Source organism: Miscanthus floridulus, chromosome 16, assembly GCF_019320115.1.
Source record: "Miscanthus floridulus cultivar M001 chromosome 16, ASM1932011v1, whole genome shotgun sequence".
In the NCBI taxonomy this organism is placed as follows: Eukaryota; Viridiplantae; Streptophyta; class Magnoliopsida; order Poales; family Poaceae; genus Miscanthus; species Miscanthus floridulus.
This window is the reverse complement of record NC_089595.1, coordinates 40,078,897-40,150,689: the sequence shown is the minus strand read 5'-3', so window position 1 is coordinate 40,150,689 and position 71,793 is coordinate 40,078,897. Positions and strand designations below refer to the sequence as shown.

At 43.6% G+C, this 71,793-nt stretch overlaps 4 protein-coding genes across 4 annotated transcripts; 2 read left to right on the top strand and 2 right to left on the bottom strand.

Annotated features, from left to right (window-relative positions):
- Positions 1 to 18,892: 18,892 nt before the first annotated feature.
- Positions 18,893 to 19,468, bottom strand: LOC136510604 (uncharacterized). Its single transcript, XM_066505002.1, has one exon. The coding sequence runs from the start codon at positions 19,466 to 19,468 to the stop codon at positions 18,893 to 18,895; it is 576 nt and encodes a 191-aa protein (XP_066361099.1).
- A 22,274-nt stretch (positions 19,469 to 41,742) lies between these two features.
- Positions 41,743 to 44,688, top strand: LOC136513273 (phosphoribosylformylglycinamidine cyclo-ligase, chloroplastic/mitochondrial-like). Its single transcript, XM_066507265.1, has 8 exons — positions 41,743 to 42,082; positions 42,450 to 42,544; positions 42,625 to 42,726; positions 42,841 to 42,900; positions 43,298 to 43,470; positions 43,618 to 43,729; positions 43,817 to 43,975; positions 44,092 to 44,688. The coding sequence occupies exons 1-8, from the start codon at positions 41,791 to 41,793 to the stop codon at positions 44,260 to 44,262; spliced, it is 1,164 nt and encodes a 387-aa protein (XP_066363362.1). The 5' UTR covers positions 41,743 to 41,790; the 3' UTR covers positions 44,263 to 44,688.
- A 6,742-nt stretch (positions 44,689 to 51,430) lies between these two features.
- LOC136513218 (ATP-dependent 6-phosphofructokinase 6-like) lies at positions 51,431 to 53,745 on the bottom strand. The gene is made up of 4 exons (XM_066507207.1): positions 53,392 to 53,745; positions 53,231 to 53,277; positions 52,004 to 53,126; positions 51,431 to 51,890 (listed from the first exon to the last, which is right to left on the bottom strand). The coding sequence occupies exons 1-4, from the start codon at positions 53,605 to 53,607 to the stop codon at positions 51,669 to 51,671; spliced, it is 1,608 nt and encodes a 535-aa protein (XP_066363304.1). The 5' UTR covers positions 53,608 to 53,745; the 3' UTR covers positions 51,431 to 51,668.
- A 9,944-nt stretch (positions 53,746 to 63,689) lies between these two features.
- On the top strand, positions 63,690 to 69,401 carry LOC136513171 (uncharacterized). Its single transcript, XM_066507160.1, has 4 exons — positions 63,690 to 64,360; positions 67,880 to 68,035; positions 68,129 to 68,531; positions 69,054 to 69,401. The coding sequence occupies exons 1-3, from the start codon at positions 63,773 to 63,775 to the stop codon at positions 68,528 to 68,530; spliced, it is 1,146 nt and encodes a 381-aa protein (XP_066363257.1). The 5' UTR covers positions 63,690 to 63,772; the 3' UTR covers position 68,531; positions 69,054 to 69,401.
- The last annotated feature ends 2,392 nt before the right edge of the window (positions 69,402 to 71,793 follow it).

Here is a 71,793-nt window from a genome sequence, read left to right as displayed (position 1 = left end):
ACAACCTCTTCCATGGACTTTTCATGTTTTTGTGGAGACCCAACCGAACGCGAACACCATTATCCAGATCGATCCGGACTCTCTTGGTGTCCCTTCCTTGTTACCGCAGCCTTTTCCGTAACATAGGTGATCTCCTAGGTCTGCGCCACCTAGACACCGTCTTCATTCCAGAAAACAGCACGTCCATCGCCTCGCCACCCCCAAACCAGCCACCAAGTCATCTCCCGGTTTCAGCAGGAGTTGCCTCATATTTATGGCCCCTAGGATATAATGTTCGACTATAACTCTATCCGCCTCTAATACAACTCAAGTCGTAGTGTAACTAAACTGTACACTTATTCGACATATGTAATACCGCATATGGTGATCCTTCAACCTCGGTGCTTAGGTTTCCTTGGTTGTTGTCCTTTGTGTGGGTCTATGGTGTTATATTTTGTAACCTTCTCCTTTATCAATACATGACGGGGACAACTCTTGACGGTAGTTGTTTGAAAAAAAAGATTTACTAGATATGCTTTATTTATCGCATTTGGGCAACCTTCCCATTAGGAATTAAGAGATCCATAACAAGAACATGGGAATTGAGGTCTTCCCTTCTAGGGCCTTCTTATTACTTCAATGAATTATTTTTTCCTTGAACACAGTTACTCCCTCCGTCCCAAAAAATCTCAGAACCCTACATAAGTTGATCAAAATATGATTTTTGTAAATTGCCTATTAAATCATTCTCTATTGATCTGAAGACCATGGATAAGCACTCTATACTCAGTTACATTACTGATTACATGTTGCAATAATAAGCGTTTATTATCTCAAGGGGTCCCTAATTTTAGTTAGGTGCCTTTAGAGTCCTGTCGGTCTGGATAAAAAGATCACAACTGTTTTATTGGATTTTGGAATTCTAAAAATCTATGAGTTAAAATTCCTCTAAAATCTACACTGTTTGGTTGAGATACTAGGATGCTGGGATTTTGTCTATCCAGATTCTCATTATCCAAATGATTCAACCAGGACCATTTACAGAGCTCGTCTGGCCTTGTTGCACTCTCCTTGCCAGGCAAGATTAGGCGAAGGAAGCAAAGCTATCTGTGTTTGGTTTTTTGTCTTGTCATATCCTCTGTCTTCCCATTCCACCGCTTTGGCTAAACTGACGATTAGAGCAAGCAAAACTTGCCATCTCGGGAGAGTGGATTCGGCTCGCCTGCGCGGGCAAGGAAAACCTTGCTAAGTCAAGCTAGCTTGTCGAGAAAAGCTAATTTTTAACTCTACTGCCAAACATGAGCCAGGCAAAAACAGAAACGGGCAAGGAAACCAAGCAACCCCTTTGGATGGGGGCTGTGTACAGCGCTTCAGAGGCTTCCGAAATCTCTGGTCCATCGTCATCAGGATTCCACAAGAGGGGTGGAAAAACGAGGCATGAACTGTACCCGTGCTCTGCATGCTCACCGTCGTCAAGGAAAAGTCAGCAGGCTTGTGCATCGATCGCGCATGATGCGCCTATTGTCCGCGCTGACGGCGACCATCTCGAAAGGGATTCACGAAAACACTGTGACGCTAACCATTTCGCCGATCAACCTCTAGTATGGTCAAGAACACGACTTCAGTATTCGTTTGTTGGCCACAGCTAGATTAACGTTTTCATATGTTTTTGTTCTGAAAACAAGCTAGCGAAATCGACGTACAACAAGCAATGAAGCTTGCATGCAATCTCCCTCTCCTCCATGCTTAAGTAGGATCCTTACCACCATTTAATTCCTACACACAGCAGTTCATTCATATAATAATAGACACGAAAATACACTAGAGATAATCTGATCGATACAGTGAAAACTGACGTTGAGTTCACATCAGGGTATCCATCGGATAACTGAGAACAGATTGTTGATGGCATCACTGTCATGGCTTTCTTTTTTTACCAGCTTGCCGCCTGGAGGCAAAGCATGCATATCCGGTCCTATGCTCTCCTCCAACCAAGATCGTGCAACCAGCAGTACTTTACAGTTGTGCAAGGATAGGATTGCTACGTACCGCTGCGTGCCAACTTGGCAAACATAAATATCTCCTACGATGAACATTTATTTTATTAACCTGTGCCTGTTGCCAACAATTTCCTACTTCGTCCCATCATTAGGGCATTGGCATAATCTCTAGTATGACAATAACAATCGATAAAATATATTATCTTAAATAGAAAGGTTTATGGGTTTCTAACGGTGGAACCTCGCCATCTGGGTTCTAGGTCCTCCGATAGAGTAGAAAATATAAGTCCATATTGGAGGAATTAGTGGACAGCGATGTGTGCTGGGAAAGACGACAGTTGAGGATTTCGCGCGGGCAAGGTTGTCACAATCTTTGACGCCAAATTACTTCACCAGTTACTACTGGTTCAAGGCTGTTGGGCAGACCAAATATATAATGCATGCAAGAGCTTTCAACTGCTTCAAGGCTGTTGGGACTTGGGCAAATCTATAGTAGTAGTAGATAAGCATTGGTGATCGACTTCTATCAGTTGTAGGGCCTAGGAAGATATTTAAAACACAGAAACAAAATCATCAAACATACGGTGGAAAAACAAAGAATAAGATGACTATCTACTGCCATGTAGGAGTAGGTGCCTAGGTCAAAACCAATGCAAACAACATCCGCTGTTTGGCAAGCCGAGTGATGAGTAATCCAGCACAGACAGTCCAAGCATCCATAGTTTGATGTTTATCCGAGGATTCATCCCTTTTTCAGCACACATAATCCAAGAATCCAGTGTCTTTTGCACTCAGTTTGGTGACGACCAGAGCAATTTTTGTAATGCAGTGGGCTTTAGCTCCAACTGGCTCTTTTCTCATCTATCGACTCAAACAGAGGACTATGTCATTGGAGGAAGGTAACAACATGCTGCTGCTTTTACTTGATACCAGCTACTTGTAGATCTAATGGAGTGTCGTTCATCTTTATCGACGTCTCATAAAGCACACAACTTGCTGCGTCGACTATGATTGGGAATCATTGGACACCATGCCAGCTGGTGCAGGGCAGCAGCAGGCAGATGGATAAGAGTATCCATCAGTCAGACGCCCCTAGATCACATAGAACAAACAGTTCGGTTCCTCAGCAGTCAGCGCATCGCTTTTCTTAAATGCGTCTGATGAGAAGAAAGGGCGGGTGAAACTGCTTCGCGTACTGCGTTTTTTTCTTTTAGAGCTACAACCTACTGCTGATTTCTGGCTATTATTGGCTTTCCATAAGGTGACTGGTACTGCTATTTGCATAGCAAAAGATTCAGAAGAAAGTCTAAAGTCTTGTTATCTTTTTTTTTTACAATCTGAAGTCATTAACTTGACACAAATACAAATTTCAGTGATAACGAAGTAATAGCTTGGGTGATTAGCGGAGGTGGGTTTGTTAGGTTGATTTCCACCAAGTTGGCCCAACGGCTAATTTGGGCCTTTGATCCGCGCCCTGATCAAGGGCGCCCAACCCAATCATGGTTGGTGGGCCCCCGTCGCGCAGCGCTATAAAAAGGAAGGTGGGGGCTGGGGCATTGGGTACGAGGTTCACCGCAGTCGTCAACTCTCCACCGACATCCTAACCCTAGTTCGATCGAGAGGGCAGCGCTGACAGCGACGGGAAGCGCCACTGCCAGCGCCACCGCCCTCACCACTGGATCTACACCGTCGGGACGAGCACCTCAGCTCCTTCACAGGAGCCACTCACCCCGGAGTCGACCTCATCACCGACTCCATGGCTTCATCAGCCTCCAAGCAGGACGGTCAGATCCATCTACCCCTCTTCCCCTCTCTTCTTCCTCTCTAGTTCATGTACTAGGATAATCTACTTGTTTATGCCATGATTAGTGAAGTTTCCACCCGCTAGATCTGCTCCTAATGATCCTATATTTTTTAACAATTGTATCAATCGCCTCACTAGTGTGTAGATCTAGTCTTTGGGGTAGAAATTCAAGAGAAATTAGAAGGAGATGATTCAAATTTCGTTTCGCTCAAACCCTAACCCTAACCCTAGAAGACAAGGATGGAGTGAAGGGGGTCCTACCAGGGGCCCGCCCGCCACCATCACCACCGGGTTTCCCTAGGACGCCGTGTGGGAAGAACTTGAGCCACTGAGCGGGGAGGCCACGCCACCGCACGGTCTCCGCCTCGGGCACGGGGAGGGAGGGCAAGGGCACCATCGCAAGGCTGCTCGACGGCGGCGCGCTCACCCTCGGGCGAGCGTGCGCACCGGCGAAGGGCCCCATGGCGGCGCCATCACCTTTCTTCGGTCGCCACGGGCGGCTACCTCTCGCTCGGTGCGGGGCTAGAACAAAGGAGAAGGGGAGGGAGAAAGATAGGTGGGGCCGGTCGGAGACCCGTGGCGGAGGCGGCGGCGCCACCTCCTCGCAGTTGCCGGTGGCCACCACCACTGCTCCACCGCGGCGGCCTCGACTCGCCTCAGATTGCAGGGCGGAGACAGAAGGCAGAGGGGAAAATGAACCTAGGGTTTGGGGGAGGCAGCCAGGCGCCGGTTTTGATCCCGCGAGATCGGCAGACAGCCGTTCGATCTAGACAGACGGCTAGGAGCACGCCGGGGGCGACTGGGCCACTTACAGCCTTGGCGGGCGAACGTTTTCTCGGCCCAGGCCTAGGTTGCGGCCTGGGACGTGGGTGTGCATTGCGCAAAAGTGGGTCGCAGGCCTATTTAGCCACTAGGCTGAATAAATAAAGAAGAAATGAAGTTTAAGTTTTATTATTTTTCAGCTGCTTTTCCTTCATTTATTTGATGAATTTTAGACAAATTTTGAAGTTTAAATCTCTGGTAAAATTAGCACCAGCATGATGAATTTTCAGAGAGTAGTTGAGTTAAAGGAAATGTTTCTGAACAAGGAGGATATTTTGTTTTTTCACGTTTCTGCTGCTATGATTAAGTTAATCCTCTAATTAAATTGGAACTAATGTGAAAATTTTAATTAGAGGAGTAGTCAAATATGTTTAAGTTAAATTATGATATTGTTATTTTTCTGACCAATGTTGATGATAACAATATTATAAATTTATTCATGAGTTTTTCCATGCATTAATTCTATTTTTGCCCAACGGTGATATAGAATTAGCATAGAAGAATGTTGTATGCTTTAATTTTGACCAACATTAAATTAAGGCATGCAATTATTATGTCATGTTTTTCACACTTTTTCTGATGATGTTTTCAGGCTACAACCCAATGACGTTTATCTCGTCCATTCCGCCTCACAATGGGAGCAATTATAACACATGGCTAGAGAAACTTGAGATAGCACTTACGCTCTCTGACAATGATCTAGCACTTATCTTTTCGTGTCCCACTGAGCTTGTGGACCCGGTGAAGGTAGAAAATGAGACCGATGCAGCTTTCGCTACTCGGCAGCGTGACCATGCAGAAGTGAGAATAAAGTACAATCTTGATCGTGCGAAGTGGGATAGTTCAAACCGCAAGTGTTTGATGGTGATTAAGGGCTCCATTGATGATCCAATAAGGGGATCAATCCTATAATGTACCGCTGCCACTGAGTATCTCAACAAGGTGGAGAGTCAGTTTACTGACTCTTCAAATGCTTATGCAAGCACTCTCATTAAGAAATTAGTTAATGAGAAATACTCTGATGGAGGGATTGGAGAGCACATATTGAAGATGAGCACCACGACATCTAAGCTCAAGCCAATGGACTTGGGACTCAAGGATGAGTTTCTAATTCATTTGATTTTTGCTTAAGAGCCAGATAAGTGGAATATTGAGAAGCTCATTGCAATGTGTGTGCAAGAATAGGAGAGGCTTAAGAGCTCACATGGTGACTCAGCCAACCATGTGAAGGAATATAAAAGGAAGAACTTTAACAACAAGAAAGACAAACCACAAGAGAAACCTCAGTGGGACAATGGCTCCTCCTCTAAGTCACAAGGAAAGGCATCACAGAAAGATCACCATCAGAAATTCAACTATGTTCAAGTAGACAAGGACACCTGCAAATGGTGCAAGAAGAATGGATACTATCAGAAGAATTGTCCAGGTTTCCTGAAGCACCTGATGAGAAAAGGTGCGGACATTATTACATTCATAGATGGGTCCTTGTATTTAAGTTATGTAAAATCTACTTGGTGGATTGATTCAGGTGCAACTATTCATATTGTAAATTCATTATGGGGATTTCATACGATAAGGACCCTACAAAGAGGAGAAAGACACATTAAGGTAGCAAATGGAGTCAAGCTGAAGTTGAAGCCATTGGAGAACTCCCATTAGAATTAAATGATGGCTTTGTACTTAAGCTTACAGATGTCCTTTAAGTACCCTCTTTGCGTAGAAACTTAATAAGTGTTTCACATTTAGAGGATGATGGATTTGATTGCCATTTTGGTAATGGCAATCAAATGATGTCCTTTATGTACCCTCTTTGCGTAGAAACTTAAATGATTGCAATTTTGGTAATGGCAAATGTAAGATAATGTTTAATCATAAGTGTGTTGGTCTTGCCTTCCGACAAGACGAGCTTTATTTGTTATCGCTTTCTGAGAATGTGAATGTTGTGAGCACTGAGAATGAGAATGCATCCAGGTCTATGAATGCAAGAAATAAGCGGAAGAGAGTTCATGATGTATCATCGAAATTATGGCACTGTCGTTTAGGCCATATTTCGAGGGGGAGAATAGAACGATTGATTAAGAAATCAATTCTTCCGCCATTAGAATTTTTAGACTTAGAACAATGTATTGATTGCATTAAAGAAAAGTATGTTAAGAAAATAAAGAAAGACACGAAACGAAGCGCAGGAATTTTGGAAATAATTCACACAGATATCTGTGGTCCTTTTTCTGTGAAAAGTGTAGATGGTTATGATTCATTTATAATATTCACAGATGATTATTCTCGTTATGGCTATATTTATCGAATTAAGGAAGAGAAAATTGGTTGTATAACATTGAAAGAACACAAGAATCGGAAAATACCATCGAAAGAGCTCTGTCACGTAAAATACCATTCAAAGATGTAAACGTTAACTGAAAGTAGCATTCCATCACGTTCCGTCACCTTCGGAGCTAACGGCGTCTGTCTCCACCTGTTGGGAACCTGGGACGTACGCTCCTTCTTCTTCTCCTCCATCCATCTACTACTCATTGGCCGGACTGTTTGCTGAAGCCAAAAAGGACGAATGCCTATGACATGGCGAGCAGAGCAGTGGCGATGCTGCTAGTGGCGTCGTGCGGCGCCCGCGACCTCCGGAGCTATGTGGGTTCTCGGTGGGCCTCGACGCTATGGTCGACGGCTGGCCGACGGCGAACGCATCCGAGATGGGTGCCGCCAACCGTAAGCTGCGGGGGTAGGTAACTGCGTCGATCGCGGGCCTCAGCATGAGCGAAAATGCCGGATTGGACACCCGTGGACAGCAACGGATCGTGCGTCTTCTCCGTCCTCTTGGGAGAGCATGCACATCAGTGGACGCCGAGTAGCCGGCTGTCCTCACAGGACATCCACGGATCGATTGGGCTGGTGCATGCACACGTCGTCCTTTTCCATGCGAGAAAGCCAAAAGCGGTCGTTTTGGCGGAGTCCGGCGAGCTGGTACCCGATGCAAGAATCGTCGGTCGCTCCTAGACCGCGACCGCGACAGCACGGTCACGCACAGCGCCACTAGCGGCACCTGTCCGAGCGGCGAGCGGACGGAGAGAAAAGGAGAGAGCAGACCGGTGGTGGCGACTGTCTTGGTGCCGGCGGCGCTCAGCTCCAGCCTTCGGCGCGGTGTTGGCTTCGATGCGCACGGGTGCTCTGTGCTAACCGCACTCGGCTCCCGTACGGGGAGCTCCGAGCAGCGGGGTGGCGGCGGGAAGGCCTCGTTGCCCGTGGGTCGTGGTGGCGAGCTTCAGCGGCTGGCTGCTGTGGGTGGAGTCGCACGCTGGTGTGGCGCAGCTCCGGCGGAGGTAGCTTCGGCGAGTCGGGGCGAGTGTGTCTTCGGCGGCGTAGGGCGTCGGCGCTGGAGTGCTAGGCGGCAGCGTCCGAGGCAAGGACAGGCGCTGGGCTTGAGCTCCGAGCTGCCTGGGATGAGGCTGTACCACCGCAGGCCTGCCCAGGTTGATGCGACGTATACAGGCTGTTCTCGACGTCCTCCCATGGCTCCTGCTCATTTTTGAATTTCGAGTGAAGCACTGAAGCCGAGTCCTCGGACGGACGCAACCAACGGCGTTAACATCAAAAGTAACATAGTGCTAGATTGCGAAATGAATGCTCACTTTCAATGGTATTTTACGGCACGACAAACTTTCGATGGTATTTTCGGATTCTCGCATTCTTTCGGTGGTATGAAACCAATTTTCCCATTAAGGAAATATCAGAAGCAATGGATAAATTTAAGATATTTAAGGCTGAAGTAGAAAATCAGTACAATTTAAAGATTAAGATAGTAAGATCCGACCGTGGGAGGGAGTACTACGGTCGACATACCCCATATGGCCAAGTTCCTGGACCTTTTGCAAAGTTCTTACAGGAAAATGGTATAGTTGCCCAGTACTCTACACCGGCTGAGCCTTAGCAGAATGGAGTAGCTAAAAGACGCAACCGGACCTTAATGGATATGGTGAGAAGTATGATAAGTTACTCTACTTTACCGATAAGTTTGTGGATGGAGGCGTTAAAAACCGCCATTCATATTCTCAATCGAGTATCAAGCAAATTGGTGCCCAAAACACCATATGCGTTGTGGACAGGAAGGGAACCCTCACTTAACCATTTACGTGTGTGGGGTTGTCCAGCTGAGGCTAAAGTATTTGACCCAAATATTGGGAAGCTAGACTCCAAGACAATAAGTTGTCATTTCATTGGCTACCCAGATAAGTCAAAAGTTTATCGTTTCTACCATCTTGACAGACATACGAAGTTGTAGAAACAAGACACGTTGTGTTCTTGAAGGATGATATGGTTAGGGAGAGCATGGTAGTGCGAGAAATTAACTTTAAGGAGAAGCGGGTATACTTGCCCACTTTGATGGTTCAGGAGCCATTTTCTCGCTACCTGTTGCTGCTGCACCAACAGTACAGGACACTGTTGTGACAGCACCTGTTGTTAGTTCTCCCGTGGCAACAATAAATAAACATGAGGAACCTGTCCTTCAGGATCCTATAGAACCCGTTGTCACACATAAGGAAGAGCAACAACAGCCCCATATGGAACAAGCGCCAACTAATGAGGCCTTCAGAAGGTATCAAAGAGCCATAAAACCAGCCATTCCTGATGACTACGAAGTCTATAAATGTGAAGAATTTCAAATGGAGGGTAATCCCACCTCATTTGAAGAAGCCATGAGAAGCGCTTACTCAACAAAGTGGCTTGAAGCCATGCAAGATGAAATGAGATCAATGAGCACCAATGGTGTTTGGGACTTAGAAAGAATTTCTAAAGGAGCCAAGACAGTAGGTTGTAAATGGGTCTAGAAAACTAAATATGACTCCAAAGGAAATGTTGAAAGATTTAAAGCGCGACTTGTGGCGAAAGGTTTTACGCAAAGAGAAGGAATAGATTATAATGAGACATTTTCTCCAGTCTCATGCAAGGATTCTTTTAGAATCATAATGGCGTTAGTAGTGCATTACGATTTAGAATTACATCAGATGGATGTAAAGATGGCTTTCCTTAACGGGGATTTAGATGAGAATGTCTACATGGCACAACCAAAAGGTTTTGTCGTGAAAGAAAAAGAACGTATGGGATGCCGCCTGAAAAAATCCATTTATGGCTTAAAACAAGACTCTAGTGGTATTTAAAGTTTGATGGAACGATAAGAAAGTTTGGGTTTAAAGAGAATGTAGAGGACAATTGCATTTATACAAAATTCAAGAATGGGAAATTCATTTTCTTAATCCTGTATGTGGATGACATCTTACTTGTTAGTAGTGATGTTAATCTACTACTAGAGACAAAGAAGTTCTTGTCCTCAAATTTTGACATGAAAAATCTCGGTGAAGCTTCGTTCGTTTTAGGGATAGAGATTCACCGAGATAGAAGAAAGGGGGTTTTTGGATTATCGCAAAAGGCATACTTGAAAAAGGTTCTAAAGAAATACAGTATACATGCGTGTAAGCCTTCACCTGCTCCTATAGTCAAGGGTGATAGTTTTGGAAAATTCCAATGTCCCAGAAACCAATATGAGATCGATCGAATGAAAGCGGTTCCATATGCTTCAGCTGTAGAAAGCTTACAGTATGCTCAAGTATGTACACGCTCTGACTTAGCTTTTGTTACCGGGATACTTGGCAGATATCAGAGTAATTCAGGAATAGAACACTGAAGAATGGTAAAGAAAACTTTACGTTATTTGCAAGGCACAAAAGGTCTCATGCTAACGTACAGAAGATCTGATTCCCTACATATAGAAGGGTATTCAGATTTAGAATTTGCGGGAGATGTAGATGATAGAAAATCCACATCAGGTTATGTATTTACTCTTGCAGGGGGGGCTATATCGTGGAAAAGCTCCAAGCCAACTATCACTGCATCGTCCATGATGTATGCCGAGTTTGTAGCATGTTATGAGGCAACAGGGCAGGTGAACTGGCTAAAGAAATTTATACCCGGGTTGAAAGTGGTCGATGACATTCATAAGCCACTCAAGTTGTACTGCGACAATGAGCCAGCAGTATGTTATGCTCACAACAATAAGTCAAGTGGTGCTGCCAAATACATTGATATAAAGTTTTATGTTGTGAAAGACAACGTCCGGAATCATTCTATTAGTCTCGAGCATATAAGTACAAAGAAAATACTTGTGGATCCGCTTACAAAAAGCTTACCAGCTAATATGTCTAGAGAACACTTAGTCGGCATGGATTTACGAAAAAGCCTATGATTCCTTGACAATAAGGGCCTAGTGAGAATCTGTTTTAAAACAGAGAGGTGTGTTATAGCTGTTAATCCAATAGTACTAACTGTTGTGACGAGGCACGCTCTATGCGCTAATCTGTGATAGAATGGGAAAAAAGAGATAAGTATTTTAAGTTTAAGTCATAAGGTGAGATCAAGGGGAAGAATGTTAGGTTGATCTCCACCAAGTTGGCCCAACGGCCAATTTGGGCCTTTGATCCGCGCCCTGATCGGGGGCGTCCAACCCAATCATGGTTGGTGGGCCCCGTCACGTAGCTCTATAAAGAGAAAGGTGGGGGCCGGGGCACTGGGTACGAGGTTCACTGCAGCCGCCAACTCCCCACCGATATCCTAACCCTAGTCCGATCGAGAGGGCAGCGCTGACAGTGATGGGAAGCGCCACTGCCAGCGCCACCGCCCTCGCCACTGGATCTATGCCGTTAGGACGAGCACCTCAATGCCTTCACCGGAGCCACTCACCCTAGCGTCGACCTCGTCACCGACTCCATAGCTTCATCCGCCTCCAAGCAGGATGGTCAGATCCATCTACCCTTGTTCCCCTCTCTTCTTCCTCTCTAGTTCATGTACTAGATAATCTACTTGTTTATGCCATGATTAGTGAAGTTTCCACCCACTAGATCTGCTCCTAATGATCCTATATTTTTAACAGGGTTGACCCAATACCATGTGGCATGAGCAAACCAAATCCTACGTTGACATTTATTTCTGTCTCGCTGCGTTGACATTTATTTCTATCTCGCTGCATTAACACAGTGGCGAAACTAGAGCAAATTAGAGGGACTACACTTACCCCATGAACACATAAATACATGGTGAAAATTTAGATATAATCACTGTTTTAACATTTTTTAGGGAGAGGGTGTATTTGCACCCCCTAATATATATGTAGCTCTGCCCTTGTCTAGAGATCTTTGTAAGTTCTCAAACAATTGATATAAACCATGGAGTGTTGTAGGGCCATGCAAAATGTCAAGATAAATAATAGTGATAATTGCAAGATATATCAGGTAAAGTGTTACCCAGGACACAACAAACTTGTCTTGGACAGAGCGCTGTCGAGCTGCTCTCAGTCCAATGGGTCTGCAACTCTCTGCGTGCATGTTCTTTCACCCCTTCCGATCATATCAAGCCAAATATCCTTTCACAGTGTACAATACACAACAAAGTTGAGCGTTAAACACAAGGTTCTGGGTGAGAAAGAGTACGTACGGCCTTCGAGTAAGTGCTGATAAATATAGCCGGATACTGGTTGCATGAATTCTTTCGGCCTACCTCTTAGCCCACTCATATACTAGTTACATCTTCACAATTAGTTTCTTGGTTTTTGTGTATAAGCCAGCTATAAGTTTACAGCCTGTTTCTTCTCTCTCTTCTTCCTTCTCTCCTCCACCTCAGTATTTAGCTTGGTTACAGACCCTTATTATACTTGCTCTATACAAGTTAGGATTGTGATGAGATGTCACTCCCAAGTGTATCCGGACTTCTACTCTCGTACTATTACTCAAAATTTGATATTGACATATCCGGTTTTATATTGACCTAGAACCTTTTTCAAATAATTATATAAAATATTGAAGTTTAAAAGATATATTAAACACCAACCTTATCATATTCTATTTCCATCAAAAGTACATCAATATGCACTACACATCTGTAATTATTTTCACATATGTTACTTAAATATAATTGTTGAAGTGACAAATTTATTTCAAAATGGAGGTAGCGTAGACCAAACTAGATATTTTTCATAGTACGAGTATCTTTCACAGGTATCCATTCTATCCACAAGCAACTCGCTGTGCCATCAATTGAAGTTTGTGCATGTCAACTTCGGGAGGGGAGGGGGTGGGGAAGTTAACCCTAAATTTCTAAGGTGGTCGATCAAGTTGCAAGGACTTAGATTTATCCACCCAATCAACTTATATATACTACTACACATCACATACAAAACGCAAATTGCAGTAAAAATAATTATAAATAGCGTCGTTTCCCTGGTCAGGACAAATGTGTTTATGGGTACTGAGGTCTTGATAGTAACTGCCTGGTCACCTATCCACAGTCTATGAATGCACAGAGAACTGCCCGGTAACAATTAACCAAGTTGTTTCCAATGCATTAGGCAAAAGTAGTAGGATATTCCTAGGGAAAGAAGTTGTAAACTATTCTACTACCTTCCTTTGAAATTATAATACGTATTTTGTTTTGCTAGGATATAACTTGAGCCACCAATTAATATGCCAGTTATGTGATACAAAATATAATCATAAATTTTAATAGGGATTTAGTGACATAAATTTTGCGTCACAAAACTATTTATTAATAAAAATTATTGGACACAAATTATGCTACCGACGGTATACATAACTTCTAACGACTAACGGCCTATTTAGATACACTAGCTACTAATAGTTAGTGTCGTGGGGTCGAAACCACGGTAAGCATGTTGTTCGAGTCGGTGTCAGAGTACGGGTCTCCGGTGGCTCGGATGGACTCAGGAACACAAGAATCACACAGAGGAGACGCAACGGTTTATCCTAGTTCGGACCAATTCGGTCCCTATGTCCAGCAACTGGTGATCCTTATACTCAAGAGCACCCAAAATCGAGGGTTACAACAGAGTGTAAAGGATGAAGATTTGGTAGGGGTTAGCTCAGTGCTAATCCTAAGGTTGCCTCACCACCGGTGGAGCCTTCCCCCTTGTCGGAGAGGAGGAAGACGATAGGATGCGGTGGAGGAGAGGTTCTCAGTGCCCCTCTCTGGGTTGCCTTGCTCTCTGTGCAAAGCGGAGGCCGATGGAACGGAGTGTCAGGTGATCGAAAATAGGATCCTCCCCCCTCTAGGTCCGACCTTATCCCTTATATAACGAGATAGGTCGGGTACATGGCGGTTTGGGGGTTTAGTCTACGGTATACGTGCGCCAGAGTCCAGGAGGGTCTTGCAGCGGTGCGCCGTGGACCGTAGCGGTGTCTTGGAGCCGAAGAAGCCTTGGGCGTTGTTTGGCTGCTTCATTCTGACACTCTGCGTGCCAGGTGGTGTTAGCTTGGACTGGCCTCCCCTGGGTGAGACCTTCTAGAGTCTTCTTGGTGACGGAGGAGGTCGGCTCCAAGGGCTGACACGTGGGCCTAGAAGCCCACGAGCCCTCAGAGGCCGTGGGAAGCTTTGTCTTCTTGTGTCACACCCCGAACGTGACCCTGTCAGAGGAGTAGTTAGCAAGGTTGAAAGGTCCTAATGGCTAGAGGGGGGGTGAATAGCCTAATAAAATTTCTACAACAACACTTAACAAAATAGTTAGACAATTATGAGGCGAAGCAAGTGTTGTGCTAGCCTACTCAAAATGCAAGCCAGCTACCACAATTCTAGTTTAGATAGTGTCGATTCACACAAGAACTATGACACTACCTTATGTTAGTGTGCTCTCAAAGGCTAACTAAAGAGCCACACCAACCAAGCAAGCAAGCTCTCACAACTAGCTACACTAAAGAGCTTGTCAACTAGTTTGCGGTAAAGTAAAGAGAGTGATCAAGAGGGTTATACCGCCGTGTAGATGAAAGAACCAATCAATCACAAGGATGAATAACAATGACGACCAATCACCTCAGAATCAATGATGAACACAATGATTTTTACTGAGGTTCACTTGCTTGCCGGCAAGCTAGTCCTCGTTGTGACGATTCACTCACTTGGAGGTTCACGCGCTAATTGGCTTCACACGCCAAACCCTCAATAGGGTGCCGCACAACCAATACAAGATGAGGATCACACAAGCCACGAGCAATCCACTATAGTACCTTTTGGCTCTCCACCGGGGAAAGGTCAAGAACCCCTCACAATCACCACGATCGGAGCCGGAGACAATCACCACCTCCGCTCGATGATCCTTGCTGCTCCAAGCCATCTAGGTGGCGGTAACCACCAAGAGTAACAAGCGAAATCCACAGCAAAACACGAACACTAAGTGCCTCTAGATGCAATCACTCAAGCAATGCACTTGGATCACTCCGAATCTCACTATGATGATGAATCAATGATGGAGATGAGTGGGAGGGCTTTGGCTAAGCTCACAAGGTTGCTATGTCAATGCAAATGGCCAAGAGACTGAGCTTGAGCCGGCCATGGGGCTTAAATAGAAGCCCCCACAAAATAGAACCGTTGTACCCCTTCACTGGGTACTGATCGGGCTAACCGGATGCTTCGGTCCAACTGACCGGACGCTGGTCCTCAGCGTCCGGTCGCCTGATGGCGGCCACGTGTCACCTGCGTTCAACTGTGAACGTTTGATCTCAATGGTCGAAATGTTGACCGGACGCTCCGACAGAGCTGACCGGACGCTGGACCCTCAGCGTCCGGTCGTTTCCAGTAAGGGTCCAAATCCTATTTTTGCCGACCGGACGCGTCCGGTCATGCTTGACCGGACACAGCCCAGCGTCCGGTGCTTAACCCTAAGCACTGTGCAGACCGACCTCTTGACCGGACGCAGCCCTTCAGCGTCCGGTCGCTGAGTGACCCAGCGTCCGGTCAGTAGACCGACGCCAGCGTCATTTCGACCAACTCCATTTCACCTCTAACTTCTTCACCCTTGTTCAAATGTGCCAACCACCAAGTGTATCACCTTGTGCACATGTGTTAGCATATTTTCACAAACATTTTCAAGGGTGTTAGCACTCCACTAGATCCTAAATGCATATGCAATGAGTTAGAGCATCTAGTGGCACTTTGATCACCGCATTCCGATACGAGTTTCACCCCTCTTAATAGTATGGCTATCAAACCTAAATGTGATCACACTCTCTAAGTGTCTTGATCACTAAAACAAAATGGCTCCTACAATTTATACCTTTGCCTTGAGCTTTTTGTTTTTCTCTTTCTTCTTTCCAAGTCGAAGCACTTGATCATCACCATGCCATCATCTTTATCGTGCTATGATCTTCATTTGCTTCACCACTTAGAGTGTGCTACCTATCTCATGATCACTTGATAAACTAGGTTAGCACTTGGGGTTTCATCAATTCACCAAAACCAAACTAGAGCTTTCAAAGGTCGTGCCTAGGGAGCAGCGCTGAGGAGCCTCTGAGCATCGGTAGCTCGGGGCCTGTCTTCTTGTGTCGGGGCCTTAATAGGCGTCGTGAGCCTTGCAGGAGCCAAGGACTAGGCTTGGTCGTGCCATAGATCGGGAGCCCAAGGCTCGGGGAAGCCCCCGAGCCCTAGGCAAAAGCTGCAATCGAGTCAAGCTCGGCTAGATCTCTTTGCCAGAGGCCACGCGCGAGCGTGCCCGATGGGCATAGCCCCTGAGCCCCCTAGCGATCCTAAAGGGGTCGGTCAGGGGGTCTTCTTTGTTCAAGAACCATTGGACCCGAGTCTTAATATACATGTATGTTAGGATCTCGTCAGGAGCCCCTGAGCCCTTTGTGACCTTACCTAGCATCATGGAGATGAAGGGCTGAATTCGATCATCTGGTGGACGAACCCTCCTTAGCGGGGATGTCTTCCGCTGGCGGGAGCACTGTGCCCAGCTTGGGGCCTTCTTCTCCAAAGTGATGGGCGTTGCTCGGCTGTCGGGGCTGAGCAAAGATAGTATTGATCCCTTCATGAGCCTATGTTACTTGGGTCTTTGACTTGAGCGAGAGCTCAGTGAACTCATCTAGGAGTTGTCGACTGTAGGCCCGGGGGCGCCCTCCTTTTTTATCGGAGCCTGCCATGGGCCGGGTGATCAAGAGTGCTGGGCTCTGGCTCAGTAATAGGTCCCGATCTTCTCGATCTGGCCTTCTAGGGCTGACCCTCTACGGCCATAGGTTAGGGAGATGGGAGCATGCTGAAGCTTGGACAGAGGCCCTCATTATGCCCACTACTCAGCGCCTCCCGACCCAACTCCAGGGAGTTGGTTGGTTTTTGTGGGATACGCCACCCGAGCGTCCATCGATCGAGGGGTTGGGATGCTCCATCTGGGGAGCCAGCATAGCCCCTGAGACCATTGTGGGGCCTTCTTACTAGTGGAAGGGGCAGCTTCTAGGCATGTCCCATCCGCTAATGCCTTGCGTAGGCCGTTGATGGCGTCTGGACCATCATGCCTGGTGGAGGAGTTATGGCGTGCAGCCCCCGTGTCGTCCTGCCTCATCTAGGAGATTGGACGTTGGGGCCATGTGGAGTAGATCTGGTGGAGGAGGAGCCATAGCACATGTTGCGCGTGGATCCAAACCATCGATGATAGCTGGTGGGCCCGGGGGGAGTCGAATCCCCTAAGTTTCGCGAGGAGGCGTGCGCGTGGTGAAAAGCAGAGAGGGGACTTGACTTGTTGTCAGTGGTTCCCTGACTCTACCTTTACTGCACAGCCATCATTATGCAACTACTCGGAGGTGTGCTGTTGGGATTGAAGGGATGCCTAGCTGATTCCCCGGGGCCCTTTCTAATCATTGATGGTTGATCGGAGGGGCTAGAGCTGCTCACAGCACATTATCTAGGCTATAAAGGGGAGCCCCTGGGGGACACGACATCTTTAATCCCTTCCTCTGTCCCCTCTCTTCTTCTTCCTTAGATCCATCTTCTTCAGCGGTGATGGCGGTGGCGATGGAGTGCGACGCTTCCCTTCGAGTGAGCTTGGTGTTGTCCACCGGGCAACTACTTCTTCGAGGGTGGAAGGACTGCAGTGAAGGAGGGGTGGTGACTCGACGCTAGAGGCATCTATCACGTCCTCCCTCCCTAGAAGGTGTAAGGCTCCAGCGACATCGCTGGAGTCCTTGTACCCTTTAATGGGGGAGGGGGATTGTGATGCATCGATTGCTACCCCCCTCCCTGTCCTGGCGATGGCAAAGGATGGCGGGCCCACTGATGGTGCGACGGTCGATGTCGCCCGACCTCTGGCATTGGGAGGGGAGCCCCGAGGGTGGCCCTCCTGCCCGAGCCATGCACACCGTAGGACCATGACCCAGAGGTCAGGCACGCCCTATGGTTTTTGCCATCATATAGCAGCAGTGGATTGCAGTTTCTACCACCATATATTGTAATCAGGTCATTACCTAATTGATGAAATGAAATTACTTTCATTTGCAATCCCATTTTGCTCTTGAGTCGTGCTCAGAGACTTAATCCCTCGTTGGGCTAGGCTGTTACGACAATGGCCTTGTTGGCCAAGAACGTCGCACCCGTGTTGCTAATGGGTAAGTCCATGAGAACCCTGGGTTTACGGCTATTTCGTGCCCCGGTTATGTCCCCCAGAGGGGAGATCCTCGGCTTCCTGACCGAGACACTCATATAGTTTCTGAGTCCATCTGTTAGTACTTGGGGGCTCACTGCCTCCCTCGTTGGGTCACCATGAGCAGCCCTAGGTCAGTACTCAAACATCGCTCGTCCAAACGGTCGGGGCGCTTCTAGGCACCCTGGTTACAATCGCGTGGGCTCATCTCCTGACCGTCCATGGCACTTTTGGTTGCTTTGGGCGACCTTGAAGCCTACTGGGCTAGCCTTGAAACCTAGGCAATGCCCCTTCTAGGGGGCCTAGACCAGCATGCGGTGGGGTGGAATGATCTGATGAAGGATCGAGAGATAGGAAGATATCTAAAAAGAAAATGGAATCGACACAGGAGAGGGAAAGAGGACATAGCTGGTAATGTGATGGCTGAGGCCGCTCCATTAGCGCCTTGCCGATCTTTTGCCTACTCCTATTCCGTCCACCCTTCCTTGCCTCACTCGAGGGCCTTCTATAGCGGTTCTCCTTCAGAAAGGTCAGTAGATGGTTAGTTTAGCAGATCCTATGGTGCAGCTGAGCTTCCGCTGGGGTCGCTCAAGTTAAAGGAGACAATGACTGAAGCAAGAGAAGCAAGAGCATCAGGAGGATAGGACTTATCTTGGTTTTTGTTGTTGTAGAGTTAGCCCAGCAAAGGAGGTTGGTAGGCGGGCCTTAGCTCAGGAGGCATCACTTCTAGACAGATGGCTTGGCGATGGCCTTCCCTCATGGAGAAAGGTCAGAACTCACTTCAATCAGGTCAGCCCCTTTTGGGGGACCGAGCGCCTAGATGGAGGGGCCAGCTGAGCCACCACTATCGCCAGAAGCCTTGGGTGCCTCACCGATGCTCGGTCGGTCAAGCACTACCGCTACCTTGGCTGCTTCCTCCGCCGATGCCCCTTCTGTGTTGTGGCCTGAGCTATCGGGAGCACAGGGGGCGATGACAGCGGCTGCTTGGGCGATGCAATCTTGCTCACAGTAGTAGACTTGCTCGAAGCTGCCCTCGACGGTGATGACCCCCTTCGGGCTAGGCATCTTAAGCTTTAGGTAGGTGTAGTTAGGGATGGCCATAAACTTAGCAAAGCACGGTCGACCGAGGAGGGCGTGGTAGACACTAGGGAAGTCGATGACCTCAAAGGTGTGCGGCCCCTTGCAAAAGTTGTCTGGCTGGCCGAAGGTGACCTTAAGCCGGATGTGCCCAAGGGGCACAGCTTCCTTCCCTGTCATGATCCTATAGAATGGCGCCTTGCTGGGGCACAGGCTGCTCCGAGGGATGCCCATCTTGTCAAGGGTGCTAGTGTAGAGTATGTTGAGGCCGCTCCCCCAATCCATCAGCACCTTGGAAAGGCGTGTGGTACCCATAATCGGGCTGACCACGAGCAGGTAGCGCCCCAGATGAGGGACGTGGTCGAGGTGATCTTCCTGGTCGAAGGTGATGGCTATCTAGGACCATCGGAGCTATGTCGGGGTGGTGAGGGTGTGGATGGCGTTTACCTCCTGCTCGGTGATCATTAGGTAATGCTCAGCCTTGGGAAAATTGTTGTCTTCTTCCTGGGCACCGTTGAAAGCTCTAGTTTGGTTTTGGTGAATTGATGAAACCCTAAGTGCTAACCTAGTTTATCAAGTGATCATGAGATAGGTAGCACACTCCAAGTGGTGAAGCAAATGAAGATCATAGCATGATGATGATGATGCCAAGATGATGATCAAGTGCTTGGACTTGGAAAGAAGAAAGAGAAAAACAAAAAGCTCAAGGCAAAGGTATAAACCATAGGAGCTATTTTGTTTTGGTGATCAAGACACTTAGAGAGTGTGATCACATTTAGGTTTGATAGCTGTACTATTAAGAGGGGTGAAACTCGTATCGAAATGTGATTGTCAAAGTGCCACTAGATGCTCTAACTCAATGCATATGCATTTAGGATCTAGTGGAATGCTAACACCCTTGAAAATGTTTGTGAAAATATGCTAACACATGTGCACAAGGTGATATACTTGGTGGTTGGCACATTTGAGCAAGGGTGAAGAAGTTAGAGGTAAAAAGGAGTTAGTCTCACTGGTCACAAGATGATCGGACGCTGGTCTCAGAGGGACCGATGCGTCCAGTCAAGTGTGGCAGCGTAGACGCCAGCATCGGTCATCAACCGGATGGTGGGTCTTGGACTGACCGGACGCTGGTAGGGTGTGTCTGGTCCTGTTGTCGGGTAGCACAGAGAAAAGTCACTATGTGACCGGACGCTAGCAGAGTCCGGTCAAGCATGACCGGACGCGTCCGGTCGAAGAAAATCATTTCTGGAACCTTACTAGAAATGACCAGACGCTGGAGGCTGAGCGTCCGGTCAATTTGTGCGCTGCGTCCGGTCAATAGATGACCGTTGAAATCTAACAAACAGTATTTGAAGCAGGGGACACATGGCGTGAATCATATGACCAGATGCTGAGGGCTAGCGTCCGGTCAATCGGACTGGAGCGTCTGGTCACCCCGCGCTATGCCCAGTGAAGGGGTACAACGGCTCTATTTCATGGGGGCTTCTATTTAAGCCCCATGGCCAGTTGAAGCTCATATTTTTAGCTATTTTCATTGACAAAGCAACCTTGTGAGTTTCGCCAAAGCCCTCCCACTCATCTTCATCATTGATTCATCATCTTTGTGAGATTGGGAGAGAATCCAAGTGCATTTGCTTGAGTGTTTGCATCTAGAGGCACTTGGTATTCGTGTTTCGCTGTGGGATTCGCTTGTTACTCTTAGTAGTTGCCGCCACCTAGATGGCTTGGAGTAGTAAGGATCGTCAATGCATCTCATGAGAGGCTAGAGGAAGCCAATGAGAAGCTTGGCAAAGCTCACAAAAAGCTTGAAAAGGCTCATTCCTCTTTGCTTGATGAGCAAAATAAAAAGAAGCATGTTGAAACTTGCAATGTAGGTTTAACTTATGATATAATTGATGAATCACTATCTATGCCTATCATTGTTGCTCCTACTAACCCTTCTTGTAGCACTTCCACTTCTACCTCATCTAGTAGTGATGGTCTCACCGGTGATGCCTCACTAATGGTTGAGAATGAGAACCTCAAGAAGGAGGTCAATAAGCTCACTCACACCTTGGCTAAGGCCTATGGTGGTGAGGACCGCTTGCTTATGTGCTTGGGTAGCCAAAGAGCTTCTCTCTACAAAGAGGGATTGGGCTATACCCCCAAGAAAGGCAAGGCAGCCTTTTCTCCTCACAAGACTAGTTTTGTGAAGAACAATGGTCGGTTTTGCACTAGTAGCAAGCAAGTGGGTCATAAAGAGCAAGAATGCAACAACAAGACCAAAAATGCTAATGTATCCTCCATAAAGCTTGATTCATGCTATATGCTTACTAGGGGTACAAATGGTGTGAAGGCTAAGTTCATTGGTAAACCATGGATGGGCTCAAAGAAGAAAGCCATTTGGGTACCAAAGAGCTTAGTAACTAACCTTCAAGGACCCAAGCAAGTTTGGGTACCTAAAAAGAATTGATCTTCTTTTGTAGGTCAATTACAAAGCCAGAGGAAGGCATTAGGTTCTTGATAGTGGGTGCACTCAACACATGATCGGTGATGCAAGAATGTTCAACTCAATCAACACCAATGACAATGATGGTTATGATAGTATCACATTTGGTGATAATGGCAAAGGCAAGGTCAAAGGGCTTGGTAAGATTGCAATATCCAATGACATGAGCATATCCAATGTGTTACTAGTAGAGAGCTTGAACTTCAATTTGCTATCCGTGGCTCAATTGTGTGATCTTGGATTCAAATGCATATTTGGGGTAAATGATGTAGAAATCATAAGTGTAGATGGCTCTAACTTGATCTTCAAAGGCTTTAGATATGAGAATCTATACTTGGTTGATTTCAATGCTAGTGAAGCTAGATTATCTATATGCTTGTTCACTAAGTCTAGCATGGGTTGGTTATGGCATAGAAGGCTTGGTCATGTTGGAATGAAACAATTGAATAGATTGGTTAAGCATGACTTAGTTAAAGGCTTGAAAGATGTTGTGTTTGAAAAGGATAAGCTTTGTAGCTCTTGTCAAGCCGGCAAACAAGTTGGAAACATCCATCCTAAGAAAAGCATGATGAGCACTAGTAAAGCATTTGAGTTATTGCACATGGATTTGTTTGGGCCAACACAATACACTAGTATCGGTGGAAACAAATATGGCTTTGTGATAGTGGATGACTACACTAGATACACATGGGTATTCTTTCTAGTGGACAAAAGTGATATGTTTGCAAGATTCAAATCATTTGTTAAGGGCATTCACAATGAGTTTGAAACAACCATCAAGAGAGTTAGAAGTAATAATGGTAGTGAGTTCAAAAACACTAGAATTGATGAGTTGTGTGATGAATTTGGAGTTAGACATCAATTCTCGGCCAAGTACACTCCATAATCAAATGACCTTGTTGAGAGGAAGAATAAAACACTCATTGATATGGCAAGGTCTATGCTTAGTGAGTACAATATGAGTCAATCCTTTTGGGCCGAAGCTATCAACACGGCTTGCTATTGTAGCAACCGCCTCTATTATCACCCATTGAAAGAAAAGACACCATATGAGCTCTTGAATGGTAGAAAGCCCAACATTGCATATTTTCGGGTATTTGGTTGCAAATGCTATATCTTGAAGAAAGGCACTAGATTGGGCAAGTTTGATAAGAAATGTGATGAAGGATTCCTACTTGGTTATTCCACTACAAGCAAAGCATATAGAGTTTGGAATTTGGATAGTGGTACTCTTGATGAAGTTCATGATGTTGAATTTAATGAAACCAAGGGTTCACAAGTAGAGAATGAGAACTTAGAAGATGTTAGAGGCATTCAACTTTCAAATGTCATGAAGAACATGGATATTGGTGATTTGAGGCCTAGGCAAGTGAATGATGATGAAGATGATCAAGTGCAAGTGCTCTCCAACTCAAATGTGCAAGATGATACAAATCAAGTTAGTACAAGCGGCTCTCATGAAAATGAACAACATCAAGTGGCTAGTACATCATCTCAACCCAATGATCAAGCAAGTGCAAGCAATCAAGTTCCAATCCTCCAACCAACCAATGTTGTAAGGGATTATCCATTGGACACTATCACTGGTGATATTTCAAGAGGTGTACAAACAAGATCAAGATTGGCTTCATTTTATGAGTATTTCTCATTTGTGTCATCCATTGAACCAAAGAAGATAGAAGAAGCATTGAAGGATGTTGATTGGGTGAATGCTATGTATGAAGAATTGAATAATTTCATGAGAAATCGAGTATGGGAATTAGTGGAAAGACCAAAGGGACACAATGTGATTGGAACCAAATGGGTCTTTAGAAACAAGCAAGATCAAGATGGGATAGTTGTAAGGAACAAAGCAAGATTGGTAGCACAAGGCTATACACAAGTTGAAGGTCTTGACTTTGGAGAAACATATGCCCCGGTTGCTAGATTGGAAGCTATTAGAATCTTGCTAGCCTATGCTTGTGCCCACAACATCAAGCTCTATCAAATGGATGTTAAGAGAGCATTTCTCAATGGCTACATCAATGAAGAAGTATATGTTGAGCAACCTCCTGGTTTTGAAGATGACAAGAAGCTCAACCATGTATACAAGTCGAAGAAAGCTTTGTATGGCTTGAAGCAAGCACCTAGAGCATGGTATGAGAGATTGAGGGACTTCCTACTCTCTAAAGGGTTCACAATGGGCAAGGTTGACACCACCCTTTTCATCAAGAAGATTGGAAAAGATCTATTTGTGTTGCAAATATATGTTGATGACATCATATTTGGATCAACCAATCAAGATTTTTGTGATGAGTTTGGAAAGATGATGGGTAATGAGTTTGAGATGTCCATGATTGGAGAATTGAGTTACTTTCTTGGTCTTCAAATCAAGCAATTGAAGAATGGTACATTTGTGAGTCAAGGCAAGTATATCAAGGACATGATCAAGAAGTTTGGCATGAGTGATAGCAAAGTCATTAGCACACCAATGGGAACAAATGGTAACTTGGATAGTGATGCAAGTGGCAATATGGTGGATCAAAAATTGTATCGGTCTATGATTGGAAGCCTACTCTATGTGACCGCATCAAGGTCGGATGTCATGTTTAGTGTATGCATGTGTGCAAGATTTCAAGCCTCACCAAGAGAAAGTCATTTGAAGGCTATAAAGAGGATATTGAGGTACTTGAAGCATACACCAAATGTTGGTTTGTGGTATCCCAAAGGAGCAAAGTTTGAGCTAGTTGGTTACTCCGACTCGTATTATGCGGGATGCAAGGTTGAAAGGAAGAGCACCTCGGACACATGTCAATTGTTGGGAAGATCACTTGTTTCTTGGTCATCAAAGAAGCAAAATAGTGTTGCATTATCAACCGCCGAAGCCGAATACATATCCGCTGGTAGTTGTTGTGCACAAGTACTTTGGATGAAGGCCACTTTGAGTGACTTTGGAATCAAGTTCAAGAAAGTGCCATTGCTATGTGACAATGAGAGTGCAATCAAGTTGACCAACAATCCGGTTCAACATGCAAGAACAAAGCACATTGATGTCCGCCACCATTTCATAAGAGATCACCAACAAAAAGGGGACATTTGTATTGAGAGTGTAGGCACCGAAGATCAATTTGCCGATATATTCACCAAGCCATTGGATGAGAAAAGGATTTGCAAGCTAAGGAATGAGTTGAACATATTGGATTTCTCAAATATGTGTTGATGCACCCCCCACTTATATGACATGCCTCTCCTTCGAGCAATCCAAGGTAAAAGTTGATTGGCATGACATACATCCTTGCTAAGAACATGTTTAGTGCATCTAGTCATCTCTCCATTTTATTAGGCTCATTCATGAAAATCAAATGAATTTGATGTTTATATGGTATCACTATTGCTTCTATGCTTGACTTGAACTAGTGGTAGCATATGACATGTTTATGGGCATGTAAACTTAGTGTTTAATCTAGAAAATGAACTTTAAGTGTTTAACTCAACATGGTACAAGATAACCCTTATTTGGAGGTGTGAAGAACTTGTCCTTGGATCAAACCGAGTTAAATATCTTTGATAAAAGATCTAGATTAGACCAAATTTAGGAAAATGATCCTCACCCCATTGATTGACATTGATAATCTCTACCTATCTATATTTTAAACCTTTATGGTCATTGATGACAAAGGGGGGGAAATAGTGCACAAAGATAGTGAAAAGACAACACAAAGGGGAGAAAAATAAGGATACAAGTGATAGGGGGAGAACTTGACGTAAGGGGAGAATATGACAAAGGAAAGGGATCAATTAAAATTTTGAGCACACAAGTAGGGGGAGCAAGCTCATGAACTTGTATGGTGCATTTGAATGTGCATCTCATATGTTTGCTTGCATGGCATAAGTTCTAAATTTTAAAATATCCATGCTTGTGTGATGAATGCTAGTTGTAAGATTGAATGATGAAATGAAATCACTAGATAACTTTCATTTTCAAGTAAGTTTTTACAAGTGGTATCTTTTCAAAGTATGTTTCCAAGTGGTATAAAGCTAACCATGGTGCTAAGGATGGTATAATGGTGCACTCCGATTGGTATCATGCTTCAAAGGTCCATCTTTTATACCTTAGCATCATTTGGTAGACATTGTCTCCTATATTTCCTATCTAAGCATATGTGCAAGCTACAATCCAAACTCTTAGCACATATGTAGGGGGGGCAATTGCTACCATATGGGGTTCATGAAACTTGTCCATATCCTTTTACACATGGTAAATATGCTTGGGCAAGCAACATAGATTCAATTGAATTTCAATTCATATCTTTGTGAAAGGGTTGTCATCAATTACCAAAAAGGGGGAGATTGAAAGCTCTAGTTTGGTTTTGGTGAATTGATGAAACCCTAAGTGCTAACCTAGTTTATCAAGTGATCATGAGATAGGTAGCACACTCCAAGTGGTGAAGCAAATGAAGATCATAGCATGATGATGATGATGCCATGATGATGATCAAGTGCTTGGACTTAGAAAGAAGAAAGAGAAAAACAAAAAGCTCAAGGCAAAGGTATAAACCATAGGAGCTATTTTGTTTTGGTGATCAAGACACTTAGAGAGTATGATCACATTTAGGTTTGATAGTCATACTATTAAGAGGGGTGAAACTCGTATCGAAATGCGGTTGTCAAAGTGCCACTAGATGCACTAACTCATTGCATATGCATTTAGGATCTAGTGGAATGCTAACACCCTTGAAAATGTTTGTGAAAATATGCTCACACATGTGCACAAGGTGATACACTTGGTGGTTGGCACATTTGAGCAAGGGTGAAGAAGTTAGAGGTGAAAAGGAGTTAGTCTCGCTGGTCACAAGGTGACCAGACGCTGGTCTCAGAGGGACCGGTGCGTCCGGTTAAGTGTGGCAGCATAGACACCAGCGTTGGTCATCGACCGGACGCTGGGTCTTGGACCGACCGGACGCTGGTAAGGTGTGTCCGATCCTATTGTCGGGCAGCGCGGAGAAAAGTCACTGTGTGATCGGACGCTGGTAGGGTCCGGTCAAGCATGACCGGACGCGTCTGGTCAAAGAAAATCATTTCTAGAACCTTACTAAAAATGATCGGACACTGGAGCCTGAGCGTCCGGTCAGTTTGTGCGCTACATCCGGTCAACAGATGACCATTGAAATCTAACGAATAGTATTTGAAGCAGGGGACACATGGCGTGAATCACGTGACCAGATGCTGAGGGCCAGCGTCCGGTCGATCGGACCAGAGCGTCCGATCACCCCGCGCTGTGCCCAGTGAAGGGGTACAACGGCTCTATTTCGTGGGGGCTTCTATTTAAGCCCCATGGCCAGTTGAAGCTCATATTTTTAGCTATTTTCATTGACATAGCAACCTTGTGAGCTTAGCCAAAGCCCTCCCACTCATCTCCATCATTGATTCATCATCTTTGTGAGATTGGGAGAGAATCCAAGTGCATTTGCTTGAGTGTTTGCATCTAAAGGCACTTGATATTCGTGTTTCGCTATGTGATTTGCTTGTTACTCTTGGTGGTTGCCACCACCTAGACAGCTTGGAGCAGCAAGGATCGTCGAGCGGAGGGTGGTGATTGTCTCCGGCTCTGATCGTGGTGATTGTGAGTGGTTCTTGACCTTTCCTCGGCGAAGAGCCAAAAGGTACTCTAGTGGATTGCTCGTGGCTTGTGTGATCCTCACCTTGTGTTAGTTGTGCGGCACCCTATCGAGGGTTTGGCGTGTGAAGCCAATTAGTGCGTGAACCTCCAAGTGAGTGTATCGCCACAACGAGGACTAGCTTGCCGGCAAGCAAGTGAACCTCGGTAAAAAATCATCGTGTTCATCATTGATTCTGAGGTGATTGGTCTTCATTGTTCTTCATTGTTATTCATCCTTGTGATTGATTGGTTCCTTCATTTACACGGCGGTATAACCTTCTTGATCACTCTCTTTATATTACCGCAAACTAGTTGTCAAGCTCTTTAGTGTAGCTAGTTGTGAGAGCTTGCTTGCTTGGTTAGTGTGTCTCTTTAGTTAGCCTTTGAGAGCACACTAACATAGGGTAGTGTCATAGCCATTGTGTGAATAGATACTATCTAAACTAGAATTGTGGTAGGTGGCTTGCATTTTGAGTAGGCTAGCGCAACACTTGTTTCGCCTCATAATTGTCTAACCATTTTGTTAAGTATTGTTGTAGAAATTTTTATTAGGCTATTCACCCCCCCTCTAGCCATTAGGACCTTTCAATCGTTCGCTGGGTTGCCAGCCTTTGGGGTAGGCTTTTGGGCCTTGCCCTATTGGCTAAGGGTGCTACGGATGTAGCCCTTCATGGTAGCGTAGTCCTTGAGGAGGTGCCTAGCTTGCCCCTCATGGATCTAGCAGGGGGGCTCAAGTGCCTTCTCGAAGTGTTTCGAGCATGCACCGCCCCCGCAGGGCTATAGTCTAGCGGCGCGGTCGGCCGCTGCCACCATCTCCTCCCCATGGCTCTTTGAGTCCTTGTTTCGCTTGTCATGGCGTTGCTAGGACGAGACAGGATCATAACTGCCGTCGCCACCACTAAGGTGGCCAGTGGCCTTGACTTTCCCGCTGAAGTTGGCCTAGACTGCCTCCTCGTTGGTGGCGTATTGGGTGGCAACATCTAGGAGCTCCCGGATTGTGCATGGGGTCTCGCGGTCGAGCACGTGGATGAGGGCCTCGCAGGTCATGCCACAGATGAAGGTGTTGATGACATCGGCGTCGGTGATGTTGGGGAGGTCATTGCGCTTCTTGGTGAAGCGTTGAATGTACACTCGGAGGGTCTCATCGGCCCTCTACCTGTATTTGTGAAGATCCCAGGAGTTCCCTAGGCGGGTGTAGGTACCCTAGAATTGGCCGATGAAGACTGAATGGAGATCGCCCTGCTAGGCTCGAGCTGCTTGAGCTAAGCTTTGGTCGAGCTCGACAGAAGCAGAGGAAGGTACTGGACGACGAAGTCATTGTCTGACCCCCCAGCCTTCATGGCGAGGCGGTAGTCCTCTAGCCAATGGTTCGGGTTGGTCTCACCGTTGTACTTGGAGATGTGCATCGGTGGCTGGAAATGCCTAGGGTAGGGGGCCTCCCGGATCGCTGTCCCGAACACCAGGGGACTAAAGTGATCCGGGGCGAGGCCCCCATCCTGTCGCTTAGGGGTATGGGACTACGCCTGAGTGTGGCGCCTGGCCTCGATGGTGTCGTGGACGTCATGGTCGTCGTCGATCTGGTGGTGCATGGGGCAACGTCGAGGAGAAAGGTCATGCCTTCTCTCCTACCGAGGCTTGGCGCCCAGAGCCCGTGGCCAGTTGGAGCTATTGCCCGGAGGTGTCATCGTTGCTTCCCCCCTCCAGTGGGGCATGAGCGTCGGAGTGGTCCCCGTTGGCGATGGCCGTCGTCTAGGGTGGCCAGGAGAACGCGGCGCTACGTCATGATGCCAAACTCTCTGCCTATTGCTCGAGAGCGACGTGGAGGAGCCGCTCCACCTTGTTTAGCCGCTCATTAGTCTTTGGGTCTAGCATGCCGGAGATGTCTTCTAGGTGGCAGGCGGTGGCCGCCATGTTGTATGCCGCACTGGGGAAGCAGAGGCCGCTAGGAGCCCTCGTGCGGGCATCGTCATCGTCGCTGAGAGGGTACATGGCTTGCTGCCGTGCAAGGTCCCACATTCGGCGCTTGAGCACTACCTCGGCGGCATCCAAGTTCACCTACCGAGCTCAAAAGCGGTCTGCGTTCTCCTGAAGGTAGGCCGCGCGGCTACAGGGACTCAGATCCGGCGGCGTGAGCCCAGGCGCCTCCTCAAGTAGAACCTCACCGTCGATGTGGTAGCATATGCGTGGAGGGGTGTTGTAAATGATGTCGCCGGAGTCATACTCCGGGCCGTTCCCTGAGAGGATCTCGAGGAACATGTGGAGTAAGGGGACAGAGCGAGGGGACATCAGTCCCTAGCATGCCAGAAGGATGGTGCTTCGCGATGCCTCATGACTGATGAGGTACTCCTACTCTAGCTAGAAGGACGCCGCCGCATTCTGTATCCCGAAAGGTAGGTTCGAGAGGTAATACCAGAAGCAGTCAAGCGGTGGGAGCACCTCACCAGTGGTGATCTAGTGGTGGACGTTGGCCATCATGTAGACCATCTGGCTATGGTCTGACACGGTGGGGTTCGGGCCCGGACCGCACCGGATCTAGCCGGCCAGAACCTCGAGATCTACTCCCAAGAGTCCTAGAGGAGGAGGAGGCGCTAGGGACTCGTTGTCCATCGACGTAGCCCCATGGAGTGGACAAAGCTCATCGTAGCAGTCGGTGACATAGTCTAGGGTCCCAAAGTTGAGGACCTGGCCTAGAGCGAAGGCGCCTGCCATGACGGAGAGCTCACCGGGGAAGCGAACACCACCGTCTAGGGTGGTGCTGCCTGCTACGGTGATAAGGCGGGTGGCTCCAGCCATCGTAGAGCTAGAAACACACTTGATGTTGCCCCCTACCTGGCGTGCCAGCTGTCGCGGGGTCGAAACCGAGGCAAGCATGTTGTTCGAGTCGGTGTCAGAGTAGGGGTCTCTGGGTGGCTTGGGTGGACTCAGGAACATAAGAATCACGTAGAGGAGATGCAATGGTTTATCCAGGTTTGGGCCAATTCGGTCCCTACATCCAGCAACTGATGATCCTTATACTCAAGAGCACCCAAAATCGGGGGGTTACAACAGAGTGTAAAGGAAGAAGATTTAGTAGGGGGTTAGCTCGGTGCTAATCCTAAGGTTGCCACACCGCAGGTGGAGCCTTTCCCCTCGTCGGAGAGGAGGAAGACGACGGGATGCAGTGGAGGAGAGGCTCTCGGTGCCCCTCTCTGGGTTGCCTTGCTCTCTGTGTAGAGCGGAGGCCGACGGAATGGAGTGTCTGGTGATCGAAAATGGGATCCTCCCCCCTCTACGTCCAACCTTATCCCTTATATAACGACATAGGTCAGGTACATGGTGGTTTCGGGTTCAGTCTACAGTCTACATGCGCCGGAGTCCAGGAGGGTCTTGCAGCAGTGCGCCATGGACCATGGTGATGTCTTGGAGCCGAAGAAGCCTTGGGCGTCGTCTTGCTGCTCTGTTAAGACACTCTGCATGCCAGGCGGTGTCAGCTTGGACTAGCCTCCCCCGGGTGAGACCTTCTGGAGTCTTCTTGGTGGCTGAGGAGGTCGGCTCCAGGGGCTGATGCATGGGCTCGGAAGCCCACGAGCCCCCGGAGGCCGTGGGAAGCTTTGTCTTCTTGTGTCACACCCCGAATGTGACCCTGTCGGAGGAGCAATTGGCAGGGCCGCGCCTGGCGAGCGGCGCCAAGGAGCCCCCAAGCATCGGTAGCTCGGGGCCTGTCTTCTTGTGACCAGGCCTTGGCTGGCGTCGTGAGCCGAGCAGGAGCCAAGGACCGGGCTTGGTCGTGCCATAGATCGAGAGCTCAAGGCTCGGGCGGAAGCTACGGTCGAGTCAGACTCGGCTGGACCTCTTTGCCAGAGGGCACGCATGAGCGTGCCCGATGGGCATAGCCCCCGAGCCCCCGGGTGATCCTGAAGGGGTCGATCGGGGGGTCTTCTTCGTTCGGGAATTATTGGACCCGAGGCTTAACATACCTGTATGTTAGGATCTCGTCGGTTAGTCAACTAATAGGTTTTCATAATATTAGATAGCTAATTATCAGCTACTTAATATTAGTTAGCTATCTATTAGCTAGGTACTGTGTTAGGATTTAGTAGCTAAAAGGTGGATGTGTCGCTGTTTTTTTTTTTTTCTATAATGCCCTTTTAGCGGCTAATGGAAGAGCACGTGGATAGAAATGGATGAAAGGTAAAAAAATGGCCTTTGTCAAAATATCACCTGCTACTCGCTCTATCGTGAAAAGAATGCAATTCTACATAGAGTGCTTAGAATGTTTGGTTTCAGTAATATTTTATACAAAGATACTAATATTTGAGGTCATGTCTGAATCCACCCAGCTAATAATTAGTTGCTAAAGTTAACAGAAAAAGTCTAGTTTTTAGCCACTGGATTATCGTCGAGTCCAATTTGGGTACTCACACTCCAAAAAGAAGATGTCTTTGGCCATTGAACCATAAAAACTAGATAACTTTGGTCCTCAACTAGTTTCAAATGTGGTTTTTCCTCTATATGTATTTTTCTAAAAACAATAAAAATATGGTTAACTATCTAAAAGTTCATAAGTTATTCATCTCATATCAAAAACTTACAAAACGAGTTCCAATGTTTCTTTTAAAATACAGTCTATCTATTGGTGCTCTATTTTGAGTTCTCTAGTCTTACTCATTGTTGTTGTTAGCTCATAGTCATGACCTTTAGATTTAAAGTACCATTTTGCAGTTTACTTTATATTGATTGCATGCTGTTGGAGCCCCTGCCTTGTTTGAAACTTATTATATGTAATCTAGCAAACAGAATAATGTAAATCAATAGCAATGTAATGTCTAACTAGGATCTATACATAGTGGAGCATGGCATCTGTGAGATTGGCATCCTTTTTAAATCTTCCATGTACTCATAATCCATTAGATCCTTTCGGTTAGTACTAATTTCATATTTTGTGATTTAAGATGAATTGGTTATGAATTTTTAGAGATTTAATCAATTTTTTATTATTTTAGAAAATATATATAGGAAAAACCACCATTGAAATCAACCTTAAGGTCAAAGTTGTTCGACCTTAATAGTTCGACGGCAAAAGCTATCTACTTTTGGAATTTGATGGCCGAAATGGAAGTCAGATAATATTTGATGAGCAAAAATGGACTTCTTCCAAAATTAGTGGGTGGCCCCAATCAATTAATAGATCAGGTACTTGTTAGTTTGGTCATTAGCTAACAACTATCTCATTGGCTATTCCAACCCAGCTACTAGCAGCTAAGAGACCATGAAAACACAGTTTTACCCTCCCACATATACCTCTATCCACATGCTGTATCAATGTTTCTAAAAGGTGAAAGGCATTATAGACAAAACAATCATTTTATCAACCTTGTAGTAGCTCTGGATCAAAAAAACACCCGGCTAATGTTAGCTAATTAATATTAACTATTAGTCAGCTAGTCATTAGCTTCTAGTGGATCTGACGTGACCTAAGTATCATTAGATTCACCATGACATATATTTTCCATAGTATACCTATTTGAGATCATAACTCTTTATAAATTTAGTTACAATTAAAATTGTTTGACTTAGACCAAATATAGAATTATATTTTTTGAGAGGTTAATAGTATTAGTTAAGTAGTGAAATACTAGTTGTTAGGCGGGGTACCTAGCTGACAGTTGGCTGATCCACAAACATCTCTTAAAACACGTTAGGAGCTTAAAAATGGAGGTGGCATAAATAAAGAAATTAAACGAAAAGGGTGACTTGGTTAGATCTCGTGTGTCGCGTGATCGGCCGGCAACATCGATTTCGATAAGCAGCGGGAGAAGACCAAATTGGTGAAAGTCACAACCATGGATGGATGAGAACTCAAATTTCATAGGTTTGAAAAGAAACAAGAGGGTTAGCTTATTTAACTAGACTAGCCTTAGAAGCTAGGCGCACCTCTCTCTCTCTCCCTCCCTCAAAGCCAGAAACCAATTGGATTGTCTTCTCCGCCACGAGCTCGCGTCTCACCGTCAATCCTCGGAGGCCGATAGCTGCTGGCTCGTTCCTCCGATCACCTCCTTCCCCTCCGGACGACGCGCTCGAGATTTTGGGGTGGAGGGAAATGAAAGGGAGAGACAAGGCTAGGGGGGATTGCACAATTTACACCCACCCCGGCGTGCACGTGACAAACAGGTGAGGTCGGCTACCACCACGGACATGCCACGTCGGATCTAAACCTGTTCTCACCGTACCAGTATGGACCCATAGTCATAAAAAGAATAGGGTTCCAAAACTGCATTTTGAAAGATAGTGGACCTGGATGACATAGAGGCAAAAGTTAACGGACTAGTGGTGCATTTTGCTCTTTACGTAACCTTCCGACTTCTGAAATACAGCACACCAACATGTGCAAAATCAAACTGAGTCATGTTGCTAAGATTAAAAAGACAATCCAATTGGTTTCTTTGAAAGGCTTCTATAGTCGTATAACCCTTTTGTTTTGAACTTTAGGACTAACCTATAACTATATTCTCCCATGAAGAAGAATGAAAATGCTACTCCATCCGTCCCAAATTATAAGTCATTTCAACTTTTTTGGAGAGTCAAATCATATCGAGTTTGACCAAATTTATATAATAAAATAATAACATTTATGATAACAAATAAGTATCGTTAGGGTCTTGATTAATTATATTTTTCATCTCATATACATTTTTTATGTCATAAATCTTTGTAATTCTTTTTATAATTTTGGTCAAACTTTAGATATTTTGACTCTCCAAGAAAGTTGAAATGACTTGTAATTTGGGACTGAGAGGGAGCAGTGACAAGGTATAATTAACTAACCTTGCTGTTGGTAGACAAAGATGTAATAAAAAGAACTGGGGTTAGGGCAGGCAGATTTAATTCAAGACTACTGTCCCCCCCCCCCCCCCCCCCCCCCCCCCCCCCCCCCTTCCGGTGCACGATCTCTTTACGTCCCTCGTGCTTTTATCTTTTCACCAGTAATCCATAGGAATAAACAATAACCACACACGATAACACAATATACCTCACTGGCACTCTGATATGGCACAAGTAAGCAGCAATTCATAGAGGTTCATACGTGCCACGTTGGCACTTGGCACGTGTATGTTACGGGGAAATTTTGGAGGTTAGGGTGCTGATTTGCTTTGATGACTTTAATCTCTGCTTTCTAAGGGCACTAGTGGACTAGGAACTGCCCACATACATAATATGTTGTGATCATAAACATAAGTCCAGACCGGAGTTTTTCACATAAAGCATGAAACTCTTCTTGCCCACATAATTCGTCACTCTGATTTTGACCAAATAGTAGTTGGATTAGCACTTTGATTTTGACCAAATAGTAGTTGGATTAGTTGCCTAAACATGGTACCACAGAAACTGTCGGGACATGCAGAAAGGAAACAACTACCATCACTCATGATGTAAACCATCAGACGAGTTAAGTTTATTTTGTGGGCAACCACAAGATTCAGATCGAAGCCAACATCAGGTCTCAGTACCTGCCCTGTAATGCGAGACACGATGGACGTGGAATGCCTGAATGCTATAGCAGCAGGATTGAAGGTTAAAGACCAAACCAAATATCAACATCTACAGCATGACACAACAGGATATGATAAGATTGAAAATAGCTCCGATAACGCTGTCCAAATTAATAACTATAAGTGGTAAGCAGCAGTTATCTCTCTGTAAACTAAAGTGAACAGAATATGAGACAGATAAAAAGCCAAAGAAGAATTTGGCAGCAGCAGCGACGTCAACAGATCCTAAGAAAGGATGAGACGTAACAGTTTCAAGATCTGCCACTAGTGTTCCTTTCATGCTTTACCTCTATCAAAATATCTCAGCAGTGCACATGACCATAAAATCAATCAGATAAGAGCAAAAGTACATTACAAAACATCATGCTACCACCAAAGATTGACACAATCCAAAAACATAGGGCAGATAAATTTTATTATTCAAAGTACCTATCACCTGGTAAACCTTGCAAAGCCACCACATCATCAAAAGGACGAATTATCCTTTAACCCTGCTTAACCGTGAAGCTCCCTAATAACTGGATGTAGATTAAAGCACCATCACGCGATAACTGGCTTTCTTCATCCACCAAATACTGTGTCCTGACTAGGTATTTTAGTGCTCAACAGTGAGATCCAGACACTTAATTTGGTCCATCCTCAGGAAAGCAACCGGCAGCAGCTCCAGTCTTATTTCTGAACTCTGAAGAAGCAAGCAATTGAAGGCACAAGAATCCGTCAGTTATGCATCGATGTAAGGACAGACTGGTCAATTATGTATCTTAACACTGCTGCTGGATGCTTCTGGCTACTTTCAGATTCCAAAGATGCCCCCATGTACATGATGTACGCTGAATTATTGCTGTGGTACTGCAACTACACCGGCAGATGCAGGTGTCACCTGATGAGTGCACAAGGTTTTGCAGCCGTTGGGAGGTCCAAAGAGTACATGTCCGTCGCTTTCGGAGCAAGGACCCTGCATTCTGCAAAGAAATAGACCGCTGCGCCATGTTCATGCGTCAGTGATCCCGGTCCGTCCATCTGTGGCACATTTAGAGGGCAACATGTTCCCCAGTCACCCGGTGAGATTGGAAGTGCCACATCTTCCAATGGTTTGAGTCCCTTTCCGGGTCAGGTAAAGCGATCGTCAGTGAATAAAATAATCAATGCAAGAATCAGCTCTTGTAAGTATTTCATTTTCAAGAGGATCTGATCTGGTGCTGGTAAACCTGTTGTCTGCAATGTTCTCACAGTAATGGAGCAGAGGTCCATGTGACTGCTTTGTGGACAGAAGTTATCTTAATCCTGAAGTTATCAGAGGTATCAAATTCTATTAAGGGCTATCAAACACGACACACCAGAATTCGATGACAAAATATCAAGGGCGGTACGATATGCATGATGCTGCTAAAGTGGAACTGGGAGGGTCTGGCATGCTAGTGCAGTGACTGCCAACCTTGAGAAAGAAAAATTGTCGTGATGCTCAATGTCTGCATCGCACGGTGAAGCTGCTTTCAGTCAGCATCACTACTACCATCAAGCACGATCTGTTCATGACACCTAGCGCACCAGGAATCGACGGAACATGATTAATACAGGTAATTCATCATGCTATTGAGATCAACCAGTTTAAAGCCTTCTGCCAAGCCAATAATAGTACGATGAAACACTTTGCTACTATTGTACAGTCTACGCTAGTTCAGTTTCTTTGATACCATCTGATTAAAGAACTGTTCATGAAGATCAAATAGACGAGAATGATAGTTAAAATTACAGATAGATTACTACTATTTTCATAAATCTTAAGCATAAAGTTGAAGAGGGTATCAGGACATGCCCACCAGACAAAACTGTATGTTATCAAATAAATGATCAGACCCCATTTAATAATTTCTCTACAGAGACAGACCATCTAGTTAGATCCAAACCATGCAATGAACAACCAAGACATAACTCCTTGATATCCGGGGGCGTCATAACAGGTGTACGGAAAAACACATGACCAGCAGTCTGATCATATTGCTCGTCATTATCCTCAGTGCAGTACTTTTGACATAAAGTCTCTCCAAACGCCATGGTCCCTACACTTGTATCACCTTTGCTCACTTTATTGTGTTACCTTGCATACCAGTGGCAATGCGTGGCATGTGCACAAAGGCTAAGAAATAGCATAATTTTCATTTCATTCAGAATGGCATATGTTTTTTTTTTTCTGTTCTTGTTTCAAAACAAAGAACCATAGCTACTATTATCAGTTGATAAACTGTGGAACTGAACACATTATAGACATGCTCACATGTCTCATAAGCTACTCCCTCTTATAACACATACAAGTCTATCTAGGTTTGTCCTAAGTCAAACTTTAAAACTTTTACTAGTAATATCTGTCTTCAATGAAAATAATTATTCCTTTATTAAAAAAAATTATATATGGTGAAAGCTTTTCATAGTGAATCAACCTTGTCTTGTCAATCAATCTATATAAATTTTAGATATGATGGTCGAAGCCCAAAAATATTCACCAGGACAAATCTAGATGGACATTTATTCGCAATCGGGAGAAGTATATATCTTGATTTGATCAAAACCTAAAGGGGAGGGCTATGGCTATGAACCCTTTCGAATGGATGATTTATACTTTTTCCTTCTTATTTAGTTCATCAAAAGGATTTTCGGATTACCAAAATTTACAGTACCAAACTTTCCATGCGAGCGTACACGGGATCATCATTTCTATGCAAGCAGGCATGAGATTCCAGTAAATTAGCTACGAAGTTTCAGTTAACCTGCTATTCTGTTTATAGTTAGGGTCTACCTATAGCATGCCTACTAAGTAGACCATGGCATTGAACGGAAATTGGAATGGAGATCCCTGAATATTCCAAAATTCTGTTGAATTAAGCGGTTCAGTCACTGTAACTTGCAAGATGCAACTAATCCGATCCATTCACCGTCCAGGCACAAGACAAGATCGAACGTCCGCACATCAGCAATCGCCGCAAGGGTAGGAAGCAGTGCCGGCCCTAAGGGTAGGCCACGAGATGCGACGGCCGAGGGCCCAAGCGAAGAGGGGCCCAAGCCCAGGTATACAAACCATCAGGTCTTATAGTTTATTAGGCATTAGCAAACTAATAAGAAGAGAGACATAGAACTGTCTAGGCGGTCCAAAAAGACAACATTGACATTTTTTTCCTAGTTTCCTTTCCCCACGGCCCTCGGATAGAGAGGAGGCGAGGAGTCACGCTGCACACAACACACTCTGATCGTGAGTTCGGGACGTGCGCCTTACACGCGCGGAGCTGGCGAGCCGCGCCGCCGCGAAGAGCTAGACTACCGGAGACACAGACACGGCGCACGAAGACGACGACCAGGGAGGGCTCCACGACGACGACATCTTTATTCTTTGCTTCTTTTGAATTGCGATCACCGATTAGTTGTTTAGGCCCAAGGTATTTTTTTCCTTTTTATTTTTAATCCAAATTAATTATTTGTATAGTATTTTAGACTTCTAGTACTTTGTACTCATATAGTCATATTTTTCTTCTAATTTACATGTTAGAATTTTATAATGTTACCTAAGAAACATTTGTCATGGGTGAGAAAAGAAAACAAATATATTATTTTTTTAATCTGCATTATTCCTCGATAATTATCATACATCTACAAATATATTTCTTAATCTATATTGTTCCTCGATAATTATCAGATATGCTAAATTAAAAATATGTTATTGAATTTGCTTTTGTTTTACAAGTAAAATTAGCGCCTATATATTATAAAATTTTATACATGATCAAGAGGAGTCGTTAGGACGAGATCGTCGAAGGGCCCTTAAAATCATAATCATAGGACTGGCAACGAAGGAGAACTAGAAAGGAATCGCACGCACCTCGCAAGCCGCGGCACAGGAACAGGACGCAGTGCAGGGAAACCCCAAACGGGAACAAGGCTTGCCCACTGGCTCCATTGGCGCGCGGCGCTAAGCATGGACGGAAGCAGAAGCAGAAGCAGAAGCAGCCAGCAAGACGAAAGCCGAGTAGCCGACTGCGGAAGGTTGAGCGGCGGCGCCGAACGATGGCCTTTCCGGCCTTCCGGGCCGACCCTATGTGAAGTAGTGGGCCTTCTCCATGGTTGATAACGGCCTTATTTACACAGGAGGTGTATAACAGCACAAACAGTGCGACACGAGTGCAGTCCAGCCCATTACAGTCCACTGGGAGACAAGGAAGCCCATAAACAGGAACTTTTTGTTTCCCCTTTTTCAGCATTACCAAGAGTGTTAGTATGTTTATGGGCCCATTATAGTATGTCAAACACGCACTATAATCCTGCCCAATTAGGATTTCAAGGGCCTAGGATTAGGAAACAGAGCAGCTCAGAAACAAATGTTTTCTGGACCGGATCATGATCCAGATATGGGCCGAATCATATTTTGTTAAGAGGTAATCTTGTTTTTGAAAAAAGGTCCACGTTAGAGCAGCATCTCTAAGCTCCTTAAAAACTACCCTCTCTTTATAAAAAAAAAACAACTCTCTCATTTCTGAATTATAAGACACTTCGGTTTCTCTAGATACATTATTTTTACTATATGTTTAAACATAGTTGATATCTAAATATTCCCTCCTTCCCAAATTATAAGACGTTTTGGTATTTTTTAGATACGTAGTTTTTGTTATGCGCTTAAATGTACACTATGTCGGTATGTGATAAGGCCATGAGAAATATGCAGAATCATTGCTATATTTTGTGGCTTGTTGGCATTAGTATTTATGGTTGCAGCATTCATATGCTATATCATTGGAAAGATATACGAATCTATTTTCCAACGCAACAAACGGTGCATCATTTGGACTTTCGAGCTAGGAGTTATGGTCATTTTGGTGAAGACTTCACAGGCTGTTGGTGGCTACGCGAGAATGAATGAAGATTCCTCAAATACTCCATTAAGATGACCTTCCACTTTCTTTTATTTATGCTTATGTTACACCTAACTAGGAGGGATGTTCCTAGTGGTTTATGTAATCCATCGTTTGAAGGAGGGTTGATACTGATATGATGTGAGAATTGAGCACGGCTCTTCTTTGAAAAAAACCATAGAGTAATCTCCGGTGCTAGTTGATCTTGTTGAGTGATCTCTGAGTGATTCTAGTTTTATCCTATCCATCACGTACCCTTCCGTGAGTTGATCCTTATCAGTATTTGTCTAGATACATAGCAAAAAAATATCTAGAAAAGTCAAAGTGTCTTTAAAATTTGAAATGGAGGGAGTACATAGCAAAAGCTATATATATTAAAAAACAAAAATTCTTATGATTTAGCACGAGGGAGTACTGGTTAACTAATGAATTGGGATCTCTATTTTTGTCATCTTCGAGTTAACTTCCTAAAACTCGAAAACAGCACAAAGGAGCAAAAACTAGGTAGAGAGAAAAAGCACACGAAACCATGGTGCAGTGGGCCCTAGAGAAATAGCAAATCGCACACATATTTTTTAGATGAGGGGAAGTAGGGAGATACAGGACTATTGGGTAATTATTTTTTTTCTTTTTTTGCCAAATAAACCAATTAAGAGCAATTTTAGCAGACTGGCCCCTCCTACTCTACTTTTGAGTGTTAGTGAGAAAAAAAACTCACTCTAATAAGGCCCCTACTCAAACCCTTAAAAGTAGGAGGCCCTTAAATTCCATCCTTAAGCCCTTGTTCCTAGGGGCTCTAGAGGGGCTCCTACTTTTTCTGTTGTCACCGTTTCACTCTCTCCAAGCACAACCAGTGTCAAGGTTTCATAGGGGATTAGAAAAGGTTGATGATCCACGTTAATGGCCCTGTTCGCTTTGCTGAAAAGTCATGGCTGAAAGTATTGTTCGCTGATTTATTGTGAGAGAAAAACACTGATTGTTCACTAAAATAGTACGGCTCGTAAGACAAGCGAACAGGGCTAGTGTTGGTTGTTCACCATGAGGGCAGAGGAAGCAGACGAGCATCATGATGGTGAAACAATCGTAGACGACTAGAGGGATAGAACAAATCGGGACTTGATCCCAAGTGAAGATGACAACTTCGGCTTGCACCTTAGAGTAACTCTAAGGGCCCGTTTGGATTCTTCGAATTGAATTCATTCTAATAATTACAATTTGGACATAGATTAATTAAGCTAATATAATTGTATATAGAATATATTTGTATATTTATTGTTAGGCATACAAGGGACATACTTATATATTGCATTTCTATTATAGGGAAGTGAGTTGAAGAGTGTGCTATAAGTTGGAGAGTAGAATTATAGCACAGTGATATATAGAATCCATTTCCATCTCCCACCCTATGAATTTGATATAGGCTTATTTGTGAGTTTAGGAAAGTTATGGAATGTCAAATTCCAAGCTAAATAGCCTAATCTATTAAGTAGATTTCAATTCTTCCAAAGTAAAAAGATCCAAACGCCCCTAAGAGCCTTTTTATAAACTTTCATAGTAATAGTAATATATATTTTGGTGGAAAAAAAAAACCTCACCAACAACTTTTTCCAATTAAATCTCTAAATACTATCACGCTTTATTCCTAGCTAGCTAGTTTATGGCTCGTCAAGGACAAAGAGTGAAACAGGCTCTTTAAAATGCCAAAATCAGATAGAGATAAATTGTTGGTGGGTGGAGAGAGATATTGAATGCTTTTTATTGGAATGGCTTCTTAAACAAAGATTTAGAGAGTGAGTTAAAAAATATGGATGAAGATGCTCTTACGGTCGAGAAGAGCGTTGGTTGTCGAAATTACGGCCTTACCGAAAATGGCCCTTTAATCTTATTATTATTATTGGGTCGAAGGAACCTTGTTTCGTTTTAGTGGGCTGACCTGCCACTTGCTTTAGCACGGCCCAACACAGCGCCGCCGCCGCCGCACCCTACTCACGACACCTCCACTCGCGCCTACAAAGGCATCGCTTTCGGCGGCGCCGCCCCCCCCGCCCTCCCGGCCTCCTCTCGACGCGCATCCCCCTCCCATACCCATGACCACCGACCGTCTCCTCCACTTTCTCCGAGCGCCGACAGGCTCTCCGGCTGCCGCCTCCACCCGCGCGGTTCGCTGGGGTCCTCCACAGACGCAGCGCGTTCAGTTCTGTCAGGGTGCTGCGGGGATGCGGCGCGCGTCCGTATCCTGCTCGAGCGCTGGCTCTGGCGGGGAGGGAGGACTAACGTACAAGGATGCCGGCGTGGACATAGACGCCGGCGCCGAACTCGTGCGCCGCATCGCCAGGATGGCACCCGGGATTGGCGGCTTTGGCGGTCTCTTCCCCTACAGTAATGCGCTGGCATCATTTCATCTCTGCTAACTTACCCACTTTTTTTTTTTTTTTGATTTGAGGATTCTTCTACATGTGCCGCGATTTGCAACTCAAGCAGGGAGTGAGCAAAAATAAGTTGGGTGAAGAATGGTTGTTCATTAAGTGTAAATTAATTATCAATTTTAGCTGGTGAAAGGTGCAAATTTAACGCTCTTGTTAGAGATATGTCAGTGCGACAATTGTAGGAGAAGCCTGCAGTCTGGACCATGTAGTTGGATGGTTTATTTGCTACTGCTCACCTGATGCAGCAATATAATACCAATTTTGTGATCCTTGCGCTGCTAATTCTGAAATTTTGCTTTCCTGTTGCTTTATTTGAACAGATGACGATTATCTTGTTGCTAGCACCGACGGGGTGGGGACAAAGCTGAAGCTTGCTTTTGAAACTGGTATTCATGATACAATCGGCATTGACCTGGTATGAGCTTAGTTGCGATGTACGCTGTTTTCCTTATCTCTGTCGCAGATTGATTGAATGGATTTAGGTTATTGTGGCAGGTGGCAATGAGTGTCAATGACATTGTAACTTTAGGTGCAAAACCATTGTTCTTCCTAGATTACTATGCAACGAGCAAGCTTGATGTTGATCTTGCGGAGAAGGTACTTGCACTTACATTTTGTTTTCTCACCGAAACAAAATATTTTTGCCCTGCTCATACTTATTTACTTGGTCTTCTGCTCAATTTGCTCATAAGTACTGTATAAATTATGTAGGTTATCAAGGGGATTAGGGATGGGTGCGAACAATCAGATTGTGCTCTCCTAGGAGGCGAGGTAACATTTTCTGAAATTAAACTACCATGACTTAGCAATTCAACCATGCGGTATTGCAGTATTATCCTTGTAAGTTCAGTAGCTGTATATGAATGGATCAAATGTCTCGAACTGCCAGACTGTCTACCATTGCTGCATGTTTGTTATCTTATAATTGTTTGCTCGATTATTTATCTGGAATCATTTGCATAACTCCCTTTACTAAGAAGCAGGGATTTTAATGTTTATGCTTGTTGATTAATAATATCAGTGTAACAAAATATTCTGATTATTTTTGCTTTTTATACCTTTAATTCCATATCAATTCAAATGAATCCACATGAAGCATTTCATTTGTATTACTTTTATGAAAAGCCAAAAACAGTTGAACTGATCATTGAATAATTGATCATTACAGACAGCAGAAATGCCTGGTTTCTATGCAGAGGGTGAATATGATCTAAGTGGTTTTGCTGTGGGTGTTGTGAAGAAGGATAAAGTCATTGATGGAAAAAACATTGTCAAGGGAGACGTCCTTATAGGTCTTCCTTCCAGTGGGGTTCATTCTAACGGGTTCTCTCTTGTTAGAAGGTATTGTACCTTTTTGAATTCCACTTGTTTCAAATCTGTAATATATCATTGGATTTATGAATTTATTTATTTATCTCTTCCTACTTCCTATTTGTTGAACATTATATGTATCTGGTTAATGATGGTTGAAAATCCTTAATTTTCAAGGGTACTGGAGAAAAGCGGACTTTCCTTGAGTGACCTGCTCCCAAGAAATGATGGCATAACAACTACTGTTGGTGAAGCTCTAATGGCACCAACTGTCATCTATGTTAAGCAGGTTGGGTTTTCTTATGTGTATCTATATCTCATATTTCCTTCGGACTTTTACAGAAATTTTAATCTAAATTGTTTGAAATGAAAAAAGGTGCTTGAGATTATTAAGAAAGGTGGTGTGAAAGGACTAGCCCACATCACTGGTGGTGGTTTTACTGACAATATCCCAAGAGTATTTCCTTCTGGACTCGGGGCAAAGATTTTTACTGGGTCATGGGAAGTGCCTCCTGTCTTCAACTGGCTTCAACAGGCAAGAACAAATGATCCTCAAGCTTCACCTATGATTTTCAGCATCTGCATGTGCTGGATAGATACTCTGTACCTAGATCTAGATACCTTTAACATCTATCATTACACATTTTGTAGGTTGGAAACATTGATGATGCAGAGATGCGGCGAACATTCAATATGGGCATTGGAATGGTTCTTGTGGTAAGCAGAGAGTCAGCGGACAGAATTATCGAAGACACCCATGTATCAAATCCTGCTTATCACATTGGAGAGGTGATCGAGGGTGACGGGGTTCAGTACGTCTGACCTTTTATGCCTTCATTGCTTGTAGTGGCTTGAGACTTGTTGGTCGGCTGGGCAAAGCAGCCCAGTTTATGTAACAACATAATCTTGTGGGGTTAACTTCTGCACCACTACTCCCGGTAGAAAGCGAAGGGTAACCAAATAATTATTCGAGTGGTTCCACGGGAACTTGACTGTAAACGGCTGACACTGTTATTTGGGACATGGTTCTTTTGTCCAGAGAAGGCCACTGGGGGGAAATTCAGATGTCCAGAATTTTCATGGAGAGCGGTATCAGTTTCGTTTGAGTAAATTTAAATAACTAAATTTATTCATTTGGTACATTTTAATCGATTGCATGTAACTGCACATACTTGGCCTGTATTATCACAAAACAAAACGTGCAACCCTGGATGTGCCAGAGACATTTGAGATCAACACAAGCAAGTGGAACACTGTTCTGTGGAATGGCGATTTTTCTCAGATTTATTACGGGAATCGAACCAATCCAATCTGAAAGTACAGTGCTCCAAGGTGAGACATTTTCTTTGCGATGAAAAATGAACTTAGTTTGGGTCTGGCATAAGGTGATATGACGCTCAAAATATTGGTATTTTACAAGTTGTGACTGTGTTGTCAGAGTTAAAAGGAAGTGCAGTTTTGTGACAAGTTATGTCAATTCAGCATAGTATTATGTTGTGAAACAGGTGCCTCTTCGAACACGCACCTCTTCGAAATGCCTCTCCAAATAGACACCTCTTCGGGGGTGATCTCATTAAGATTGGAGTAGGCATTAGTAATTGTCTTAGATAGTTAACATAGCCACAAAGGGGCATGTCCTTTGGCACAGAGAGTGGGAATGGTTTGTTTTGTCTTTTCGTGACAAGACACCCTTTAACCACACCGCTTCACCTTGTATTGTATAAATATTCGGTCTCAGATCAATGCAAAACACAAGTTCTTTCAAGCACTTGTTCATTTACATTTCACTTCTAACATATCATCAACACTTTGCTCTACGAACAAGAACGAGAACAACAGTGGCACAAAGGCCTCCCTACCATCATCGCACTGCTTCGCTCTATCTGCACTCACTCGAAAGGGAGAGGCAAAGGCCATTCCATAGAAGTAGATGAAGTCCGCAAGACGATGGAAGGGCTCTAATGAAGTCTACTTCACCAACAATGGAATAGGTAATCATTCATCATTGCCACTAATTAACGTTGATGGTGTAGATATCAATGGTTCGCACCCTATAACAAAACCATAACATGCAAACCCATCGACTACATCACGAGGTACGTGATTTGGCCCCTTAGTTCATTAATTAATCGATGCCACTTTTATCTCTGTGATGTGCCACCACTGTGTCCGCTACTATCGACGTTGGTGGGATGCGTCTTCATGCACTCACTGGTCGCACCTCCATTGCCGTCTTCATGCGCCCGAACAATGGCACCCATGTCATTGTGCAGACCTCCACTAATCAAACCCATGTGTTGCCTAACATCCTACGCTCCACTGGCACTTGCTGCCAAAACGCCCATGACATCGACTTTTTGGAGGTGTAGCGGCACTGACTAGACACCGACTGTAACCTCCATGGTCAACATATATACAAGATCAAGGGCGAGCGAGGAGCGATGAATTTTCCCCCAGGTGAAATAATCCCTGTGGTGATAAGGTTATGAAATAGTTCAGGTACCATATTTTAGTACCTCTATGTTTTTAGTCCCAAATATCCTATAAATTTATTGTAAAAGAATGCAAAAGATATAACAGAGCCCATTCTTGGGCTAAAAACAAACCATAATGCACCATATTTACCTATGTAATATTCATTCAGGACTCATTGATCTTCCAAAGTTGCATTATAACTTATGCCATTGCATAATGTTCTAATTTACCTCTTGTAAATTCGCTATCTAGATCCTATGTTTTTTTGGATTTTTATACTGTTCAAAGCATTTGTCCAAATTAGCAAACCCAATAAACATGTACTATTAACATTACATGTTCAAAGTGTTTGTCCAAATTGGTAAATCCAATAAACATGTAGTATTATCATTACATTGCTTAAAGTGTTTGTCAAAATTCACAAACCCAATAAATTAACATGTAATATTATTATCAGGACCCTTTTATTGCAATTACTTTGTTATTTGCAATTTTTATTTTATGTTAAGCACATTTATGCTTTGTTTAAAGCTCAAAGTTCTTATATTTTTATTGCAAACTCCATTAAGTGCATTACCAGTTATTTGTATTGTATAACACAAATGTTCCACATTGTATGTTGACCATACACAAGGTAGCACCATAGTTGCTACTGGCAGGATTTACACTAAGTTCTAACTTAGTGGCTATCATCAACGTGCGTAACCAACATAAAAATTTGGAAAATACAGTCTCTACATCTTTTCACAAGATGACTACCATTAATTCGCATTCCTATTAGCCATACACAAGGTAGTACCAAGTTACTACTGCGGGGTCTACACTTAGTTCATGACTTAGTGACTATCATCAACGTGCGTACCCAATTTGTTTGTGAATTACCAAGGTCTACATAACCTTTTGATGATTACCTTAAAATGTCTTTACACAAATTGCATACACTACTTGGCATCTATTGTACATACAGATGATGTCCACATCATTAGAGGTCTACATCTTTGACTACCTCCAAAGTGTTAGCATAAATATGATGTTCACACCATTGGCGATACAAGTCTCATTTTGTTTCTAAATTTATTTTGTATTAACTAATACAACACTACCGTAACATTCTAATTTTACTTAGGGGCCGTTTGGATCATTTTATTTGGAGGAATTGAAATCTACTTAATAAATTAGGCTACATGGCTTGGAATTTGACATTCCACCACTTTTCAAAGTTCACATATAAGCCAATCTCAAATTCATAGGGTGAGAGATGAAAACTGATTCTATAGATCACCATCCTATGTTTCTATTTTACAACTTATAACACGCTCTTTAACTCGCTCCCCTATACCCCTACGGTAGAAATATAACACATAAGTATCTATCTCGTATAGCCAACAATAATATACAAGTATAATCCATATGCAACCATATTAGCTTAATTAATATGTATCTATATTATAATCAGTGTTCGCCTACACGGCCGTGTAGAACGATTACTCGACGTGTAATCGCTACTCGGTAGCCGAACGTGCAGTTTAGGCCATAAACGGTAGGTTACACGGAATCGCCGTGTAAACGGTAAAAAACGGCCGTGTAATCGGTCTACACGGCCGTATAGGCGAACACTGGGTAATATTTTGAAAATAATCTATCTATGTTATTTTCAAAATATTACAAATGTTTATGATGTGTAATAAGTACCATTAGATTAGTTGTGGAATATACTTTCATAATAAAATTATTTGAATATACAAATATTATCTATGTTATAGGAATATATACACAGGTTATTATAGTTATTTTTACAAATAAAGTAAAAACGAGTAATCCGTGTAAAACCGTGTACACGGTCTAAACGCTACACGAGACCTCGCCGACTGTCTACCATTTACCATTTAGGAAAACATTGATTATAATTATTAAAATGAGTTCAATTCCAAGAATCCAAACGCGGCCTTAGCGTAAATATTATACATTTCCTATTAAATGCAAGGGTATAAGTATGTTATCCTCATTAGGATACGGTGCTGCTACCATGGATATACCCTGTATCTATGGGACGGAGAGAATGTACCCTAGTTATCTACTACCTATTACTAATAAATGCCACTAGATTTGAAAATTCCATGGCCTATATCTTTTCATAAGGCCAGTCTCCGGTTTGGACATGACATTACGAATGAAACATGGTCTCTCAGTACACAGTTTCATCTCACAGTTTCATAGAATAACTTTCATCTCACACTAGAAACAAAAGGAAGGCCCTCAGTGCCGGTGTCATCCCGTTTTCGACGACTTGGAAACAGAGCCCACTCGTTTCGTGGCCAATGAAACTTTTTTCTTTTTTCTCCTCATCAATAGGGACCAAAAACTCTATTTTTGCTGATATGTCACCCTATTTAATGTCCATGAAACTCCCATGACATCCCATTGAGACTGGCCTAAGCGGTTCAAAATTAATGATTAGATATCTTTTGTTTTTTGGATGAAACATATATAATATACTAATTATTATATTCTAGATTTCTTATTAATTGCAAGGGTCTATGTATGTTATCCTCGTTGGGTACAGTGCTGCTACCATGGATACTACAATTCATTACATATCCACTGATCTCTCTTACTAAATCCTAAAATATTAGTATTTTTAGGATGAAATATACCCTATATTTATCGGACGAGAGAGAGTATACTCTAGTTATCTTTCTAAATTATAAGTCCTTTGATTTTTTCATACATTCATTTTGCTATGCATCTAGATATAATAATATGGGAAAATGGATGAATAAAAAAAGTCAAAACGACTTATAATTTGGAACGGATATCTATTACTAATAAATGCGACTAGATTTGAAAATTCCATGGACTTATATCTTCCATAAGCCATTCAAATTAATGACTAGATATCTTAGTATTTTGGATGGACCATATATAATACTCTCTCCATTCCAAATTATAAGTCATTTTGACTTTTTTGGCTCATCCATTACGTTATGTATCTAGACATATTATTATATCTAGATGCATGGTAAAATAAATGTACCAAAAAAGTTAAAACAACTTATAATTTGAAACGGAGCGACTACATAACATAATTATTATATTCTAGATTTCTTATTAAATGCAAGGGTGTAAGTATGTTATCCTCGTTAGAATACAAGTGCAGCTACCATGGACACAACAATTTATTTATCCATTAATCTCTCTTACTAGATCCTAAAACATCAGTATTTTTCAAACGAAGGAAGTATACCCTGTATTTATTTTTTATTTTTTTGCGAAAAGTATACCCTGTACTTATGGGACGGAGAGATCGAGCTAATACACCATAGTTATATACTATCTATGACTAATAGATGCGACTATATTTGAAGATTCCACGGGCCTATATCTTTCATAAGAGCATCTCTAAGAGCTAGCTTTTCTAAATCTCACTCTCTAAATCATTATTTGAAAAGCCATTTACATAAAAATCGTTTTCTATATATTTTTACTCTCCAACAGTTTTTCCATGTCTCATGCGCACTCTAGAGAGTCATATCCGTCTTCTATTTTTTGCTAACTAAAAATCTAGAATAAAAGATGACTATACTTGGATAGCTATTTAGAGAAGCTGTTGGAGGGTAGTTTTTTACTAAAATATCTATTCTTAACATTTAGGAAGGATATAGAGAGTCTCTTAGAGATGCTCTAAGCAGTTGAAATTAATGATTAGATATCTTAGTTTTTTTATGTAGCATATAATATATATGCTAATTATTATATTTTCGATTTCTTATTAAAAGCAAAGGTGCAAATACGTTAGGATACAGTGATGCTACCATGGATTCCATAATAACAATACTAAATAAAAACAAATAGATACTGATTCCATTAAAAGGATCTGCACCGCACTGCCGTGGTATATATAGAACCATAGAGTGCATAAGTCATCAGGAGTGTACATGTGCATCATCCTCGTCGTCTTTGCGATAGTCTCTTCTAACTCCAGCGCGTACCAGGTGCTGGACGTGAAAGACGACATCATGCAAAACTGCAGGTTTTACATCTTCAAAAATCTCGGTACACGGGACCCGAAATATGCCTCTGCTGCCAGGACGTACGACGAGCAAACGTCGTAAATATTTGTCAGCAGTTTACTGACCAGGACAAGGCAAAAATTGATCTATGGAAATGGGCTAGGGTAATAAGAATGTGTGGGAACGCCTTGGCCATAGGAACCAATTGTGCAGGCTACGTTGTTCATTCAGCTGCACAGTGACTGGCTTTATGTAACGCCACTTGTGGCAATATAATGGAATAAAGGTCTATATATGATTTGAATGTGTATTGTACCATCTGCATAACATATCATGATTTCCCCTAAAATCAGCCCTTGAGTTTTCTTTTGGACACGGTTGCCTAACGCACGACTGTCGTGTACTCCCTCTTTCTCAAAATAGAAGTCATTCTCGCTTCCCAAGAAGTCAATTTCTTTTAACTTTAATCAATTATATTATATGTAAAATAATATTAATAATTATATTACATAATTAGTATCATTAGATAGATGGTTGAATATACTTTCGTAATAAACTTATTTGAAGATATAAATGTTGCACATATTTTCTACAAACCTAATCAAAGTTGAGAAAGTTTGACCTGCACACATCCCATAACGACTTTCTTTTTGAGATGGAGGGAGTACTTCGCGCCCACCCCTTCCCCTTCTTCCTCCTCGCCGACGACCCTCGCCTCCACCGCCGCCAAGGCCCCTAACTTCCCCCTCGCCGGAGCTCGCCCTCGCCGGAACTCCCCCGTCTTGATTTGGCCCAGCTGCCTCCACCGCCGCCAAGGCCCCTAACTTCCCTCCAACCGTCCCCTTTGCCTGGTCAACCTTCCTCCCCCCCCCCCCCAAAAAAACATTTCCTTTTAAGCCCGTCGGAGTTGGGGGAGATGATAGGGAGAGCTCGCCGGAACTGCCCTCCAACCATCCCCTTTGCCTGGTCAGCCTACCTCGCCGGATCCACCAAGGCTGCCGCCGGATCCGCCATTGTCGACGCGCTGTGGGGGAAGGAGCTCAACGCGGGGGGGGGGGGGGGGGAGGAGCTCGGTACGGTCATGGGGAGGCGGTGGGGCACAGCGCGCGGGGAGGAGCTCGTCGGGCACGGGCGCGGCCGTCGGGAGGAGGTTGCCTCGGAGAGGGAGAGAGAGAAGAGGTGGAAGACACGGACATGGGGAGGGAGTGGCCGTGCAGGGCGACAAAAAAAAAACAGATAGCCGTAATTAAGTCATTAGCTTTTCTTTATGGAAAGAATCATATTTGGCAGGTTATATTCGTGATCGACATTGTTGGGACTATTCGTTGTGACACCATAACAAAGGCCTGCTTGGCAAAGCCAAGGTACTTTCCATAGGAGAATCATCAATTCAAAGGGGAGATCATTTTGATCCGTCGCACTGTGGTGTTCAATTCACCCTAAATATGAGATTTTCACCACGTGAGAATAGCTAAATAGCAGATTTGAGATACTCTTTTAATTTGAGTTGTCTTTAAAATAAAGCTACGGTCACAGTAGAAGATCACTTATAGACTAAACAAAACATATATCTATGCTCATCACTATATTTCTAGGCCCCCTAGGCAATACTTGGTATACATCTTTCTACATCAACCAAAGAATGAACAAAAGGAAGCTACCAAGACATCCTACATCACAACCACATTTGGACCCTTAGTTTTGCAATTTGCATAAACATGTGAACGAATTGGCCCTGCGCCTTCAGGCCGCGCCATTGCAGAGGTGCCCATTGCCGTTGCACATGGACGGGTTCCTGACCAAGGCGTTCTCGCCCTCAACGAGTGGTATCTGCGGCTCCTCCTCGTCCAGCCCCGCGCCCTCGACGTCCTCGTGCGTCAGGAAGCACGGCTGGTTCGTCGAGCACAGCACCCGCGCCCACATCCTGTCCGTGATCACCACCTTGTTCTGCTTCTCGGTGATCCTCTGCAAGAAGAGATTCAATGGCCGGACAGACAAGGTCAGTTCACTACTGCAGGGAGGGAGAGTAGAAATTTCATGGTGAAAAGCTACTTGGATTTGAGATTGAGGGGGCTTACGTAGAAGGGGATGTAGGCGTGCCTGCCGTTGACCGGCGCGACTGTGAAGCCGGTGTACCCGGCCATGGCGCCGTGCAGGGCGCTGTGCGCCAGCAGCGTGCAGTAGACGTTGTCGGAGGCGTTGGAAGGCACGGCGCGGATCATGTACGTCGGGTCGATGTACTTGAGGGTGATGGGGAAGCTGGGCTTCTTCTTGAAATGCTCCTTGATCTTATGGGAGAGCCAGAGCCCGACGTCGAGGAGCACCTTGTTGCCGGAGGCATCGTGGGTGTCGGCGAAGTTCATGCTCTTGGCGATGAGGTCCTGGCCGGCACCCTCGGCCACGACGATGACCATGTGGCCGTTGTTGCGGAGGCGCTTCTCCACGAACTCGAGCAGGCCGCCCTTCCCCTCGAGGTAGAAGGGCGACTCCGGGATGAGGCAGCAGTCGACGTCGCGGCTGGCGAGCGTGGCGTACATGGCGATGAAGCCGCTGTTGCGGCCCATGAGCTTGACGACCCCGATGCCGTTCTCGGCGCTCTCGGCCTCGACGTGCGCCGCGTTGATGGCGCGCTGCGCCTCCTCCACGGCGGTGTCGAAGCCGAACGACTTGTCGATGACGGCGATGTCGTTGTCGATAGTCTTGGGCACGCCGACCACGGCGCACTTGAGCCCGCGCCGCTGCACCTCCTCGTGGATGGACGCCGCGCCCTTCTGCGTGCCGTCGCCGCCGATGATGTACACCTGGTTCACGCCGCGGTCCTGGATGCTGTCCACGATCTTGGCCGTGTCCTGGCCGCCGCGGGAGGTGCCCATCACCGTGCCGCCGCGCTTGTGGATGTCGTTCACGGAGCGCGGCGTCAGCTCCACCGTGTTGCGCGCGTAGAATCCCTTGTACCCGCCCTCGATGCCGTAGATGTTGGTCACGCCGTACATGTCGTGGAGGCCGCACACGAGCTCGCGGATCACGGTGTTGAGGCCCGGGCACAGGCCGCCGCAGGTGACGATCGCCGCCGTCACCTCGTCCGGCTGGAAGTAGACGCGCTGCCGCGGGCCGGCGCGACGGAAGTGCGTCCCGCGCGCGCTGCTCTTGTGCACCACGATCTTCTTCGCCACCGTGTCGTCCGGGTTCACGAAGTACTGCCTGCGCGGTCGGAGCGACGCGATTCAGCAAACCGGATTTATTTAATTGATTTTAACAAGAAACAAGAAATCGAAGACGGTAGAACAAGAATTCGAACTGCTTACTTGACAACAGAGTAGGCAGGGTGGTCTTGCAGGGGATTCGGGTAGCTCTGCACATGAACAAGAATCAACAACATGAACAAACGCAATCCATCTGATTAATAAAGCAATCTTTTCTCTCTTTTGTCAAGAAAGATGATTAGATGAATTAACTTCGGACTCACCTTGAGCTCGGGAAGGTAGTCGGTGAGGTGCGGGACGTCCTCAAGGACGTACCCGCCGCAGCCGCCGGCGAGCTTCTTCTTGGCCGGCTTGGCCTTCCTCGCCGGCGACGGTTTCGCCACGGCGGGAAAGGAAGGCTTCAATTCCATAAGCTTGTGCTGCGGTGGCTGGGCGATGGCCACCGGAGCCGGCGCGACGATGACGGTGGCGGTCTCCATCGATCGCAGTGAAGCAAGCAAGCTCGGGGTGGTTGATCGGCGGACTGACCGATCGGTTGGACGAGGGGCGCTGTCCGACGACTGAATTCGCCGGAATTGATGGGGAGAGCGAGGAGTGCTGCTAATTCTTGTCCTCGTGATGAAACTTGGGATTGTGAGGAGGCGGGAAATCGGGTGCGGGGTTTATATAGCCGGGGCGGCCGGGCGGTGGCAGGACGAAGGGCTGCGTTTGCGTTGCGCGAGCGCGTGCCGGACAAAACAGAGGAGTCGGCGTTTTCGGGATCGGAGTTGGAGAGCGCGTGGGTTTCAGCCCTCGGATTCTCAGCTCACGTCTTTTTCTCCCGTTGTTTGTTCTTTATTACCTTATTTTTTTATATAGAAGAAAAAAAACTGGACGTTTCAAACTTCTTTGTGAGTTTGTGAAATGATTTGGCAGATTCGATAAATGCTTCTTCGTAGCTAACCATTGTGGCGTTACCTTAATCATACCAATGATATTTCCTAACTATTTTATGATATGTTTATCTTTATAAGACACGGATTTTTATTTTTGAGAATTACACCGTACCACGTATAGAAAGTATTCTAAGGCCATTCACATCATTAGTTGGAAAAGCTAGATAGATTATTGAACACTTCAAATTCTTTGTGAAATAATTTTGAAAATTAGACAAATACACCATTTGTTCATCAATGATTACGGGTGTACATCTAATAAAAAAAATAATGTTCTTGAATATCTTTAGGGTGTACATCTAATAAAAAAAATAAAAATGTCAACCGCAACATTACACGAATCCTATGTAGCGTTTACATCTAATAAAATATAAAAATGTTCTTGAATATCTTTAGGGTGACCATTATTTCAATGTGGACAGTTCCACGCTGTACAATTTACTTTTGCCGAGAACAGTATAATTGCATTTGACAAGAAAATAATATATATTTACTCTCTGTCGCTGCACGATAAGCATATTATGATTAGAAAAATCATATAAAATAGATTTTAATTATTAGTTTGTCTTACGATATGTTACCTTTTGCTAAACGATCAATATCATCTTAGAGCCATTTTGAATATAAATCTTTTGATTTAAGTTTTATGTCCCAAACTTTATACAATTTGACTAATTGTTGGTAAAAATTTGTCAAACTTTGATCTTTTCCTATACAAAATACATTTATAATTCTGATACAGAGGGAATAATATTTAACTACCATTTTCACATACCTCGTTCTAAATTATACGTCATTTTGGTTTTTCTAGAGACGTATTTTATATGCAATTATATATATATATATATATATATATATATATATATAATAAATTTTGAAATAAAGGGAATATCAACTATATATATATATATATATATATACATATACATATACATATACATATACACACACAATGTTTAGATATATAATAAAAAGCAAAAATGGCTTACAATTTGAAAATAAAGGGAGTATCAATTAAATTTGGATGTCCGGTGGTTCATATGTTCGTTTCGCTGAAAATTGGCTTATGCTGATGCTATTACGTGTATGGGTCACTTTCCTTTGGCCTGTGGCCAGTCATTTTAATTAATACTTCCTCTGTTCCAAAATAAGTGACGTTTTTTTACTCTCAGACATCTAGTTTGACCATTCATATTATTTAAATTTTTTGCATATACATCATCTATTTTGTTATGACTTATTTTATCATTAGAGATACTTTAATAATGATTTATTTATTTTATAATTTATACAAAAATTTTGAATAAGATGAACGATCAATAAGATGTCTGAAACTCAAAAATATCACTTATTTTGGAGCCGAGGGGGTAGAATAGAAAATACCGAAAACCCCTCTTTGTTTTGACCGGGTAGCGATTAGTCACGTTATATATCAGGAAGAAAGAATGGCGGGCTGGCGACCTCAGCAACGGGAAGATGCGGCGAGGGTGACCCACCACGGGCCCCATTGGTCAATCACGCAGCCATCAAGCTTGAAGTTAATTCAATTATTTATTAATTTACTGGAGGACTTTATAGAGAGGGACCGAGGAGGGGGTTGGCGAAAAATTGAGTAGACCATATTGCTTCCAAGTGCTTTGCTTTTTGTGATATTCTTCTTTAGCTCTTTAAACATGAATATTGTTATAGCAGGCTATCAAAGTTGTTGTAGTCCTTAGTAAAAGAAGGCCTACGCTTATATCCCAATAATTCATATTGCATAAAAGAACCTGAGAATGACTTTACTTTTTCAAGAAGGGCATCATTATGGCATGTTTATTTGTTTGATTGAGGTTTGGAGAGTAAAGTGGATTTGCCAGAGAATCATTTTTTAACACTACACGTGTGCATGTTTTGGAACCACAAATATATAAATTTTATTAAAATAGAAAATGCAGAAGGTACTATACTGCTTATACTCCCACATTGCAATTTACCTACGTTATGTCTAAATACATAAGAAAAAGAGTACAGTGCACTAACAGTCCTTAAACTTGTTTGATCATGTCATCCCGGTCTCTAAACTTGCAAATGACTCGTTTAGATCCTCAAACTTGTTCGGATGTTTCATCACAGTCCCTAAACAAGCAAATCACTCGTTTAGGTTATCAAACTTGTTTGATCGTGTCACCTTAGTCCCTAAACTCGCCAATCGCTCATTTAGATCGCAAATCTATGTTTGAGTCTCAAACAAGTCTAAACTAATTTAGACTGGTTGTGAGACCCGAACAAAGATTGACGACTTAAATGGATGATTTGCATGTTTAGGGATCGGGATTAAACAATGGAATAAGTTTGAGGATCTAAATTGGGGATTTATAAGTTTAGGGACCGAGATGATATGATCGAACAAGTTTGAGAATCTAAACATGCGATTTCTAAGTTTAGGGACTAGAACAACACAACCGAACGAGTTTAAGGACCGTCAATGGGCTTTACTCTAATAAAAAATATAAACTTAAATGGTTAAAATGACTTTTTCCTCAAAAAAATGGTTAAAATGGCTTATAATTTGGAATGAGAAAATATTATATTATGATGTTTGTATGCTAATTGTAGAGAATGTTTTTGCATGTTTACCAATACCTTGGGTGCACTTTGCATGCAGGAGAGAGTCCGAGAGAGTGAGAGACCAAAGAGCCGCAGATACCCACAACATTTCTTTTGACCCGAATAAGGATCTTCTTGTCTTGATACCTTTAACAGTTGAACGATGTAGTAGTTTTCTTCAAATAAAACCAACGAAGAAGAAAACAAGGGCCGCCAAGTTTGCTGGAGGTGCCTATGCCGTACATAGTTCCACTAGGAATAAGAATATAGAGATGCTTTGTTTAGTTTTTGGATGTACTCCACTATAAACATTTGTCCCTCTCATAAATAATGTACTCCAAATTTGTCAAGCGGATCCGTCGATCCTTTAGTGTCCATGCAAAACTAGGCGTAGCCATTAACTCCAAGACCATTTGTTTGATTGTTTTTATAAGCTGTCAAATTCCAAATAAATTTTACTATCAAAAAGGGACTGGTGGACTTTCATTAAACTATGGCCACTAATCAAATGCTAGGTATAAATTACCCCATTTCATAATATTTAATTTAACTGTACTTACATGAAGTATTAGCATCCAAAAAATGATTTCGCGTACTCTTTACAATAATGTTTTATACACAAACATCTTCCCAACAAAAAAAATCAATTGTTTGTTTTGGAATGAAGAAATGCTTAATAATGAAACAATAAGAGAGCGTAGACACCAAAGGACCAGCACATATAAGCCCCGTTCGGCTGACCTTAAAAACGACACTATTCAACTTATTTTTTTTAGCCGAAACAGTATTTTTCTCTCACAAACAATTCAGCCAGAACAGTGTTTTTCAGCCAAACGAACGGGGCCATAGAGGTCTTCTCATGTCCACTGTTTTTAGCGCCTCTATGACGCGACCAAGAAGAACCATTTAGTCGGCTATTAAATGTTCTCTACGACCTAATAATGTTGCACCGTCTTCTCCTTCAAAATGAAACCATTTTTTTATAAAATATAACAATACCTTTAGATGTTTTTTCAAAATACAGAGCCATATTTGGATCCAACGTCACTACCGGAATCCAACAGAGACCAATCGACAGTAATGGAGCTTGTCAATCACTGCTGGTTCCAAACTTGGAAGGCATACATACCATGTCAACTATACATCATCTATGATTATATAACCAATGCTATTCTTTTAATTACACATTTATAAATCTTATATTACATACTTGACACTCTAAACAATCTTAAATGAAAAGGTTGTTAACTATAAAGTTATAGATCTCGTCGGGTACTAAAGCTTTCATGTTGATATTGTCTTGATACGGCATTGTCAACTATTTGAAATATGATCCGATAACTTATATTAAATATTTGGACATATAAACCATCTCAAATAAAAAAAGTTATCAACTACAAAGTTTTAGATCTCTTTGAACTCCACAATTTTGGTATAAAGTTTGTCTTGATCTAACTCTTTTTATGAATTTTATGCAAAACAAGTGATAGATAGCTACGAACCGAGATGATAGTTAGGTTTTCACTGCCTATCACGGTCAGTTATAGCCACGAACTAGTAGTAGAAACCTACCTATCACTGCCAGGCGTATCCATGAACTGATAGTGATATATTTTCACTATCGGTTTCAATGACAATGATTACATGTTCAGCAGTAGTACCAGTACCTGAGAAGAGCCGAATTTTTGCATGGAGGCTAGGTTGGGCTGGAAACGATGGAAAATAAGTGTTCAAAACTGAAATTGCACAGATGGAAGCAATCCTAGGATTTTCAGCAAAAACAAACTTGTAACGGTTTAAAAGATAGCCTAAAACGGTTTTGGTACTTTGTTAAATATAATGCATGATGAAGGACTCATCAAGACAATCGAAAAACATATATAGAACATTCAATTTGGAGTCTGGATGACAAAAATGTGATTTCGTGGAAGTTTTCATTTCAAAACCAGCACAAACCGGCCTGGGCCATTTTTTCAACTTGCTCAAATTGCAAATTGGACTTCACCATTGTGTTCCCTTGTCGAGATGATCAAAATGCATATATATTTGGAGTTCAAATGAGAAAATAATGCTTCTGAGAAGTTCCACCAAGGGTGGTTTTGGTACTTTTCAAACCGACCTAGGCCGGATTTCCCTGTCAGCTTTACATTTGAGTTGTATTTTGATGTGATTTGCAATGAATTTCGTCCTCCCATAGGTAATTCCACCCTACCCTAGATATATAAAGGGCCACAACTGATTGAGCATAGTACAATCGACTAAATCACAAATTCAATCTACTTTTAATTTTAAGTGGTAGATGATTCGAAACAAACCGGTCCTTGAAATCCGTTTGTAGAATGGTTGGCTAAAGCCTCTTGAAAACGAATTTCTAGGAGCGGTTATCTTAAGGCAACTGCCCTTGGAAATGCATTTCCTGCCATAGTTGGCTTAAGACAATCGTCTCGGTTAGAAATCCGCCTCACAGATGGTATAGAATTAGTTTTGAAAACCACACATAGAAACTAGTATTTGACCGCTCTACAAATCGTTTCTAAAGCAGCGACTACATAAAATCGAGTGCGGTGATATTCCGGCCGAGTAGCTCGCCGCTGTTCCAACAAACCTTTAAATAATCACAATTCGTAACTTGTCTTTGTTATTAGGTCAAGCACCGTAACACTCCTGTTCCTCATAAATAAGTTGTAGCTAGAAAGTTGTTAAGAAGTAAACTTAATTTGCGCTTTCTTTGTTTAAGGTGATGCAATGAAACACACCACGCACATCATCCAATGAATGCATTACGAACACAGACAGAGAGATATTGACCTTTTCACATCTGTAAATACATTCTCACATTTCTTTTTTGATCTTTTTTAGAATTACCACCCCTCATATACAAACAAAAGAACCTTGCATGTTCTTTTTATTATCGTACACTTGATGGTGCTATCACTAGGTTGCTTTAGCTGACAGTCAACATTAAAAATCATTCATCTCGTATATAACCAATCTGCGCTTCTGCCACATTTCTACTAGAAATACTGCACCGTGTCTAGGACTCACCAAATCATTGTTTTCTTCAGAATTTTATACACCATATATATTGTTTACTAAATATGTGTCTTGTACCATCCACTTGTTCTTGTGTCAAAAAATATATTACTTTTGTGAGAATTAATATATTGTTTTGAAAGCTATGCTTTTCACGAATATTTGTTTTTGTGACGCGAGCATTTTGATTGGTTCCATTAACTTCGTGATTGCGGCTACACGCCGCCGCCGTCGCAAATGACAATGCAAAGTTCTTGTAAAAGTGTTCCACTGGGAGACGGAGTATACTACGGAGGATTCCTGCTAACAACAAACACCGTTGCTTGGATTATGCTACTGGTCTAAGTAATTAAATGGGCTGTTGTGTTCTCATAGCCGAGGAAAAGCGAAGCTTGCCTGTTGTGGCTCTAGGTTCATGGTTGCTCATTGGAACGCACATAAACGTCAACGATGTTTCCCAACTTGTACTCCCTCCGTTTTTTTATCAGATGCCATATTAGCTTTGACCATTAATTTCAAAACAATTATATAGATTCATGTCATAAGATTTATATTTTTAGATTCACTATGAGAAATACTTTCATAATGTATAATTCATATGTTTTGAAACTAAGTTTTTAAAAAAAAAATGGTCCGTCAAATATAATAATGTTTGACTTCGGACAAAGCTAGTGTGACATGTAAAGAAAACGGAGGGAGTAAATTGGATCCACTGAGCCAATATTTATATATATTGATGCTCAAAATTAGAAAACTTTGATTTAGGAAACACTTAGTGTAATAATTCTATCAACTACTATAGGAGGAAGTATGCACATCTAAAGCCAAACGAATATGACCACCATACATAAATGTAAAAAGGGGCAGCGCTTATTTGAAGGTGACAACAGGAATTTCGGCAGAAGATTGAGCCTAAGAGCTCATGTAACTTTTGGTTGTGTATATTTTAAGTGGATGTAGAGGCTGGATTTTATATCTTTTATCTAAAAAAAGAGAGTACAACGAAAATCGTCAATAGAGGGAAAAAAACAAGAAAATCTCCTTCGCTACAAAATGTCTTCATTCTACTGCCATCTCGACCCATGAGAGGTTTCTTCGTTGGAAAATTCTTCTATTTCTCATGTTCTAGAGTATGTGTCACAGTGGCATTGAAAGCTCAGTGGACTCCTTAGAATTGCGCTTGACAAGTGACAAGAAGCTCCATGCGGAGAGACAATTGATGCATGCACTCCTTTTCTTTTTATTTTCCAAATAATAAGAAGAAAGTGATGCTGTGATGGTGTAGCTGCATAATGTGACCCAACATGACATTTTTAGAGGGTGAACATTCAATCCCACATCAGTGAGATAGGAAAAAGAAAAAAGAGAAGAGGCCATAGAAGTCACAGAAACCACATCAATTTTGTACTACTTTCTTCTGGAGCCAAATGTAACGAGCCACACCCACCCACCCACCCAGGGACCAGGGTTTTGTATCCCCAGATGTACGGCGATAAGCGTAACCATGTATCAGAAATTCTCGTGATACTTTGACCCAAATGAAAGCGAGATCTTCACGCCTGGAAGACGAAGAGACGAGACTTCCTTCTTCTCTCTCTCTCTCTCTCTCTTTTTTCCGCTCAAAAAAGAGACAAGGCTTCTAAACCCATGGGGCTCTGCTCGGCTGCCGCTGCCGCTGCCGCTGCCGCTGCTGAGAAACGCCGGCGCCTCCCACCAACCGGAGCCGCAGTTTCTTTCTTGACCCGGGGACCAACCAACCGTCCACGAACACCAGCTTTCCTTCGCGTTCGCCTGCCTCTGCCTTTGTCTTGTGCACGCAACTACCGAGCTTCCAGGCTTCTTCCTCAAACAAAACCAAAGCCAGCCAGGTGTGAACCGCGTGCCTCTTTTCCTGTCACATGACATCACCGCAGTCCGCAGTCAGAGTTCAGAAGCGTTGCAACACGGGCAAGAAACACGAGCATGGGATTGTTTTCTGTTGTCACAGTCATATTAATCTAGAAGACGTTCAGTATCCGTGGGCTGGGCCTGCAGGGCATCCAGTTCGTCCGGTACATGTGTTCCAGAATCCAGATGTTGGAATAAACTTCCAATTGACCTTTTTGTTAAAGAAAAGATTCCTCAAGGGAAATTGAAATTGCACACGGCCAACGATATTGTATATATATGCATATGGAAGTACCATATGATCGTCAACAGGAGCATGAGCATTAGATCAGAATCCTCAGCTGCAAATTCGGCTAACGTTTTCCCTTGTCTGAATTTCTGACGGATGTGCTGGCAATGCAAACACGACGACAATGGAAACAGCGCATATATTGGCAGGTCGTTTAGTTATCTATGTGGATCAAAACCGGATGAATCTCGACACAAGCCTCATTTGAATTGCCTTCTACTCCCGCCTGGGTAGGGTGATTAAGGCACATGAACCAAAGAAGTGCAGTCAAAATTTGTCACACCATCATATTCAGTATTTCCTACAAACCGCGGGCTTGATCGACCTGATGGTGCGCAAGATTCAAGTCAATAAAGATGGGAAAGCAGATTATTAGGCCAAGGTCAAGTCGTGCAAGTTTCCAGAATCCAGCCTCAAAGAACCTTCCATCATTTCTTTCTACTTTGAGTGGCAAAAAATATTAACAGGACAGGGGGTGAGATTTTGCAGGTTACTACCAAATTGTAAAGAGTAGTCATAGAATGAAACATGTGATCATTTGACGTACGTAATCACAAAGGCGGTAACAAGAATTATATAGTAGTACTCCTGGAGCAGTGCATCTTTGTTTCCACAAGAAGCACCCACACAGTATGTACAATCCAACTGAAATGATAGAAAAAAAAATCACTAATAAAACTAATGCTCTTTTTTAATAACAAAAAAAACTAATCCTCTTTGTAGCGGAAACAACCTCTGACTGGAATAGTTTTTTTTTTGAGCAACCTCTGACTGGAATAGTTGACTGAGCGATGGATATACAAATCATTTGGGGTTTCACTCAAAATCAATGACTTCAGCCCATCAAACTGTTCCAATCGGGTGCAAATCCAAGCTGATTGTATGGAGGTGGTTGATACAATGCTAGGTGGAGGTTTCACCTACGGCTTCGGCAGCAATATACGATGAATGTTGTCTGCTCCGGGCGGATTTTGCCGCAATTTCTATTAGCCACTGTAATAGGGAGAGTAATTCAGTAGCTCATTAGTTGGCTAGGCAAGCAATGTTAGAGAAAAGCTCTTGTGTTTAGATAGATGATCCCCCTACATCTATTCGCCAATTACTTGTAAACGATGTAACTATTCTCTCGAATCAATAAAGCTTGCCGAATGGCTTAACCTCAAAAAAAAAAAAAAACTGTTCTCTCATCTTTGTGGAGGCAAAACTGTTGGCTCATATTTGTGGAGGCATTGTATGCTTGTCCTCAGAAATGGATAAGCCATAATCAGCAATAAACCATACAAAGCTATTTTTAGGGAAGGAGAGCAACCTTTCAGTGACCAGCCCTTGCTTATTCACAATCACAACTATTTTATCCTTTTCAGGTGTATCATGAGGCTCATAAAAAGAAATAACCATATTCAATCTCATGCAGACAATGGAACGTCATGTAACTTAATAGATGGTTAATTCTCCATCACTCCAAAAGTACTTCTCATTTAAACAGGGCATAAACATTTCAATGAAATACTAACAGGATGGGAATAGAGCTGTAGCAATTCATATATGCATGAACTTACAGGAAAATATTGGGTGCAAACTACCTTCTCAGTGGAATCATCAAAAAGAGCATGGATTCATCCATCTGACGAACAAATGCAAACTGAAAATAGAAGTTATATTTAGTTAGCTAGAAGGAATGGAGAAATTCGTTAAAAAGAATTAGATTTCTGCTAAAAAGAAGCAAGACTCTCAAGCGGGCCACTGGGCCGAGCTACTATGATGAGATTATATGGGCCCTGAGAGAGCAAGTTCAATAGGCTGAAATTGGCCCTGTTTCTCCTACACTGTCACGTTTCGCAGTCGACGCGAGCCAGCTTTCCCCATTCGTCTTCCACAAACCCCCAAAACCCTCGCGCCGCCGCCGCCGCCATGTCCTCGTCGCCGTCTCTGGCGAACCGCCGTCCCGCGGGCCCGCTGGCACTGGGGCTGGAGTCGTCGGCGAACAAGATCGGCATCGGCGTGGTCTCCCTGTCGGGGGACATCCTCTCAAACCCGCGGCACACCTACGTGACCCCGCCGGGCCATGGCTTCCTTCCCCGGGAGACCGCGCAGCACCACCTCGCGCACCTCCTGCCTCTCCTCCGCGCCGCACTCGCCGAGGCCGGCGTGGCCCCCGCCGACCTCGCGTGCGTCTGCTACACTAAAGGCCCCGGCATGGGCGGGCCTCTCCAGGTCGCCGCCGCGGCCGCCCGCGCGCTCTCCCTGCTCTGGAGGAAGCCGCTCGTGGCGGTCAACCACTGCGTTGCGCACATCGAGATGGGCCGCGCGGTCACTGGGGCCGTCGACCCCGTCGTGCTCTACGTCTCCGGGGGAAACACGCAGGTTATCGCCTACAGCGAGGGGAGGTACAGGATCTTTGGGGAAACGATTGATATCGCCGTCGGGAACTGCCTTGACCGGTTCGCCAGGGTCCTTGAGCTCTCCAATGACCCTAGCCCCGGCTATAACATCGAGCAGGTAAACTGTTCGATCAAATGCCAGTTTGGTTATCCAATAGCTGTGGCTTAATGTTGTTTTAATTCTAGCTGTACATGCACATAGATGCTGGTTTGTGCTCGTGTTTTTCTAGCACGAAGCCTTGTCACCATTAGCCACTACATCACATACATGTAAATGCCTTGGGTGGCAAACCATGAGGACTTTAGTATGTAAGGGTGTTTATGAGTCTGGGAGCTATTGGTGGAGCTTTTCGGTGCCTCTTGAGCTTTCTACTGATCCTAGCCACTAGTATTTGGTTGGCAGACCACTAGCTATCAGTGGAGCCTTGGGTGGCAAATCACTAGTATTTTATTGAACAATTGACCCACACAATGAAATTCTTAGGCAGTTTAACTTATGCTGGCTGTGCATTTAGTGGCTAGTTTGTCGACTCTGTCAAACCAGTCGGGTTGTTGTACGTGTGGGCAAGATTACTTTTCTATGTTTGGTTGAAACATTGTAGGGATCATATGGTTATATTTTTGTATTGAGCTATACAATATGCTGGGCAGATCCTTTGTTGTTTTGTGTGACAATGCTTGCGTAACGATGTTCTCCATGGATTTATTCAGTCTATGTGATCACTTGTGTTTCCTCATTTTCTCTTGAACTAACACATGTAGGTAGTCAAAACTATCTCAGTGCTATTTTGCCATCTCATACAATCAGCCAAACAGAATTTAGCTTTTTATATACAGCTGAAGAACATGTATAGGGTGTTTGGTTTGAGGAAAGAGTCCATCATCTACCCATTCCACACTTTTTTTGTTTGGTTTGTGGAATGGAATAGGTTGATGCATCATCACCTTAGTCCTCACAAGCTAATAGTTAGTACTAGTATGAGGAATGGAGTCATTCCGCCAAATTTTAGTTAGGAATGGACTCATGCTGCACTACCTCATCTAGGATGGTTTGATTCCTCAAACCAAACACCCTATTATTGTATGATCATGTCCAGGTCGAGTGCATCCATTGGGTTGTTTGGTCGTTTAGGCACTTTGACCTGTAATGGGATCATAATTAGCTTCATCCCAAGATTATGTATGTTCCGTTATTTCTCAATCCTTTATTAGACTATGTTGAGACTAAATTTAGCTGACTGTTTGAAGTGGGCTGCATGTATTGGGATGGTGTTTGGGTTGGCTGTATGTGCTAATTTATTTGAGTGGGAGGGAGCAGATGTTATTTCATATGCTGCATGTAACCATGCTGGATGACACTGGCAATAATGGGTTGTGTGTTTCCATGTAGATGGAGGGATAATAGGCTTTTGAGCCCTGGAAGCCTTCCCATTTTATCCCTGGATATAGAGGGCTTGAGCTTATAGGATAACCCAAGGAAGTCCCAATTTGTTTGGCCTATGTTCGGATTCAACTTCAACTTAGAGGCTAGTTGAAGGTGGAGATAGGCTAAACAGGTTGGAGCTTTATGCGTAGCGTAAGCATATAAGCCATGTGGTTCGAGAAAAAAAACCATATAAGCCATAAGGGTCTTCTTAGTCAAGGGCAATATCTGCTTAATTTATCTCTCTGTAAATGTACTAGAAGCTATGCTACACTCTGTTTCTGGATTGCTGATTGACATGTCATCGGATACATCACTAACATCAGTGCATGATAGTTTTTTATTTATACTTATGTTTGCATTGCAACTTTGCATCTGAATGTTACAAGGGTCTGTACATTTTGATTATCCCTGTGCTGCATGTCATCATTGGGTTAGCTATGTTTTGGAGGTTGATCGTTGTCTACGGGTGGCATGATGGGCCCTGCTCTCGTGGAAAGGTGTGTGTTAGGATGGTAGTTAGGTATACATTGGTCTGTAGGATTGGCTGAAAGCATGGTAAACTGTAAATGGTCTGTGATCTGAGCAGTGATTATATAAGTAATATTGTTTTATATGGTGTTATTCTTTCATGGAATCACCACAACCAGTGAGACACAGTAAAGGGATTTTGCTTAATCCCAGTCATAATTTTGATTATTTATTACAGCTGTATGCCCATCGGCCAAAATAAGTGTCATTTTTGGGTCGTCTACAGTTAATGCATTCAACCTTTGATCACCAATATATTTTCAAATATTTTTATGAAACTTTTGAAAATGGGCATGTCTAGATTTGTCTTCAAAAGGAATATTGTAAGCTTTATATATTTAGCACTGATAAATTAGCAGGCTTTATATTAGTAATTAATGGTCAAGATAGTGTCTTTGTGACCATGCAGCATTGCATCTGTTCTGAACAACACTTAGTTTTGACAGGATGTTTTTTTTTTTTAAAAAAGCTCATAAAAGCATTTTGCTATTTGTTCTGATCAAAGTTGGGCCAAACTATAGAGTCTCTTTCATGAAAGCCTGAAATGCTGCTAATTCAGTTCTCTTCCAAGACAGTTCACTTCTTACTTGATCCTAGAGGATAGTTACTGTTACTGTATACTTATTACTTCCCTTCATATCGCAACTAAAATCAAAGTCGTGGTTCCTATGGTTTTATTATTCTTAACATTAAGGATTCATCTTACTCAAGGTTTAAGCATTTTCCTTTTTGTCATAATTTTTTTTCATTTTGACTACTACTGGTACCTGCTTGCTCTAACTAGAAGTATAGAACTGCATTGTCTGCCTACCCACCTTACTTGGACTGCTGCCTTGCTGGACTAGTTCCCGAGCTAGGAGTTTTTTGGTCACCATCCTATTAGGATCACCACTTATGGCTAAATTGTGGTGGCTGAGTAGCGCCCAGTGCCTTGGCGACCCAGGTGGCTTCCTTCTAGAAAACTGATTATCTTTAACTTTTAGCTATGCTGAAATCATAATCATTAGAGGCCCATTCCACATAGCTTTGAAGTTCTTCAGTGCTATCTTATTTTACTCCATGTTCGTATCATAGGCAATATTGGGGATTCCTGCCATCACGTCAAAGAGAATCTTGGTCAAGTTACAATGTTACATATCTTACTGTTTTTTGGCCTCTTCTGCTGTTTTTCTGTTGTTGCCTATTCACAAATATTTCAGTTATGTTAGGCGAGGGTAAGGCTTGCCACCGACACCCTTCCCCAGACCCCGCACAGAGCGGGAGCTCTCTGCACTGGGTACACCCCCTTAGCTTTAAGTTGTGGAAACTGGAAACCTCTCACCTTGATTAGCAATTTAACTTGTTTAACAAACAGGATTTATTTCAGGAGTGGTAAATCATGGTATAATTCTTAATGCTTTATTATTAACATTGGCAACAATATGGATTCTGTCTGTGTGAATCTTTCAAGAGAGTACTTCTGAGGTAGTTCCACATTCCACATGATATTGTCATCTACCATTCTACCTTCATTATTGTACTACCTGTCAGGCTGTCACCATTAGCATTTTTCTTCTTGTTTTTTTTTTTGTTTTGAAGACATTTTCTCTTTGAACAGATTTATGTCTTTGTACAACATGGCACATTCTTTTCTCATCCTTGAGTTTGGTTTCTTAATGTACCATATTTATTTTCCTTGTCCAGCTTGCAAAGAAGGGAGAAAAATTCATTGATCTCCCTTATGTTGTGAAGGGTATGGATGTGTCATTTAGTGGCATATTGAGTTTTATTGAAGCTACGGCAATTGAAAAGCTTAAAACTAATGAGTGCACACCTGCAGACCTATGCTACTCATTGCAGGTACTCGCATGCTCTTAACTTTCTCCCCCTTATGGATAATAATTGGTTATGCTATGTTGACAGCGACACTGATGAAAATCATAATTTGCGCAGGAAACTGTCTTCGCCATGCTTGTTGAAATTACTGAACGTGCAATGGCGCACTGTGATTCAAAGGACGTTCTTATTGTTGGTGGCGTCGGTTGCAACGAATGTTTACAGGAGATGATGAGGATTATGTGCTCAGAAAGAGGGGGTAGGCTGTTTGCAACTGATGACCGCTATTGTATAGACAATGGGGCAATGATTGCATACACTGGTTTACTGGCGTATGCACATGGTGTGACCACTCCCCTGGAGGAGTCGACATTTACGCAAAGATTCCGAACTGATGAAGTTCATGCGATTTGGAGAGAGAAGGAGATGCCGGTGCTAAATAACATCCATTCAGATGCAATGGCTGAAGTATCTAAAGATGAAGCCTCCATGCCGACACCAATCGTTGTAGATTCCTGAGGTACAATTGGCCTATACAATTATGTCTTGCTGCTAATGTTTTTTCATGATAGCTAATGCAATTTGGATTGCTGGAGACGATCTCCCTCCATTCCAAATTATAGGACTTTTTGTTTTTTCTAGATACATAGTTTTGGTTATGCACTTAGATATACACTATGTCTAGATACATAGTTAAATCAACGTATATAGAAAAGCCATAACGTCTAATAATTTGGAATGGAAGGAGTACTTGACAATTCACGTGGAATTGTGGTTGATATAGTGGTGGGTGTGATCCCACTTCACCTGCGTTTGATTTTTCTACATGATGAATATGCTCTACAAATGAAGCTTTCACACCAAGTGCACAAACCATGCTGTTAATTGCAAAATTATGCAACTTTTTTGGACAATATGAAACTGAAGGAACCATTACATAATTTTTTTATTTTTTTATGCTTCACTGCTTATCCTCATGTGTTTTATTTCTGAACAGTCACAACCCGACGAGCTAATGGTGGGTGTTTCTTTTCTGTCACAGGCAGTAAATGCTTGCACGGGAAGGTCTAGAATCACTCCTGCGTGTGATACCTTTGCTTGCTGATTGGGACATGGCAGGTGGCTCCGAATTGTTGTGCTGCTGTATGAACTGCAGCAGGTAAAATGAATATATGTTGTATGGCTGACATACCTGACGATAGTTGACATGGATCAAACCTTGCCAATCACCCTAACATTCTGGTTAGTTATTTTTCTTCATAGAGTGAACTTCTGATTGTTGTAAACTAATAGACGCATTTCCACGAAGCTAGGTTAACTTCAGTTACTCTTGTGATGGTAATCTGTTTCCGTTCTAAAGCAGCCCCTTTTGGATGGACATTTGATTCCTGGTAACGTGGGTCCATAGATCCCCCCCCCCCCCCCCCCCCCCCCCCCCCCCCCCCAACCCCCAACCCCCCCCAAACGTGTGTATAGTCTGACAGAAGATGCAAATCGGATTTGGCAAGGAAAGTGGTCTTTGCTCATAGTGTGTGTCGGGCTGTTGTCTATGGCCCACGTGTCATTTATGTTGGACACGCATGCGACTGGAAGCGGGCTGTAAATTTTGTGACAGTCTAACGGAAGATTTGAAGTATTCTATCTTTAGTACTCATGTTATTTGAGTTTTATCTTTAATTATTTTCACACTAAAATATAGTTGTAATAATGCATAATAAGTATCAGGTACAAAAATACTTATCAAGATAACTCTATACATATGGATGACGGTGAGAAGTTCATAAAGTTTGGTTGGATTATTTCGAGTATTAAACATTTATGACCAGTGGGTGTGTTTGTATGTCCCCCTTTTGCGGAGAAATAAATTTCTGTGGCATAACTTTAGGGATGAAAACGAATAAAATGAATCAGGCATGAATAAATAGTAGCAAATGTGCTCATGTGTTGCAATGAATGTATACCTTAAAAATTTAAATAATGATCACGTCATAGGTTCCAATATATATTGGGGAATCAGACTCTATCATTGCTTGTCACATCTTGGAATCGGACTTCGTATAATCGCTAGGTTGGTCGAATGGACGACACCTGTGCTAGTCTGGCGGATACGGGAACGAATCCCTCGAAACCGATGGTTCATAACCGACAGTGATGGACACTTACTATCACCGCCGACTGTTATCAACGGGGGCCAAAACCGTTGGTGATGGGGTCTAGAACCGGCGGTGAACTTTCTGTAGTAGTGGATGTCCAATTTAATAGTCAATGGAATACTATCATCTTGGGTACTCATTTAAAAGGGTGTTGATTGTGACAATTTTCCTAGAAGGATGTACCAAATATAGCAATGATTAGGATAGAAATAATATTATAAATATTTTTTGCATTCCCTATTGTGGTCAGCCTCCGCCACCATCCATCATAAGCCCTTCACACCACCCTCCATCCAATCCACTAACCAAGGAGGCCGCTCGCTACTATCTACCACACCTGATCTTGCAAGGCTCTAGTGGCAAACCATCGCTAGCCTCTTTTGACACCAACACAAACTACATATCTCACCCCCCTCACGCCGCCTCTTCATCTACCGGTGAATCAGCCTCCCTGAACTTTATATGCAGTCCCTAACCACGAGAACCCTAGCCCTGACATGCTTAGATCTAGAGGAGGACAACCTACCTCATAAGGTGCCGATGGTTTAGATTTGGAGTGCATGGATCGGAGGTGGGGGTTGTTCGGGGGGTGGGAGGGTGGGTTGGAGCGGGGGAGTGAGAAAACCGCGTTGCAAGCTATTATTGATAAGGAGCGAATATAAGGTTGAGCCAGCGCCGTGGGATTTGTTTTGTTCCTATCTCATAGAGGTGTGAAGGTGTGACACTATCACATGCATATTCGGTTAGCCTTATAAAAAAGATCACAATATAAGCGCATATAATTGTATATTTAATTTGGCAATCAAGTTCATATCTTAAACAACACACTATAATTCACGTATATATAATATATAGGTTTAGGATAATATTGTACCAAACAACAATATGCTTGTAAGAGCCCGGCAGGGGGGGCCCTAGGGGGTGGCGGCTAGGGTTGGAGAGGGAGCTGTGGGCGGCGGCGTAGGGAGAGGGCAGCGGCGCTAGGGCAGGAGAGAGGGAGAGGGTCGACGCAGGAAGGAGGGAGAGGGGAAGGGGAGATAAGCATTGAGGCAATCCTTTCTTGATTCCAATGAGTACATAGCCCCTCTACTTATAGTCCTGGGTAGACTTGCATCATAAGTAATCTAATGAGGGAAGTCCTTATAGATATGGACTCCTTCCTATCTTAGCTAATCCTATTCCTATTGGAGATCCTCTGGATATGGATAGTGGAACGGCGGGGATCTGCCCTTGCTTGTGTGCACCTCCCCTAGGTGGCGCTGTTGCTGCTACCGTTGGCGGCGGCCCTCCTGGCACCGCTGTTGTTGTTGGTGCCTAGACCATGTGGGCCTAGGGCCTTCATCCGGCATATGACATCACTCCTCCCTTTTTCGATCAGCGCGTCCTCATGCTGAATCATCGTCCAATCGTTGACCGCCTCTGGTGGTGATCTAGCCTCTCGGGATAGCTATGCAATTTGAACTGTCATGTGGCCCAAGGTGTCGTTGAAGTCATTGGTGGTGATGTGGTAGTCGGAGAACTAGAAGCGGTAGCTGCACAAGCCAAAATAGCCGGAGATGTGGTAGCTATTGTTTCCCGAGCCTTCAAGTGGTTCATGGGTGGAGCGAGCATCATAGATGGTAGCATCGG

What these genes read in the sequence shown, in the direction of transcription:
- LOC136510604 (XM_066505002.1), bottom strand. Translation starts at nt 19,468, where the DNA reads ATGGGTACCACACGCCTTTCCAAGGTGCTGATGGATTGGGGGAGCGGC.
- LOC136513273 (XM_066507265.1), top strand. Translation starts at nt 41,791, where the DNA reads ATGACCACCGACCGTCTCCTCCACTTTCTCCGAGCGCCGACAGGCTCT. An exon ending in ATACAATCGGCATTGACCTG is followed by an intron (nt 42,545 to 42,624) that starts GTATGAGCTTAG and finishes TTATTGTGGCAG; the next exon opens with GTGGCAATGAGTGTCAATGA. An exon ending in CTGTCATCTATGTTAAGCAG is followed by an intron (nt 43,730 to 43,816) that starts GTTGGGTTTTCT and finishes AAATGAAAAAAG; the next exon opens with GTGCTTGAGATTATTAAGAA.
- LOC136513218 (XM_066507207.1), bottom strand. Translation starts at nt 53,607, where the DNA reads ATGGAGACCGCCACCGTCATCGTCGCGCCGGCTCCGGTGGCCATCGCC. An exon ending in ACTACCTTCCCGAGCTCAAG is followed by an intron (nt 53,278 to 53,391) that starts GTGAGTCCGAAG and finishes GTTCATGTGCAG; the next exon opens with AGCTACCCGAATCCCCTGCA. An exon ending in CCTGCCTACTCTGTTGTCAA is followed by an intron (nt 53,127 to 53,230) that starts GTAAGCAGTTCG and finishes CCGACCGCGCAG; the next exon opens with GCAGTACTTCGTGAACCCGG.
- LOC136513171 (XM_066507160.1), top strand. Translation starts at nt 63,773, where the DNA reads ATGTCCTCGTCGCCGTCTCTGGCGAACCGCCGTCCCGCGGGCCCGCTG. An exon ending in CCGGCTATAACATCGAGCAG is followed by an intron (nt 64,361 to 67,879) that starts GTAAACTGTTCG and finishes TTCCTTGTCCAG; the next exon opens with CTTGCAAAGAAGGGAGAAAA. An exon ending in ACCTATGCTACTCATTGCAG is followed by an intron (nt 68,036 to 68,128) that starts GTACTCGCATGC and finishes TAATTTGCGCAG; the next exon opens with GAAACTGTCTTCGCCATGCT.